Source organism: Quercus suber, unplaced genomic scaffold (assembly GCF_002906115.3).
Source record: "Quercus suber isolate HL8 unplaced genomic scaffold, Cork oak 2.0 scaffold_1099, whole genome shotgun sequence".
Classification (NCBI taxonomy): Eukaryota; Viridiplantae; Streptophyta; class Magnoliopsida; order Fagales; family Fagaceae; genus Quercus; species Quercus suber.
Genome location: NW_027070504.1, coordinates 21000 through 93088, shown reverse-complemented (window position 1 = coordinate 93088; position 72089 = coordinate 21000). Strand labels below are relative to the sequence as shown.

The 72089-nt window shown below is 31.5% G+C and overlaps 4 protein-coding genes and 2 pseudogenes across 5 annotated transcripts; 4 read left to right on the top strand and 2 right to left on the bottom strand.

Annotated features, from left to right (window-relative positions):
* Window positions 1-2409: 2409 nt before the first annotated feature.
* LOC111999561 (mogroside IE synthase) lies at window positions 2410-6328 on the top strand. The gene is made up of 3 exons (XM_024031695.2): window positions 2410-3078; window positions 5250-5426; window positions 5743-6328. Exons 1-3 carry the CDS (start codon window positions 2446-2448, stop codon window positions 6286-6288), a joined length of 1356 nt encoding a protein of 451 aa, XP_023887463.1. The 5' UTR covers window positions 2410-2445; the 3' UTR covers window positions 6289-6328.
* Window positions 6329-16617: 10289 nt separating this feature from the next.
* Window positions 16618-19187, top strand: LOC111999562 (mogroside IE synthase-like; annotated as a pseudogene).
* Window positions 19188-22098: 2911 nt separating this feature from the next.
* Window positions 22099-24273, top strand: LOC112039383 (mogroside IE synthase). The gene is made up of 2 exons (XM_065769266.1): window positions 22099-22122; window positions 23431-24273. Exon 2 carries the CDS (start codon window positions 23491-23493, stop codon window positions 24148-24150), a length of 660 nt encoding a protein of 219 aa, XP_065625338.1. The 5' UTR covers window positions 22099-22122; window positions 23431-23490; the 3' UTR covers window positions 24151-24273.
* Window positions 24274-27438: 3165 nt separating this feature from the next.
* Window positions 27439-28947, top strand: LOC136065727 (UDP-glycosyltransferase 74E1-like; annotated as a pseudogene).
* A 3854-nt stretch (window positions 28948-32801) lies between these two features.
* On the bottom strand, window positions 32802-44452 carry LOC136065729 (uncharacterized). Its single transcript, XM_065769267.1, is given in 19 exon segments — window positions 32802-33213; window positions 33819-33902; window positions 33905-33933; window positions 34956-35019; window positions 35022-35037; window positions 35152-35226; window positions 35229-35257; window positions 35260-35305; window positions 37393-37440; window positions 37563-37757; window positions 38031-38205; window positions 38292-38356; window positions 38782-38908; window positions 39574-39681; window positions 39820-39908; window positions 40009-40155; window positions 40996-41308; window positions 41422-42061; window positions 44251-44452. Coding segments are annotated over 18 exon segments (2295 nt in total). The 5' UTR covers window positions 42018-42061; window positions 44251-44452; the 3' UTR covers window positions 32802-33124.
* A 2825-nt stretch (window positions 44453-47277) lies between these two features.
* LOC136065728 (integrin-linked protein kinase 1-like) lies at window positions 47278-58065 on the bottom strand. 2 transcript variants are annotated; one of them, XM_065769265.1, is made up of 12 exons: window positions 57287-58064; window positions 56293-56367; window positions 56099-56203; window positions 55137-55222; window positions 53372-53492; window positions 52617-52696; window positions 52322-52384; window positions 52094-52209; window positions 50156-50241; window positions 49643-49767; window positions 48868-48999; window positions 47278-47587 (listed from the first exon to the last, which is right to left on the bottom strand). In XM_065769265.1, exons 1-12 carry the CDS (start codon window positions 57740-57742, stop codon window positions 47581-47583), a joined length of 1452 nt encoding a protein of 483 aa, XP_065625337.1. In that variant the 5' UTR covers window positions 57743-58064; the 3' UTR covers window positions 47278-47580. The 2 variants fall into 2 exon arrangements, with proteins under 2 accessions (XP_065625337.1, XP_065625336.1); XM_065769264.1 differs by lacking the exon at window positions 47278-47587 and adding an exon at window positions 48350-48757 and having other exon boundaries at window positions 57287-58065.
* Between the last annotated feature and the right edge of the window lie 14024 nt (window positions 58066-72089).

Genomic DNA, 72089 nt, shown 5'->3' with positions numbered 1-72089 from the left:
CTTCATCTACCCTGTAGTTTGTATTAGAGATGTGGGCTTAGTGGGGTAGCGGGCTTCAGTTATTAATAAAATAATACCTATGGCCCAACAATTATTTTTAAAAGAAAAACCTAATAATAATCCTCAAATAAAAATATGTGGGGTATTACACCCATAGCATCATTCATTGCATGCATCCTTCTCATTTTCACATAAAGGTTATGGATATCTCTTTTAAAAAATGGAAGATCTCCATGCTTCACACATTTCTCAAGCTCTATAACACATATTATTTTCCTAACTGAAATTAGTCCACCATTTTTCAATAAGAGAATGCGATCTTTATCTTCTTTAGTGATAACTCGATTGGCCGGAAGAAATCTCACTTCCGAATGGGACAACAATTCATGATTGTGATCTATAACAAACTTAGTGACATGCCATTCTCGTGGAAAAATGTCAAATGACTTTCGTAATGTGATTCTTAGATGAGCTTTGCATCCACATCTTGTAGATATCCTATTTCGTTGCTCCTTAGATGAATCCACTCTTTTTAATTGTTGTCTACCTTCTCGGTGACAAAAGAAATCACGTCTTACATTTTCTCCATTTTTTGTGACAAAACGACCTTTTCGAATTGTAAAACCATATCGATTTGCATAATTTTTATAGAAAATGAAAGCCTCTTCTTCACTAAGAAAACATTGACCAACAAAAGATTCAAACTCATTTTCTATTGAATTAATATCTTCATTTTCTTCAATAACTCCTATTTCTTCCATTGGATATTCATTCCAAACCACTAATTCCTCCCCACAAATGTCATTATTTTCTCCATCATTTGGAAGCTCATTTAAGTCAACACAATTCCTTGAAACACTTTGATAAATCTCACTTGCAATTACAATATCATTCATTTGTTCTATGTTGTAACAAGGATATAAAAAATAAATAAATAAAAAAAATCAACATCATATTCAATTATAAATGAAATATAGACTATAAATAAAATAAAATAGAATAAAATAGTATACCTTCTTGAGGTAATTCATTTAAGTCAAAACAACTCATTGGAACTAATTGGTGAATCTCACTTGCAACAAAATTCTCATCCATTGATTCTACAATAATTTAACAAAAATGATAAATAAATATTAACATCATATTTCAATATATTTGAAAAATAAATTAAGAACAAAAGAAATATAGGTACCTTATTTATAATTTCTTGAACACTATATTCTTGTAGACATTATTTGATCATTCATTGAACTTTTCTCAACAAAATTCTCATCCATTGAGTCTACAATAATTTAACAAAAATGATAAATAAATATTAATATTATTTCAATATATTTGAAAAATAAATTAAGAACAAAAGAAATATATGTACCTTATTTATAATTTCTTGAATACTATATTTTTGTAGACGTTTTTTGATCATTCATTGAACTCTTCTTTCTTTCTTGTCTTTTTGTTGAACATTAAAAATTTCTTTTAGTTTTTTCTATGATATTAGTAAAGTGAAAGAGAAGGAAAAGTAAATATTAGTAAAGTATATTGGTGGGAGATGAAATAGAAAATAAAGAGAAAGTAGTATTAGTCAAGTAAGTTGCAAAAAGAGAATTTTTGCCTTGTTAAAAAAATTGAGGTTAGAGGACAGGTCCGACTGGTTGGAGGACAGATCCGGATTATTAAAAAAATTAGAAGTCATATTTGTCATTCTGTTTTGTTAAATCAGTAAAGTACTATTTGTACAGATTTTTCAACTTTCTATGCATAAAGCCGCCCCGCTATCATTGGCTAACAACATGTCAATGATATCAAAAAGTATGATTGCTCCCAGCCAAAAAAAAAAGTATGATTGCTTTTGTTTAAAAAGACTCAAAACTAAATGCCATTCTCAAAAAGACTCAAAATCATGAAAATTCTAACGTTACTCTACGCAATCAGGACAATTCATCCTAATTTATAAGTAAAATATGTAAAATCAAAAGTGACATGTGGGCCACGAAATGGCCAAACATACAGGACACTTACCAATGTCAAATTGATTAGTCCTACGCCCAATCACTGACAGCATTGAACAATACATGTACAGCTTTAACCGTAATTTGTCACATAGTAAATTGTGTTTGGTTAGAGCGTACTAATATATTTTAATTAATCACAATTTATTATATAGCAAATTGTGACATAAAATTGTACAAAAATAAGTGCTCTAACATTTCTGAAGAAACCATTATATACTACCACATTTTAGGACTGGTAACAATATTTAAATATTAATTTTTTAGATATTATAAAAATATGTGATAAAATGTTATAAAAATATGTATTAAAAATGTTATTATTATTTAAATACTAAAAATTATTATTTAAAAACTGCTCCCAAACAGGACTCAGTTGTTCATGCTCACAGACAGCATTTCTCCTCCAATTCAACTTCATCAGAGTTAAAAGAAAATGGAGAGGAACATTCATATCCTGGTGATTCCTTATTCCCTACAAGGTCACATAAACCCAATGCTGCAATTCTCAAAGCGCCTAGCTTCAAAGGGTCCTAGAGTCACATTTATCTCTACTAGTCGTATTAGCAAGTCTATACAAGCCCATGAAAGCAGCTCTATCAACTTTGAGACTATCTCTGATGGCTCTGAGGAAGTCCAAGATTTGGAAATTATAGATGAAAAAGTCAAGCGTTTCAACTCTCAAGTCTCACAAAACTTACCAAAGCTCATTGAGAAACATAATAGCTCCAAATACCCTCCAAAGTTTCTTGCGTATGACTCAATTCTGCCATGGGCTTTAAACGTAGCCCGACAATCTGGACTAGATGGAGCTCCATTTTTCACTCAGTCATGTGTGGTTAATAACATCTATTACCATGCACATCAAGGAACACTTCAGATGCCCTTAGAAGAAGCGTCTTCAACATCGTTGCCCTCGATGCCATCTCTAGGGATCAATGATATGCCTTCGATTTTTTGTGATATGGAATCGTACCCAGGTGAGTTAAATATTGTGGTGAGTCAATTCTCAAATTTCCAGGAAGCGAATTGGCTCTTGTGCCACACTTTCGACGAGTTGGAAGATGAGGTAGGTTCACTAATCCATATATCAATGTCATATATTCAATCTTTTTTTTTCTTTTTTTGGAGAGTCATATATTCAAAGCTTATTAAGCGTCCGTTTGAATACAATTTATTTTTGTTGAAAACTGAAAACACTGTAATAAAATAATTTTTTAAATGTGTAAATAGTGACATAAAACTCATTTTTAATGAAAAATTGGTTGAAAAGTAAAGTTTGTGGGACTCGTAAACAGTACACAGGTGCACTGTTCACGAAAAAATAATCAAAAGTTGCGGCTTAAAAAAAAAAAAAAAAAAAAAAAAAAAAAAAAAAAACCATGCGAAGCAAAATGCAGACGTGAGCTATTTAACATTTTGCAAATCTTACGAAGATTCCTATAAAAAAATAAAAAAATCTTACGAATATTATTTGCATTTTGCAAAATTTTTTTGTCTATTTAACGTAAGAATTTATTCTATTTACTTACACGTTCAATTTTTTTTTTTAATACTTTAGATATGGTATCTATTTTACAATATATTTTATTAAAATTTTAATTTTTAAATTTTTTTACGTAATAACTATCCTTTATTTTTTTTTATATATAGTATAAAGGTAAAATAACTATTATCACTAAAAATTTATTCTATTTTACTTACACATTCATTTTTTAAAATACTTTTAGTTTATATTATCTATTTTATATTATATTTTATTAAAATATTAATTTTAAAAAAATATTTTTAATTTTTTTATATATAATAGTCATCATTTACTTTTTTTATAATATAAATGTAAAATAAAATATTATCGGTATAAATTTAGACAACTCGTGTGATAATAATATATTTTCTTACTACTTTGCATGGACCGATAATGATGTAAATGAATTTTGAACTTTATTAACTAAAATATGGTATCTTTTTCTTTTATTATACAGGCTTGGTAATTGCCACTTTCAAATAAATAAATAAATAGTAGGAATACATATTTAAAATATTAATATCTCTATCTTTTTTATTATAAAAAACATTCAATTTTCTTAACATAATGGGGCTGTTATTGGTATGGTAGTTTAAGCAACACTCTTTAGTTTTTAAATAACATTACACGTATTTTCCCATACTTTTTCACCAACACATACTTTTAAAAAATACAAATAACGTTACCAAACAGCCCTTATATTATTCATTATCTTTAAGAGCCTTTAAATTAGAATACCCTTCCCAAAATATATAAGTAACCCTCTTTTGTAAATGCTACTTTTCTCTTCTAATAATAATCTATTTTCTCATTGTATTTATAGATTTTTTTCAATCAATAGTTGTGAGTGGTGAGATCCAAATCTTAAATGTATCTATTTAAAACATTTGGAGATGCTAATTCAACTGTAAAACTCTTGGTGGTATTGAGTTAGAGATACATGAATACAGACTTTTTTTTCTTTTTGTTCTGTTTTGTTATCCATAAACAAAAGATAGTTTTGCATGTAGTATAGTTATTTCTATATTTCTTATATTATATTGTATTTATTAAGGCATATAAAAGTGACTTTTTTATTAAGTGTATTTTAAATAAATTGATTTGTATACATTTCTATTTTTATATTTTATAAAAATGTTATTATATTTTAATGTGTAATATTGTTTAATTTACGATTGATTTAAAATATTTAAGGAATTTTAACCGTGCTTAATATAATTTAAAATATAATTACACATGACTTAACCAAATAAAATATTGGCCTTGAATCCTATAACATATTGGTCTTGAATCCTATAAGACTGACTTGATGAAATTTTTTATATATAGGAAAATTTTATATACATATATATATATATATATGTAGGATTTGTTTGGGATTCGTTTATTTTACTGAAATTGAAATTTTTTTACTGAAAGTATTGTAGATAAATGTGAAAACTAGTTAAAATAGTATAATGAGACTCATAAATGATAATAAATAAATAAATAAATAAAAGCTAAATAGTAAAATTTAAGCATAAATTATATGGGTGTTTGTGCTTGTGTGTGGTCATTTTTGTCCAATAAAAATAATGGAAGGATAAAAGAATGCTATCCACTTCATCATCATCATCTTCATCATCCTAATTATTATTTTAAATCTTTTTTTACCTTATATTCTGTTACACATATATGCTTCTACTTTCTAAATACCTTTAGGTAATATTTAGGTAATAAATTGGATGACAAGCCGGTGGCATTTTAAAACAATTGGACCAGCTATTCCATCAATTTATTTAGACAAGCGATTGGAAGATGACAAAGAATATGGCCTTAACCTCTTCAAGCCCAATATGGACACATGCATGAAATGGCTAGACACAAAGAAAATTGGCTCGGTCGTTTATATATCTGTTAGAGATATATTAGACATATTAGCCCAATGTAATAGGCCCAAGCTCATTCCTGCTTGTATTAGTAGTCTAGGATTTAGTCATCTATATATACTCATGTTAGGGTTCATTGTAACACAGGTTATTGTACTACACTCTTATACAATAAAGATGTAGCCCTTAAGGGATTCCTCCGTGGATGTAGGCCGACAAGGTTGAACCACGTAACCCTCGTGTTCTTGATGTTCATATTTTATGTTTTCTCTTCCGCATCTACTCTATCATACACAACATGATATAACACATCGCATTGCTAATAACGTATTTAACAATATCATTTGGAAGCATGGCAGCCCTTGGAGAAGAGCAAATGGTGGAGATAACGTCCTGCCTAAAGAATAGCAATTGCTACTTTTTGTGGGTTGTTAGAGAATCTAAATGGAAAAAGCTTCCCGGTAATTTTTTACAAGAAATAGTAGAGAAGGGGCTAGTTGTGAGTTGGTGTCCTCAACTAGAAGTATTGGCTCACAAGGCCATCGGATGCTTCATGACTCATTGTGGATGGAACTCGACACTTGAAGCATTGAGCTTAGGAGTGCCAATGATTGCGATGCCACAATGGATGGATCAAACAACTAATGCAAAGTACATTATGGACATGTGGAAGGTAGGGGTTAGGATTAAAGTGGATGAAAAAGGCATTGTTACCAAAGAAGAAATAGAACTATGCATAAGGGAGGTAATTGGGGGAGATAGAGGAAAGGAGATGAAAAGGAATTTAATGAAATGGATGGAATTAGCTAAAGAGGCAGTAGATAAAGATGGAAGTTCAGATAAGAATATAGATGAATTTGTGGCAAAAATTTCACATTCGTAACGTTAATGTAAGTAGTAACTCTTCATTCAAATAATGTGAAGAAGAAATGCATGATTTGCCCTAAAACTTCTTTTAAAGTTATGTGATTGCACCATTTATTAAGGACGTACATTGGATCGTCTTCTTCTTTTCTTTTTTTTCTTTTTTATTTTTTTTTTTGTAACCTTCTTGTAACAAAACAATAACTTGATATAAAAAGAAATAAAGGATTTTGAGAATGAAATTGCCCTGCAATAGGTACCTACCCAAAAACAAATAAATCATAAGACCTAAGCTAATTCAGAAAATGTGTTAACTGACAATGAGACATTTCAGGTTATTACAACTACGGATTGAACCATTCGACTAACCGATGCCAATTAACAATACAATGTGTCAAATATTGTATCACATTCTTTGTTGACTTACCTACAGATTTTTGCAATTATCATTTCACATTTGTGGTATAGACACTCTATACACACAATGTGTAAAATATAAATACCATGCATATAGGGTTTGTTTTTTGGGAGTGTCAGACTATCACGGTCCCAAATTATTTTAATCATATAATTTAAGTTACAAAAAAATCTAAATTGAAACAAAATCAATCAAATTAAGACACAGAAGTAAAAATTAGAACAGAACCTTTCAAGGTAAAGGTAAGAAAATTATGTTCTCTTTAAGAATATTCAAGTTCCTAAGTTCTCTATGGTTACCAAGAATTCAAAGCATATGGTTTCTATTTGACATATCCCCCTCTATAATAGAATAACCCAACTAAATCGTTGTATGACTTAAATTTGAAAAATCTAGATTGACCCCTATGCTATGTGTTTAATTAACAAATTAATTATTACTTATTCCTAGAGGTTATTCACCAATCAAAGGTCTCATGGTAAAATATTAGAATTTTATTATGAAAGAAGCTACGTCTACAACAATTTTACAACATTTTTACAATAAATCACAGGTGGTTAGTTGTTATTGGTTCAAATTTGAAACTAACACTAAGATTACTTTTTTGTCCCAATAATAACAACCAGTAACAACCTGCCACAAAGGATTTGTTGTAAAAATGTTGTAAAAATATTATAGACATATTATTTCTCTTTTATTATTGGAATTTGGATGTTGATAACTTAATAAAATATTAATCTATCTCGACAATTCACCGCCTATTAATAAGACAATGAAAGTCAAAAGTTGATTTAACTCTATGTACATATTGTATAAAAAATTTATTAAAAAAATAAAGAAAATTAAATGAAAAATTAAATATCAGTAATATATCATTCTTATAAATATTTTTTAACAAAATTTTAAGAAACCCCAATCTTCCATTTATTGATATCTGTATTTTTTTTTTAATTTAAATAGTAAAAAAGGAATTGTGAAAATAATGTGAACAGGATGCATGTAACTATTGCATGTTTATTAAGTAGCTCTATGTTTATTGTTTACTAACTAATTCCACCGACGTGACTATCTCATATCTCATTTACTATTTTTCATTGAATTTTTGGTCTAGTCTTGTGTTTGTTGTTTTTCCTTTATTTTTTATGGATAAACTTAAGCCTATTGGGTTTAGCTGGATTGGTTTAGGTATAAACTCATTTATAACATATTATATAGACTTTTCTCAAACAATTAAATTTATATAATATAAACATGTAAATAATATATATACTATTAAATTCATTAAGTAGCAATAAGTTCAAAACGTTACATAATTGATATAGATCGACTAGTATGTACTTTCATTTTCTAGCCTAAGTCGAAACTGTATCCAGTATGGTATTAACTCTACTATAACTAACGCTACTTTATTTTTATCCTTAAATTTTTTATTGTTGTGAAATTTATTATGAATTATGTTTCAACTTTTTTTTTTTTTTTTGAGAATCTATTTCGACTCAGACTTATAGATCAATTATCACTTCTGAACGGTTTTAGACCCCTTAATTCAACCAGATTAACCTAGTTAATTAGTCAAGTGATTAACTTAGTCAAATTATGCAATTCTAGGTTATCCCAAACATACAATCATATCAAACATATAAAGCAGCGGAATAATAAATAATACAATGATATGATCACCTAGGAAACCACAAGGTAAAAACTTGGGGAGGATTTGACCTAGCTATCCTTAAGGTAAACTGAATCCACTATGCGAAAGAATCGAAGTTCATACAAAAGGACTTACAAGCTCCCCGCTCGACTTTCTAATGCTACCTACCAGTAGAACTTACTGACACGATCACGTACAAACTCCGAATCCACGGACTCCTTCTTTTTTGGATTCTCTAATCAGCTACAAGCACCCATGCTTGTTATTCTTTAAGCTCCAATGGCAGCAACCGAGTTGATAATCAAGATGTTGATACTATCTCTACCTTGAAAACCCTAAGTTTTGTGTAAATGAAAACTCCTCTAGATCTCACAAGAGATTTACACAAAACAGAAAAGTATGAGCAACAATACAACATGAACAACTCTCAAAACGTGGCTAAGGTTTTTCTTTATATACCTAAGGTAAAAACAGAAAACCCAAAACGTTTAATGAGTTAGAGCTGCGTTGGAAAATTCTGCAGAAAAGCATTCTGGCCGAAATTCGATCAATCGAGTCTTTCTTTCGATCGATCGAGCCAGGCTGAAATGCACCAATGCATCTGCAGCCTCTCGATTCCAACTTTACATGAAAGACACAACTTTGAGCAAGCCTAAACAAGACTAAATAACCTGTTTTGATCATGGTTTGCCAACAATACAAATTAGAGTTCTAAATACATAAATTCCTAAATCTTTAGAACCTAATAAACTCCCCCTTTAGCAATCCGTGACAAAACACAAGCACAAAGCTCAAAGCTTAAAGTTTACAAGTGAAAGCCCTTTACAAAAGCAATGCTCATAAAAACTAAAATTCAATCCTAACTACTATCCATCAGTTGCAAGTGTAGACAGCAGCTCAATTGAATCAACCTGTATATTCCTGAAACACTCAACAAAAGCATAAACGCATGTGTGACAGAAAATAGTAAATAAACAGGTATAACATTCTTGTATGATTCACACAACACATAATAAAGACATATATCAATGAACAACTCAGAAATATAAATCAATGAATAGTAAATCCAAAGAAAACAAGAATCAAGAATATATCATGAATATCAAAAACAATGTTACTCCCCCTAACATGAATAGCCCCAAAAAAATGATATACAAAGTGAAGTGCCTAGATACAATCTAACATCTCCACTAGCTCCTCAAAAACAAAAAGTCTCTCCCTAACTACAAAACTCCTCTACAAACACTACTCCCCCTTTTTGTGACAGAATGCCAAAGAGCAATCATAAGCCATCATCAAAAGGAGGTGGTGAGGGCGAACGCAAATGCGCCAGATCAGCACGCAAAGCATAGATCTCGTCAAATAAGTCCACCAAAAACTGACCATGAGCCGCCGAAACGGTCATGACAGTCTCCAAAGTGTGACGTATATCAAAATCATCCGATAGAGGTGGAGGAATAGCAACAGCATCAGGATCAGGAACAGCCTCACCAGCAGGACCTGTAGAAGAAGAGGGAGGAGGTGCGGAACTAGAAGGTGCAGACCTAGGGTGTTTAGAGCCAACTCGAAGGTGAGTAGCCCTCTGTCTAAGAAAAGATGCACCTATAGGAGCAATCACATGAACAAGCTTAGAGGAAGGAAAGCCACCAAGATCAAGATAAAGTAAAATCCTATAAATGAAAATAAGATGAACAAAGGCATGAGATGAAGATGAACTCCTATAAACTTCGTTCAAAGAACAAAGAAACAAATGGGGAAAACTGATAGGAGCATCAGTGACAAGAGCATACAGAAATACACACCGCTCGAGAGGAATGGTGTGAAGATGAGAAATGGGCCAGAAAGAGTGACACGCTATCCTAAAGAAGAGATAATGTAACTCATAAAGCTCAGCAGTGGTGATCCTAGGATCAGAACCCCACTGGATAGAAGACCCAGTGATGTAAGACATGACATCACTCAATAAAGGAGACTCATCATAAGGGTAAACAGGGTGTTGTACCAAAGGTACCCCTAGAGTATCAGCCACTACTTTAGGAGTAATGGTGTACTCTACGTCTCATATCCAACTCTTTACCAAAGTGTTGGAATCATAGACGCAGATTGAGATGTTCGAAAAGAACTCTCTAATCAAGGTAGCAGGTGGAGAAGGATCAGAAATATCCACCAAGGGTAACCAGCCCCTACACTCAAATTTTTCCCTAATGGCAGGATCAAGCTCATCTAAGATAACAGATCGCTCAGACCATATTTTCCTCTTAAGGTTCAGTGTATCATAAATCTCTTGGTTTTTCTCACTAGGAAACCTCTCTCGGTCAAAGGGAGGAGGAGAAGGAGTAGGTGAGGGAATAGACCTACGAGCCCTAGTCTTCCTAGGCATAGTGCTAAGGAAAGGACAAAGACACAAAGAGAAAACAAAAACAAAAAAAAAAACAAAAACCAAGGGCAGACTGCAAGTTAGCACAACAAAAATATAGAGCAAAAATCTATATGATGCATGAACAGTTACAATGTCATGATGCATGTACTAATGCAGTTAAAACAAGTTCAATTTTAAGTTCAATTGCACAAAATTGGCTTGAGCATAGAGTTTCTAACAAAAACCCCAAAAATTTGAAAAACCACTTGAAAATTTTGAAACAAATTGATGAATTGAGCATTACATAACACAACACACAGCTTATAATGCCTAATTACATCAAAATAATAAGCCAATTTCATCAATTTCAACCTAATTGAACAAAATCCCTAATTCGGATTCAATGCAAACCCTAGAAAATTCAATTTTTCACAAAACCCAAAATTGATCAAATTAAACCACCAATAACAAGTTTATATCCCGTCCCAACAAAAACCCATTGATCAATTTCACAAAATAGGGCTTGAATCAACAAAAATCCCAAATTCCTTAGGTTCGAAAATCCCAAAATAAAATGCATGAAAAATGCATGAAATGTGAAAATAAACTCAAAAGGAAGGGTAAGATAGTCATACCGTCTCAAGGAGAGAGAATCATTGCAAAAATTTTGGGAGAAAACGACAAAAAATTCGTTGTAGTGCCTTGCTGAGTCGGAGAGAGAAGAAAAAAGTTTGAAAAGTTTGAAAAAGTGTTTTGAACTATTCAAAGTCTGATATTTTAAAAACCTTTTCCACGATATTCAATTGATCGAAAATTACATTCGATCGATCGAATCAATCCGAGATTTCTAAAATGATTTTAAGCAAATTTCGATCAATCGAAAAACGGGTTGGATCGATCGAAACAAGCAGCAGCTCACAACATTTTAAAAAAAATCCAGTTTTGAAAAACTTAAACCAAATTTTGAAAACAACTCCTCAAAGCATTAAAATTGTTGAAACAAAATGCATGAGTATGAGATGGAATGCTTTTTCAAAAACCCAAGTTTTAATCCCAGTTTCTCCAATTAAAATTTCAGCCATTCTTCCTTTAAATACTTAAGCAAAAAAAATGTTTTGCATAAAACTTAAGGTATTTTCAAACTTGGTTGGTCAGACCAAAAACACACACAATAACATGTATAAAGTTTAGCAAAGAGTAACTTGTGTAATGTGTGCAACTAGCAAAAACTTGAGATACATGTGAGGTGATATGTGAATAACAATCAATCACAAAGTCTACAAAATTCATCACATAGAATTTTAAAAGAGACTATCACCTAAAAAATTACATCCTATAACTCCCACATCTCCTAGAACATAAGCTTGCAATCATGTAAGTTTCTTGAATTTTGCCCCATAATTAGATGAAATTTGGCATCAAGCCTAATAGTACACACCAGTTTTAATCATTAAGCAATTTACCGAGGCTACACCTTATGTTCTTTTTGTGCATGTGCTACATTTTCTCGAACACAAAATCTTATGATATGCACTAAGGTGTTCATGATTGGCTAGTGAACAGTATGAGATGGTTATTTATACCTTTCTTAAAAGGATCAAGTCCGACAGTCAAATAACATGTGACTTCAAGATTAAGACAAAGTGATAAACACCATAAACATCTTTCTCACACAACATGCACTACAAAACTTCAACTAGTAAAGTGCAATAAATAAGCTTATCAAAGCTAAACAAGGTACACAAGACATGTTATGTGTAAGTAAATTGACCAACCTTGTTTTCAAAGACCAAAAACAATCGTGCCAAACATAATTTGCTTTTCTCCTTCTTTTTTTTTTTTTTTAAAAGAGAAAACAAATAAATCCTAGAATAAAATGCATGAATGTAATGCAATGCAAGTCCTACAAAAAAACACTAGAGAACAAAGGTCACAGAGAAATGAGCAATAAAGCACAAGGACCATGACAGAAAGACTCAATTAGATCGAGTCTTTTGCATCCAAAACCTTTTAGATGCACCACGAGCATTGGAGTTCCTATTCACATTCGAGTGATTTCCAACTCTAGGATTGGAATAAAGGTTCAAAACCTTTACCAATTCACCAATAAGTGTCATAGGATCTTGTGCTTAAGACACAAACACTTTTGATTTGTTTGCTCTCTTAGCAGCTTGAAGCTTGTAACAGTTAGGACGAATGTGTCCAGACTTTCCACAAAAATGACAAACCCAAGCAGGTTTACCATGCATCTTGTCCTTAGAAAGGGTAGTTTCCTTAGGTTTAGACTCTCCTAGATCAACCCTAATCTTCCTAGGTGGTGAAATTTCTATAGGTTTGACAACCTCACTCACAGGTGGTTTGACAGTTTCACTCACAACCTCACTCACAGAAGGTTCAGAAAAAGATGAAGGAACAAAGTTTGTGGAATTAGGAGCAGACACAGAAATGCTTTCAACATATCCTAACCCAGATTTATCAGAAGGATACTTTTGAACATTCAGCATTTGAACAAGTTTAGAACTAGCAGATCTAGCAATAGATAAATCATGTTCAAAAGTTTTAACTTTATTAAGCAAGAGCATGTTCTCAGATTTCACATGGTTCAAAAAATCATTAGCATCAAATAATTTAACAAGCAAATTTTTCTTTTCAAGCTCAAGAGATCTAGCAATAGATAAATCATGTTCCAAAGTTTTAACTTTATTAAGCAAGAGCATGTTCTCATATTTCACATGGTTCAAAAGATCATTAGCATCAAATAATTTAACAAGCAAATTTTTCTTTTCAAGTTCAAGAGAATCAATTTTCTTCAGGCCAAGTTCAACATTCATAGCATCATTTGCAGCAACTTTACAAAGTTTATTATAGGCCTCTTGAAGATCTGCATCCTCAGAGAGTTCCCCATCAGAAGGGTTCTCCTCAACAGATACACTTTCATTGACTACAGCAGTAGTAGTAAAAGCAATGAAGTTTCCATCCTCGTCACATCCAGACTCATCATCAGAAACTTCATTATCACTAAGAGTTACAGTCATAGCTTTACCCTTAGACTTCAAGAACGTAGGACATTCAGATTTAACATGACCATTCCCTTGACAACCAAAACACTGAGCACCCAAAGAATTATTTGAAGATTGACTAACTTTTTCTCTAGGTTTTTCAAAGTTATTAACCTTCGTGGGATCATTCTTCCTAAAGTTTCTAGGTTCAGCAGTGTTTGTATTTCTTGCCCTTCTGTTAGTATTCCTCATAAAGTTTCTAAAATTCTTGGCAAGGTAAGCTATCTCTGTAGCAGAGAGCTCATCATCAAATCTACCAACATCAACATCATCAACAGACTTAAGAGCCATTGATTTGGATTTGTTTGCTTTGGGTAGGTCAGACTCATAGGATTGAAGAGATCCTACAAGCTCATCAACAGGGATGGAATCCACATCCTTGCTCTCAGTAATGGCAGTCACTTTGGGTCTAAAGTTTTCAGTTAAAGATCTAAGAATCTTCCTAACAATTTTAGGTTGGTCATAGATTTCACCCAAATTAAAAGCAGAATTAACAATGTCATTAAGTTTGGCATAAAATTCATCAAAGGATTCATCATCAGACATCCTAATGCTCTCAAACCTAGAAGTTAATTGCTGCAGTTTGTTTATCTTAACTGCCTTTGTGCCTTCATGCACAGTTTGGAGGATTTTTCAAGCAGTATGAGCAACCTCAACATTAGAAATTCTCTTAAATTCCTCCATAGAAACAGCATTAAAAATGGCATTCATAGCTTTGCTATTGAACCTAGCTGCTTCTTTTTGAGAAGTTTGCCACTCACTCACAGAAGTAATGGGCTTCTCCCATCCGTACTCAACGGAATTCCAAACTCTCTCATCAATGGATTTCAGGAATGCTTTCATCCTTACTTTCCAATAAACATAGTTATTCCCATCAAAGTGAGGAGGAACAACAAGAGAGTGACCGTGTTCCATGACAACAGGGGTCAAGGATCAGTTCAGAGATCAAAAGATCTACAAGAAAATAGCTATCCGCTCTGATACCACTTGAACGGTTTTAGACCCCTTAACTCAACCAGATTAACCTAGTTAATTAGCCAAGTGATTAACTTAGTCAAATTATGCAATTCTAGGTTATCACAAACATACAATCATATCAAACATATAAAGCAGCGGAATAATAAATAATACAATGATATGATCACCTAGGAAACCATACGGTAAAAACCTGGGGAGGATTTGACCTAGTTATCCTCAAGGTAAACTGAATCCACTATGTGAAAGAATCGAAGTTCATACAAAAGGACTTACAAGCTCCCCGCTCGACTTCCTAATGCTACCTACCAATAGAACTTACTGACACGACCACGTGCAATCTCCAAATTCACAAACTGCTTCTTTCTTTGATTCTCCAATCAACTACAAGCACCCATGCTTGTTATTCTTTAAGTTCCAATGGCAACAACCGAGTTGATCATCAAGATGTTGATACTATCTCTACCTTAAAAACCCTAAGCTTTGTGTAAAGGAAAGCTCCTCTAGATCTCACAAGAGATTTATACAAAACAGAAAAGTATGAGCAACAATACAACAGGAGCAACTCTCAAAACGTGGCTATGGTTTTTCTTTATATACCTAGGGTAAAAACAGAAAACCCAAAACGTTTAATGAGTTAGGGCTGAGTTGGAAAATTCTGCAGAAAAGCATTCTGGCCGAGATTCGATCGATCGAGCCAGGCCGAAATGCACCAATGCATCTGCAGCCTCTCGATTCCAACTTTACATGAAAGACACAACTTTGAGCAGGCCTAAACAAGACTAAACAACCTATTTTGATCATGATTTGCGAACAATACAAATTAGAGTTCTAAATACATAAATTTCTAAATCTTTAGAACCTAACAACTTCTACATTTTTAAAGTAAATAAAATGAATATGAAAACATGTAATCTAAGTCTAACTAATCAATTTAAAATCTATTATCACCTCAAAATTTAGAAGGAAAATTATTAATTTGCATGAATAGTAGCATGTAAAATGAACCGTTTTTTCTAAAGTGACAAATATTGACATCTTATTTTTTTACAATATATACTTTACATAATACTATTTATGAAAATAAATACTTCTCCGGTTTAGAAACAAGGCTTTGATATTGATATTTCTATAGTCGGCAAGTACCTATAGACATATCGATTATTTGAGTGTTTGAATTCACATTTTTTCCTCACGTTTACGTTTTTTTTTTTTTTTTTCAGCGCGTATAAACAGTAACTGTACTGTTCATGCACATGAATTCACTGTGCAGGAGATAAAGTGTACAGTTCATGCACTGTTCACGAGTTCCACCGCACTATTCACACATTTAAAAATTATTTTGCTACAGTGTTTTCAGTTTTCAGCAAAATAAGTTGTATCTAAATGGACCTATATGTGAGGGACACATTGCATCTTACACTCAAATTCATACCTTATTTATGTGTCAATTTTTTATTAGATTTCATTCCTTTCGTGATAAACTCGAATAAAAGAAGTTGACAAAGGATATAGATTTGGACGCAAGAATGGCCCTGAATGGGTATCCCAACGTTCCTCTATAAAATCATGAAAATTCTGAGCCTCTAGCACTAATTTATAAGTTTTATTTTTTCTGCATAATTTATAAGTAAGATATGTAAAATCAAAAGTGATGTGGGCAAGCACAAAAAAAGAAAAAAGCACAAAAAAAAGTGATATGTGGTCCAAGCACAAAAAAAAAAAAAAAAAAAAAAAAAAAAAAAAAAAAAAAAAAAAAAAAGAAAGTGATATGTGGTCCAAGCACAAAACGAAGTGATATGTGGGCCACGTTCACTCTCAATGGTACAAACATACAAGACACTTACCATTGTCAGTTTGATTAGTCCTTTACCTAATCACTGACAGCATTGAACAAAAGCATTTCTTCTCCGATTCAACTTCTTCAGTGTGTTGAGAGCTTTAGAAGAAAATGGAGAGGAAAATTCATATCCTGGTGATTCCTTATCCCCTACAAGGTCACATAAACCCAATGCTGCAATTCTCAAAACGCCTAGCTTCGAAGGGTCTAGAGTCACATTTATCGCTACTAGTCGTATTAGCAAGTCTATACAAGCCCATGAAAGCAGCTCTATCAACTTTGAGACCATCTCTGATGGCTCTGAGGAAGTCCAAGATTTAGAAACCTCAGATGAAAAACTCAAGCGTTTCAAGTCTAAAGTCTCACAAAACTTACCAAAGTTCATTGAGAAACATAATAGCTCCAAATACCCTCCAAAGTTTCTTGTGTATGACTCAGTTCTGCCGTGGGCTTTAAACGTAGCTCGCCAATCTGGACTAGATGGAGCTCCATTTTTCACTCAGTCATGTGTGGTTAATGCCATCTATTACCATGCGCATCAAGGAACACTTCAGATGCCCTTAGAAGAAGGGTCTTCAATATCATTGCCCTCGATGCCATCACTAGGGATCAATGATATGCCTACGTTTCTTTATGATACAGGCTCGACCCAGATGTGTAAACCTTGTGGTGAATCAATTCTCAAATTTCCAGGAAGCGAATTGGCTCTTGTGCAACACTTTTGACAAGTTGGAAGATGAGGTAGGTTCAATAATCCATCTATGGCATATATTCAATTTCATTTTTCTTCTTTTTAATTTTTTTTTTTTTTTTTAATTTTATAGAAGAGCACATATATTCAAGTTTCTTGAGATGCTATACTTAATTTCCACTTTCACATTAAAAAAAATTGTAGGAATACTTATTTAAAATATTAATATCTCTATATATTTTTTTTTTTTTTGGGTGAAACATTCCATTTTCTTGACATATAAATCATTAACTTTAACAGCCTTTAATGAATATGCTTCCAAAAATCTACAAGGAAATAGCTTGTGTAAAAGCCCCTTTTCTTTCTTAAAAACAATTCATTTTCTCATTTTGTATTTGTAGGTTTCTCTTTTCCTTTTCTTTTTTATCATAAGATCGATAGTGGTGGGTAATAATTAAGTTTTAAATCTTGCATGTTTTTATTAAAAACATTAGGAGATGCTTATCGAGCCAGGTGGTAATTAAGATTTGAATTTTGATGTCTTTATTAAAAACTTTAGGATAAATATACGATATTTTTTTTCTTTTTCAATTATATGAGACGATGTTATGATTTGTATAAATTTTATATTTTCTAAAAATATTATTATATTTTAATCTGTAATGTTTAGTTTATTAAAAAAAAAAAAAAAAAAACCTTTCTCATAAAAAAAAACTTTTGATTTAAAATATTTAAGTAATTATAATCATGATTATTATAATTTAAAATATAATTACATATGACTTAATCAAAATAAAATATTGATCTCGAATCATATAAAACTGATCACTTGAATAATTTTTTTTATATATAGGAAAATAATATGTATATGTAATAAATTCTGTGATAATATATATTTGAGAAACTTATGTGATAGTTTCTCAAAAAAAAAAAAAAAAGAGAAACTTATGTGATATATATATGCTGTAGTTATGTGTCTCTTTAGTATATCATTGAACCATGATGGTATGATAAAAGAGTACTTCATCGTCTTCGTAATTGTTATTAATAATTTTTTTTACCTGATTCTATTACGTACACACATATGCTTCCGCTTTCTAAATTCATATAGGTAATAAATTGGATGGCAAGCCAATGGCCTTTTAAAACAATTGGACCAGCAATTCCATCAATGTATTTAGACAAGCGGTTGGAGGATGACAAAGAATATGGCCTTAACCTTTTCAAGCCCGATATGGACATTTGCATGAAATGGTTAGACACAAAAGAAATTGGCTCAGTCGTTTATATATCATTTGGAAGCATGGCAACCCTTGGAGAAGAGCAAATGGAGGAGATAACATGGGGCCTAAAGAATAGCAATTGCTACTTTTTGTGGGTTGTTAGAGAATCTGAAGAGAAAAAGCTTCCCAATAATTTTTTACTAGAAACAGCAGAGAAAGGACTAATTGTGAGTTGGTGCCCTCAACTAGAAGTATTGGCTCACAAGGCCATTGGATGTTTCATGACTCATTGTGGATGGAACTCGACACTTGAGGCATTGAGCTTAGGAGTGCCAATGATTGCGATGCCACAATGGTCGGATCAAACAACTAATGCAAAGAACATTATGGATGTGTGGAAGGTAGGAATTAGGGTTAAAGTGGATGAAAAAGGCATTGGTACCAAAGAAGAAATAGAGCTATGCATTAGGGAAGTAATTGAGGGAGAGAGAGGAAAAGAGATGAAAAGGAATTCAATGAAATGGAAGGAATTGGCTAAAGAGGCAGTCGACGAAGATGGAAGTTCAGATAAGAATATAGAGGAGTTTGTGACAAAACTTTCACATTCCTAATGTTACCTAATGTTAATGTAAGTAGTAACTCTTCATTCAGATAATGGTTTATAAGAAATTTATGGTTTGCAGTAGAACTTCTTTTAAATAAGTCGTGTGATTGCACTCTTAATTGAGGACATACGTTGGATCATCTTTTTTCTGTGTAATCTTCTTGTAACAAAAACGATACGACATTTAAGCGTCCTGTGAATCCATGTATCAAATGTTAAACCCTGATTTAAAAATATAAAAAATAAAATTCTTTTTTTCAAAAGCCCCACATAATGCAAAATGGACCCAAAAAAAAAAAAAAAAGATTTTGTGAATGTAGTTGCCCTGTAATACGTACCTCGCCAAGAACAAAATAAAACAAAGGACCTATAAGCTAATTCAGACATATCAGGTTATTTGAACTATGGAAAAAATCATGTATTTGTGGACTTATCTATACCAACAATACAATGTCTCCTCAAATTGTTGGAAAATTATCGTTTCACATTTTTTGGTATAGACACCTTGTGTAAAATTTTAATACAATGTGTATGGAGTGTGTTTATCAGGAGCGTGAGACAGGAGCGTGAGACAATCACGGTCCCAAATTATTTTAATCATGTCGGTGAAAATACAAAAAAAAAAAATATTTAATTTAATTTAATTTACCATAGAAAAGAAAATTAATTGAAAAATCAATCGAATTAAGACACAGGAGTAAAAATTAGAACATAACCAATCAAGCTAAAGTACAAAAATTATTTTCTCTACTTTAAGAATATTCAGGTTCTCTATGGTTGGTAAAAACCATAAATCAAAGAATATGGTTTTCTATTTAATCTATCCCCTCTATAATAGAATAGCCCAACTAAGTCACTGTATGACATAAACTTGAAAAATCTAGATAAGACCCCTATGCTATGTGTTTAATTAACAAATTAATTATTACCTAATCCTAGAGGTAATAATAATTCACCAATCAAAGGGGTCATGATTATATAATGATATAAAAATATTAGAATTTTATAATTAGAATTTTGATTTTGATCATTTAATAAAATATTAATCTATCTTGACAATATTCGCAGCCTATTGATAAGACAATGAAAGTCAAAAGTTGATTTAACTCTATGTACATATTGTATATAAACTTATTTAAAAATATAAATAAATAAATAAATAAAAGAGGAAAGAAAGAAAGAAAAAATATCAATAATATACCATTGTTATTAATATTTTAATTTTTTTTTAATAAACCCCAATCTCCCAGGCATAGAAATCCGTGTTAAAAAAAAATAGTAAAAAGGGAACTGTGAAAATTACGTGAACATGATGCTTGTAACAATTGCATGTTAATTAAGTAATTCTATGTCTACTTACGGCATGTTTGAGATTTGTTTATTTTGTTAAAATTGAAAAAAAAATTCTAAAAATATTGTAGATAAAGGTAAACATTAGTTAAAATAGTACAGTAAAACTTATGAATAATACCAAAAAGTGCAGTAAAACCTATGAATAGTAGCAAAAATAAGCTGAATAGTAAAATAAGTTGATAAAAATAATTTTTACCAAACAAAAACTTAATATGAAGCTGTAATAAAATTTATAATCCTTAAGGAAAAATTATTAACTTAAAAAAAATCTAAAAAATATAATTTAAAATCGATGTAAGTATAAAATGATCTTTTATGTTCCGTTTGAATTGAGGGGGAGTAGAGTATGATAGATTTAGCATAAAATTAGCTTTTTTTAGCCAATACTACTCTACTCTCCTCCATTCTTCATTCTTTCCCTCTCCATCTAAACAGGTCATTAGTTGTACACAACTAATACAAAATATAAGATATTATAAAGGAAAATGCTATCTGATTTGGACATGTGAGTCATGTTTTTTTTTTTTTGGTTAAAAGGAGAATTCATTGAAACTAAAAAGCCAAAACAGGCAGAGTACCGGTTGAGAGCCTAAAGAGTACATACCGGATGCATCAGAGTCCAAAATACTACAAAGACTAACTAAAGGGGGATTATCTAAAACAACAAAAGCAATTGAATATAAACAGACTACTTTAACAAGTAGATCCGCACATCTATTGGCCTCCCAACATTTGAGTCATCTGACATAGAATTACTCTTGGCTCCTCATAAAATTATACTTTTCTAAATCCTTTGTATTATTCATTTTTTTAGCACATACGTTTACGTAAGCAATGATGTCATCAAAGAAAATCACAAAAATGCAAAAGCAATTTGATGACATCATTCATCAATGCTAAGTAATTCAAAAAAAAAAAAAAAAATTTGTCACATGAGGAATGGTAAATAATAAAATTATGAACTTATTATTTTATTTTTACTACTCAGAGGATCGATTATTTTACTTTTACTGCTCAAAGGTCACCAAGTGGCAAATTGGAGCAAAAATTGTGGATTTTTTTTCCCCTTTTGTCCCTGGCCTCTTATAATTTATATCCTAAATACCTATAAAACAAGTCACGTGTGCAAAAGTAAGCTGATAAAGTGGTATTTTTTTTAATAGGAGTTTTCCTTAGAGGTTATTTATAAAATTTCTATACTACTTTTATAGAAGATATAAAGAGTTAATAAAAAATAGTTTTTCTATAAAACTTTTTAAATATATATATATATATATATATATATAATAGTATACAGTTAATAGATGATATAAGCATTTGTTAATAGATTAGTTTTAGAAATGTTTTATGAAAAAATTAAGAAAATACAATTAATTTTGTTGATAGTTTATATATTTCTTGTGAAAGTAATATTAAATTTTTTCTTAAAATGGTTCATTAATAAATGCTTTAAGAGCATTCGTTAACCAGACTTATATATATAAAAGCACACAAAATGTTAAAATTTAGGGAAAACCATAAATTTATTTAGGTATAGTATTTTAAGTTTTTCAATTAAATTCAAATGTGTGATTTTGGGACTTGTAATTAACTACTTATAGTAAGAAAGTGCATTGGTCATATAGTCAATAAAACATAAAATTGTGCTCGTGTAGCTCATTTGATAAGTTGGAAGAGGAGGTAAGTTCGTTCTTTAATTCCAGCATATGTATCTATTAATTTGCAAGTGCAAACATTCAAAACACAAAATTTTATTTTTATTTTTTATACATTTTAAATGGTAGAGAGGGATTTGAACTTGGAGATTTCTCTCAATTAGAAATACCATAATATATGTCATTTGAACTAAAAGTCATTGGCCCATGCATTTAGTACACATAATTATAGGTACACGGAGAAATATACATCATAATAATTCCTACCAAGCCAAAAGGTTAGTCTAGTTAGATTGACATTCTTATTATGGGGGTGACATGCAATTTTTGACAAAAATTCAGTATTCATCTCTTGAAAATGAAGTTTTGATTATTGTTAGAGAGTAAATATGATTGAAGCACATCAAGGGAAATTGAAACCGTGAAGATGATTTTTTTCTTTTTCTTTTTTTTCTTTCTGAATTGCTACCATGACAATGATACACACACAATAGGATTTTAACCTATTCAACCAAGCTACCAATTAATTTTTTGATATATTTATCATCAATTCCAGACAATAAATGGTTTTTAAAGAAATAATAAATGATACTTTGTGATATATTGTATCAATTTATGATAAAGAAAGCAATGTCACCTGAATATGTGAAATTCATCTTTTCAATTTTTTTTTTTTTTTTTAATAATTAAAAGTAGGTGGTTAGAGATGTACTATATAAAAAAAAAAAGGAAATGTCAACGGATTTTAACCTATTCAACCAAGCTGCCAATTAATTTTTTGATATATTTATCATCAATTCCAAACAATAAATGGTTTTTAAAGAAGTAATAAATGTTACTTTGTGATATATTGTATCAATTTATGATAAAGAAAGCAATGTCACCTGAATATATAAAACTCATATTTTCATTGTTTTTTATTAAAAGTAAGTGGTAAGAGATGTACTATATAAAAAAAATGAAATGTCAACGGATGTCCTTAAGTAATTATTAATAAACTATTTTAAAAAAGCTTTTATGGAAAAAAAAAAAAAAACAATTAATATTTTCACAGTTTTTCTATTTTTCAAAATAATGATATCAAAATTTTCCTAAAATGAATTGTTAATCATTATCTTAAGAGCATGCATTAATATATCCCATATAAAAATTAAGTTTAATTTAATAATCAAATGGGGAGGAAAAATAATAAAAATATAAAAAATCACAACAAAAGAAAACAAATGATGATTTTACTTTCGATCAATTGTTTTCCAATGAACTTGTGTTCGAGATGTTTAGGTGTAATTTATTCAAATCTATATGTTGTGAATGTTTTGGTGAATTCCATCAGGTGGTGAGCTGGATTTCAAGCCAATGGCCAATCAAGAACATAGGACCAACAATTCCATCAATGTACTTAGACAAGAGGTTGAAGGACGACAAAAATTACGATCTGAGCCTCTTCAAACCAAGTGTTGATGCTTGCATGAAATGGCTGGACTCGAAGGATACTGGCACAGTTGTTTATGTATCTTTTGGAAGCATGGCTGCCTTAGGAGAAGAGCAAATGGAAGAACTAGCACTGGGCCTAAAGAGGAGTAATAGGTATTTCTTGTGGGTAGTTAGAGAGTCAGAAACAAAGAAACTTCCTACAAAATTTATAGAGGAGACAATTGAGAGAGGTTTGGTGGTGACATGGTGCCCTCAATTAGAAGTTTTGTCTCATAAGGCTGTCGGCTGCTTCATGACTCACTGTGGTTGGAACTCGACGCTCGAAGCACTAAGCTTGGGCATGCCGATGGTGGTCATGCCACAATGGAGTGACCAAGCCACCAACTCTAAGTGTGTCATGGATGTGTGGAAGGTCGGAATTAGGGTTAAGGTAGATGACAAAGGGATGGTCACAAGAGAAGAAATTGAACTATGCATTAATGAAGTTATGGGAGAAAAAAGGGAGGAGATGAAAAGGAATGCATTGAAATGGAAGAAATTAGCTAATGAGGCTTTGGATGAAGGTGGAAGCTCTGATAAGAACATCGAGGAGTTTGTGGAAAAAATTGTACAAATTTGATGTTATGTAAAACAAGGTCATTGTTGGAAACCATGAAAGATGGCTTCTCAATATTCATGTAGGTTTACATCACTCGTATTCATTGAATGTTGTGTTTTGATTAATGAAAAAGTTTTGAATAAATATTTTCTCAAAAAAGTGAAGGTGAAATAAGAAAATTAATTTATAATATAGAAGGTCATCAATTGTAGGATCAAAATTTTTCGAATGTCAACCAATTGTCCACAAAAATCACTAGAATTTGTCAACCAAGGTCAGTTTTCTTTTATCAAAATTATTAGCTTGTTGTAGGACAGATGATATTCCGGAAATTTTGTTGTCGATCTACCTACTCTAAAATAAATCTAAATCATATCTTAAAGAATATCAGCTACACACAGTCTTCAGGAATTTTTTTAGGAGGTGAGTAAGAAGATGAGTCTTGTGGTCTAGGTGATTTCTATTTTACAAATAAAAAGTACTATGTCCATAATATTTTTACAATATTTTCAAAAAAAATCTTAGATGATAAATAGTTATTCGTTCTAATTTAAACCAACTATTGGAATTACTTTTTTTGCCCATCATTAACAGAAAGTAACAATCTACTATTTAAAATTTGTTATGAAAGTATTGTAAAAATATTATGAACATAGCATTTCTTATAAAAGATAAATTTTAAGTTCATTTGACATATTGTTTCTTAATTAATACAATGAACATACTAATTATTGCTACTAAAATTAAATCTTGGAAATTATTTATTATTTCTAAATACAATAAATATATTAAGTATTATTGTTAAGTGAATTGCAAGTGAGATCTAAATATAATAAAACTGGGTAAATCACAAGTTTGGTTCCTAATCATACACTATGTCTCAATTTGATCCTAACTTTTTAAATGTGTCATTTTAGTCCATCACTCTTCAATATCATGTCAAAATAGTCCTTACCATTAAGTGGTGGATGAACAAAAAAAAAAACTGACATGTGATATTAAAATATTAATTTTAGTGCCATCTAGAATTCCAAGTAAGATGCCAAGTGACCTAAATTATTTTAAAAAATTAAAAATTAAAACTAAAATAAAATAAAAACATTTGAGATCTACAATTCAACTAGGCATGGAAGGCCTGGTTAACTTAATCAATCCATCCCAAATTAGACGGTGTCACAACCATTAAGAAAATAATCAAAATCCAAAGGCCCAATGTTGAATTTTGGTCTTTGATTTAACAACATTGAAGAAATAGATTTGCCACAGTATTGAGTTTGTGGAGAAAGAAATTAATCAGAGTGCTAGGGAATGAGAGACTGTTGAAGAAGTCCTTAGTCCTTACCATCAAGAACGTTTATTTTGTCATTAAACTTACTCACTTGTATTGATCTCCTTTTTTCTCTTACAAACTTCTTTTTGGCCAACCTAATCTATCTATACTATTTATAAGAGGATTCTCCTCTTTGAATTGGATTTTTTTTGTAGTTCAAAAATACACTCATTAATAAAAGACAACTTCTCTTAGAAATAAGGTCATAAATGTCAGATAACAAATTCTATTTTCAATTCAAAAACAGAAGTCTTAAAATTTAAAATTTTTTCCTTTCATGTTCATCTATTAGAAATAAGGTCATAAATGTCAGATAACAAATTCTATTTTCAATTCAAAAACAGAAGTCTTAAAATTTAGAATTTTTTCCTTTCATGCTCATCTTTTTATTTCCTAAAATTTAGCATTTTTTTAAATTCATTTTTCATCCTATTAAAAGTAAAACACCATTTAAAAAATAAAAAACTAAGAGAACTCCTAAAAAAAATAATAGAAATTACCGTTACTATTTATTTCTAAAGTTTGTCATTTTTATTTTTTTTGAAAAATAAAAATATATATTTCAAAATTATAATTGATACAAATTATTAACTTTTATCCAAAAAAATTTATAAAAAAAAACCCCTAAATATATATATATATATATATATGCGTGTTATCCTAGAGACACACATTTAATCCAAAGGTTCAAGTCTAATGGATTTAAGCTTAACTATATCATATTAACCACTCATTTTTTTTTATTAATATGTAATATGAGACTTTACTTACATGTGTATACTCAATAAGTGATTTAGTAAACCACAAGATAAAATAAATTAAAACAATAAAATTAATAAGAAAAAAAGTATGATTGGGTTGGTAAAATAAATTATATTGAGGAAAACAACAATATTTTAAAACACTAATTTTATGGTAGTCTTAGCAATATTTTTATGGCTTTTTTTAGAGAAATTTTTTATGGTTTTAGAGTTTTTGTTTTGTGTTTTCTATTGATTTTTCAATCTAGATAATTGCTTAATTCTGTATATATTTTGATTTAGCATAGACTTATGTATTCTCACTATTAATTATTTGAAATCTTCGGAAAAAAATTCCAAATACCACATTACTTTGAACTATTTAACCATTGAAATTTCTTAGGTTTTAGTTGCCAAATGTGAAAAAAGGATAGTTCAACGGAGGTTGCCAAACTAGTTCCAATTTCCAAGTGTCTACTCTAGTGACTAGACACATGCTTTGACGTAATTATCTTTAGAAAGTCCCAATGCTCATGTAGTTTAGAACTAATCAAACTGATCTTACATACTTAATTACGTCATCCATGCATTTTATGTATCACCAATAATGTCTATAAATATGTAACTCATATCTTAAACCTACCAATCAACATATGAAGCATCATAATCTCCTTGTTTCTTGCTTATAGCAAGTCCTTTTTTGTTCATCGAGTGAGACAAAAACAAGCTTAAGAAATGGAGAGAGAACAAAGAGCTACTCTTACCATGTGTTGTATTCTCATTCCCTATACAAGGCCACATAAACCAATGCTCCAATTCTCCAAACGCCTAGCTTCAAAGGTCTCAAGGTGACCCTACTTTCCACCAACTCCATCGTCAAATCCATGGATGGTCAAGCCAGCTCTGTCACAATTGAGCGATTGCTGATGACTCTGGCGAGTATCCAACAGTAGAAACCATGGAAGCGTATATCGATCGCTTCAAAGTCATTTTTCACATAGTTGGAAGACTTATTGAGAGAAATAAAAGCATGGATATGCTACTAAATTAGTTGTCTATGATAGCATTTTGCCTTGGGCACTAGAGGTAGCAAAACAACATGGTGTTGGTGGAGCTCCGTTAATAACCAATCATGCACAATTGCTGCCATCTATTACCTTGTTTCAGGGGAGAATTACACTTCCTCTACAAGTGCCTTAAGTATCATTGCCTTCACTGCCACTGCTAAGGATCGTTGACATGCCGTCTTCATTTCTCAGCCAGATTTATATCCACTTTACTAAGACTTTGCGGGATGAGTTCCATAATTTCCATGAAGTGAATTGGGTATTTTGCAGCTCTTTTGATAAGTTGGAAGAGGAGGTAAGTTTGTTCTATAATTCCACCAAATGTATCTTTTAATTTGCGATTCAGCTTTTTTTTTTTTCACAGGTTTCAGTCAAATTTTTACTGTTCATTTACTGTTGCGGCTACTGTTCATGAACAGTCTAAATTGCTACCATGACCAAGATGTTTCAAGATACTAGGTGCCCATTTGGCTTGGGCTGAATAGCTGAAACGCGCACTTGCGATTCAGCTTTTTTTTTTTTCACGAGTTTCAGTCAATTTTTACTGTTCATTTACTGTTGCAGCTACTGTGCATGAACAATAGCTGCAATATTTGACTTTTCTCACAAATTTACTGTTTATGGACCCACAAATTTCACTTTTTAGCAAACTTTTTCATTAAAAATGGGTTCTACAGTACTATTTACACATTAAAATTATTTGCTACAGTGTTTTGCAGTTTTTAGTTTTCAGCTATATCCAAACAGACCCTAAATAGTTTTTAGATAAACAATAAATGTTTCTTGAGAAATATTCTATCCATGTATGATAAAGAAAGTAATGTCACTTGCATATATAAAACTCATCTTTCCATTGTTTTTTATTAAATACCAGTGGTTAGGGATATATATACCATATAAAACATAGGTTTATGACTTCATATTCATATTCAGAGTGGGAAGAAAAATGAAAAGATATAAATACACATGATGAATTTATTTTCGATCAATTGTTTTCCAATGAACTTATGTTCAAGATGTTTAGGTGTAATTTATTCAAATCTATATGTTGTAAATGTTTTGGTGAATTCCGTCAGGTGGTGAGCTGGATTTCAAGCCAATGGCCAATCAAGAACATAGGACCAACAATTCCATCAATGTACTTAGACAAGAGGTTGAAGGACGACAAGAATTACGATCTGAGCCTCTTCAAACCAAATGTCGATGCTTGCATGAAATGGCTGGACTCGAAGGATACTGGCACAGTTGTTTATGTATCTTTCGGAAGCTTGGCTGCCTTAGGAGAAGAGCAAATGGAAAACTAGCATTAGGCCTAAAAAGAGTAATAAGTATTTTTGTGGGTAGTTAGAGAGACAGAAACAAAGAAACTTCCTACCAACTTTATAAAGAGACAACTGAGAGAGGTTGGTGGTGTCATGGTGCCCTCAATTAGAAGTTTTGTCTCATAAGGCTGCGGCTGCTTCGTGACTCACTGTGGTTGGAACTCGACACTCGAAGCACTGAGCTTGGGTGTGCCAATGGTGACCATGCCACAATGGAGTGACCAAACCACCAACTCTAAGTTTGTCATGGATGTGTGGAGGTCGGGATTAGGGTTAAGGCGGATGCCAAAGGCATGGTCACAAAAGAAGAATTGAGCTGTGTATTAATGAGGCTATGGGAGAAAAGAGGGAGGAGCTGAAAAGGAATGCAACAAATGGAAGAAATTAGCTAATGAGGCTTTGGATGAAGGTGGAAGCTCTGATAAAACATCAATGAATTTGTAGAAAAAATTATGCACACCTAAAGTTATGTAAAACAAGGTCATTTGTGGAAATCTCGAAGATAGCTTTTATATATGGGTCATGCTAACGAGTGCCCTTAGGTCATTGGTTAACAATCCATTTTAGAAAAATTTTAACATTACTTTTATAAAAAATGAATAAAGCTATCAAAACATTAATTACTTTTTTTTTCCCCCATAAAAACTTTCTTTAAATGGATTATTAACCAATATCTTAAGAACATTCGTTAACATTTCCCTTTATATATTCATGTAGGTTTACATCATTTGCATTTTTGTGTTTTTTTTTTTTTTTAGTTGTTGCATTAATGTAATTTTGTGTTTTCATTAATGAGAAAGTTTTTGGGATGATATTATGAAAATTTTATTGTCTACTCTAAATACAGATCATATCTTAATAAATATCAACTACACACGTATTGTATTGATCCCAAAAATTAGGAAAAATACACTTTACCATCCTAAACTATACCAAGTTACATTTTACACCCTAAACTATTCAAATGCACACTTTGTACCATAAACTATCACACTTATAACACTTTGCACCCCGGTGTTACTTTTGCTGTTATGTTTACGGAATCCTACTATACATGACAAGCACATGCATCTTACTTAGGTAGATCAAACTTAAAAAAAACTAAAACACCCTTCTTCCAAATCAATTAAAACAAAACCAATTTTTTTCCATATCTCTCTCCCTGTCTAATGTGCGTACTAGCCTTTCCAAATTCATATTCTTATAAACCCTAAATCCCCAATTCGAAAATTGCTTCTACTCCACCACCGTCCACCATCTCTCCATCATCCTCCACCACCACAACACCATCTGTACACCATTCCAAATCGAAACCTTGCACTCTCTCACTCTCTCACTTATCACACTTTCTCACTTATCATACTCTCTCACTCTGTCACTTTTCACTGAAAAAAAAAATAAAAAAATAAACACTTGAAACCCTAATTGTGTTCCCCCAAATTGAAACCCCACTCAGTCTCTCGTGTAAGTCGTGTCTTTTGAGCAAAGAAGAAGTGTTTCTCAAGTAATTTTTAGTCACACTCAATTCACTCTCTCGCTTCGTTGCATGTGTGTCTTGTGTCTTCAGTTTCACTATCTCGCTTCATTGGTTGATGAATAATGCTATTCATAATGGTTGGGTGTGTGATGGGTCCGAATGGGTATATTATTGACGAAAAGTGGATTGGGACCAGTAGATAGAGCTTGACCGTTGGGTCACCTTTTTGAATTATTAATCATGACTAGTTGTTTTTTTGAGGGGAAGCAATGATTATGGACGGAATAATGTTTACTGCGAGTGCTGAGACTACTAGTAGTTAGGGATTGTGTGTGTGTGTGTTTTTTAACACTTAATAGAATATTATTATGTGTTTGTATTGACTTAGGTGGTGTCTTCAATTGTCCCCACACTGTATAGAACATATTATGCAACACTTGTATATTGAAAGCATGGAAGAGAGTGATTATACGAGGTATGCAGGACTTCGGGTACAAGATAGTATGCACTTTCAACATATCATTGAGTCTTTCATCTGCACATAACAACCATGTATGGGACAAATAAATTAAAACAAAAATAATTAGCACTTTCAGCCTTCTTCAAAAAGTACCCTCTTTTTCCATAAGTAGACATCCACTGGAAATCAAATCAATTTATCAAGTTTATCAAACAATTATTCGGCCAAAAAAAATATATATTATTAAACAGTAAGGGATAAAAGAGTGTGAATCCCCTGTAGGAAGCACTTATAGGAAGCATGAAAAGTTATAAACTAAATTTATAACTTTGATAAATTTATAAATACATTTGATAAATATGATTAACCTAATCAAGACCTCCATCATGTAGGAAGCATGAAAAGTTAAATCATATCAGATGTAAAAGCTAAAATAGTCAAAAACTAAAAGACAGGAAAGAATATAATTCTATCTAATTAAAAATTGTGGGTTACGTGTATATAATAGAAAAACAGAGAATAAAGAATGAAGACACACTTTCAGAAATGCTGAAAATATTCTGCTTTAATAGTAGAGCAGAAACAAGAAAAATACATACTCCATGATTAGATACGTTATTGGCATCCTCACATGCATCGTGAAATTTGAATCAACATAATTCAGCTATGTCATTTACCAACAATTAACTCCATTCTCAGAATTGACCGACGTATGGGACCCAGAGTTTGCGCCTGCACGGCCGTGTGATTGGACTTAAGGATTTCGTCACAATGGTGGATTGTGGTTCAATCTGGGGAAAAAGTTGGGGTTTCGGGATTTTTTTTTTTTTTTTTTTTTCTTTGGTGAAAAGTGAGAAAGTGTGATGAGTGTGATAGTAGGGGACGTGTGAAGCAATGGTGGAGCCAAAGCAGTTTTTGATTTAGGGTTTACAAGAATCTAAATTTGGGAGAGGCACACACGCGAGAGATGTGGAAAAATTGGGTTTTGTTTTAATTATTTTGAAGAAGAGTATTTTGTCTTTTAAGTTTGTTCTACCTAAACAAGAAGTATGTGTTTGTCACATACCGTAGAATTTTGTTAAATATAACAGAAAAAATAACGTCATGGTGCAAAGTGTGATGAGTGTGATAGTTTATGGTGCAAAGTGTAACCTATTGCATAGTTTAAAGTAGCAAAATGTAATTTCTCACAAAAATTAAAAACTCAAAAGAACCACATACTATAGAACTATCTACCTATACAATAGTATACAAAATTATTTCAAAAGCATTAACATAGAGACTCAAATAGATCCTTTTGTATATAATTTTAGAGATCCAAAAATGAGTGTATCCCTCACAAACTAATTACAGATAGCTTTTAGATAGCTTTTGAAACCCTAAAATTTATGAAAAATAACAGAAGGGAAATCAAGGCTATACATTGCTTGAACTCAATATGAGGAAGGCATATGCAAGCAATGGCAGCTCCACGTTATGGTTTGGGTGTTCATTTGAAAACCCAGACCTTGAAAAAAAAAATTAAATTATATATAATATTTTTTAAATATATATTTACCAATAAGTATAAACACAATTACAAAAATCAATACATCAAGTAACAACAAAAATAATGTTATGGACACAACAAAAATGTAACAAAAAAAATTGAGTTTGATTTAAATTGTTAATAGAGTAATACTGTGCACACAATAAAAATTAAAGTATTAAGAAGAATACTAATTTTAACTTTTTAAATTCAACAGATCATATTTTTTACATGAAGACCTTGAGGATGACAAAAATGATAAAACTTATCCTAGTAAGATGTTGGGTTAGTCGATTCCACAATCCAATTGTTAAAAAATGACCTAAATGGCCTTCGACTGTTAAATTTTGACCTAATTAACCAAAGGTCAAGTAACTACAAAATCGCACCCAATCATCAAAATTCATCATTCTACATCAAAACTAATATTTTCCAATCGCTTTTCCCAAGTTTGGTCAAGTCTAACATGTACGCTCAACCATAATTTGAAATCTGGAGACTGATTTCAAATACCACACCACTTTGAACTACAACATCCGAAAATAACAGGCACTGCAACCTCCCAACCCAACGTTGCTAATTCCATTTTATGCATAAGTTGGATAAATAAGATTTTCATTTTTATAATATTATTAAAATAAATAATTAAAAAATTATCATAAGAATTTACTCAATCCATACCACTTTATTCCTTTACTCAACGAAGTTCAACATCATAGACGTATTATTTCAATTGAACACATAGATCTAATATAAGAGAGGGTTTTCTTTTTCTCATTTCAAGTGCAAAAAAATAGCTAGGATACCCTAGAAGGCCCCAGAGTATTATTCTGTGTGTACATATATTGTTTCTATCTATCAGGATGTACTTTTACTACACTAGCAAGCATGTCTTTTGCATCAGACTGCTACAACAGTCTTAAAAACCTTTTTTACATGTGAAAAACAGCAACTTCCACAAAAAACTTATCCATTGGAACTTGAAGCAAAAGGAATTCGGTTCAGAACCATTTTAGAAGTGAGATTTGAGAGCATCTATCAAGATCTACAATAGGAAATCAAACTAGAATATCACCCTCTACAACCCCCATCTTCAGCTGAATTTGCATCTTCTGCCTTACTACCCAGCTTGACAATGTCTTCTACAAGAATTTTCCCATCTGTTGCAACGAAGTTGACAATAATTCAGTTACTCTCTTTAATAATGCACCCTTAATTGATCAGAAGCTTTCTTCCTTTTTCTTTTTGAATTCATGTGTAAATAGAACAAGCCAGATAGCTAATACTGCATAATTACCCTGGAAAAAATGATCTCTTTCCTAAATCCGCTCCTCAAAAGGATAGAATTATATGCACAGGGGGAAATCAAAAAGCAGAGGGAAGAGTTCTTTTCTTTTTCTTTTTTTTTCGGTCATTGGTACACACATTTTGTAACCATGCGTTTGCTGGGAGTTGAACCCAGTCTATTGCTTGGAAGGCAATTATCCTAACCACTAGATGGGGGAAGAGTTCATTTTTTAATGTGTAAAAGTGTTATCTTCAAAACTGTCAACCAGTAAAAGAGAAACTTAAAAACATCCATATGCTGAAACTTGTAAAAAATATTATGCAATAAAGGACTCATCTTCTTCCTTGCAACTCTATTACTACCTGTAAAAATAAGGTTATTTGGAGAATTCACGTTGCACAAGAACAGTTGATAATCTTATAAATGAATTATACACATCATAGAACATCACAAATTAAGAGAGGAAAAGAAACTGACCTCCATCTTTGGAAAGATTGCTAATGAGTTCTTGGACACCCTCTTTGCCCAATGTATCCTTCAAGTACATAGCGGCAGATGCAACTCCTCCGGAGTTACTTTGCCATCATAATCCCTGCACACATGAAACATTAATACCATTTGACTACTTGAAGTACCCATATTAAGACAAGATTTGTTCCTTTGAACCCATATTAAGATACAGTGGATTCAAACCCGGACTCTCCTCTTTAGGAGAGACCAGGCATTAGCAATGCAAATGAGCTATAAGGACTATGAAGATGTAACAAACGTCTCCCAGCTGTCCATATGGAAGTAGTCTGTCACATAAGCAGCTTATCGGATGCAAACAGGTAAATGAAGATAGAGAAAAGGTGAAAGCTACCACAGTAGAAATGCCTTGGAGGTTGAAGTGATGTTTATAAGTCTGGGGTCAAAAGTTGCAATCAAGTTTTAGCTTTAGGGATATTAGAATGAGTCATTGTAAAAGCTCTTCGGAAAATTTATAATGATACTTCTTTATACTTTAAAAATAATACTGATTCCAAGCAATATCACTTTATTCTCATGTATTTCTTAAAATCTTGTTTCTCTCTCTCTCTCTGTGTCTCTAGCCCAAACTAATTGACAGTCTCTCTTGAATACATCCTGTGTACTAGAGTTGTGCCCCTTTTGTGCTCTTTCAATAATCAATAAATAAATATTAAATAACCACAATGATTTACTTACAACAACACTGGTTATAAACCTTACCATCTACAAAATCAAAATGTTGTTTGAACCTCTGCCTATGACCTAATAGGAGTTATCCATCTTGACTGATAAAATCAAATTACCTTCGCAACCAAACCTCCATTCTTAATCTGAACTCAATGACCTTCATTGCCATATAAAAATCAAAACTCATTAAGAATCATAAGCTTAGCCATGATACCACAAACTTTCTGTTTCTGAATTAGCCTTGGTATGCTGCCAATATCCACATACAAGGTTCTACGTCTGGAACTTTACCACTTGACTGATATGAGACGATATCAATTACTACTAGAAAATTCTCAAGTACCATAGGAAATCTTCATTAATTGTACGCATGGAAAAGAACAACAATGGAAGCATGATCAATAAACAATTACAAACCTGTCCAGTAGTCGCCAACGATCACCGATTTTGGCATCCACATCATCAATTTCCTGTTCAAGATTTGGAGCATAGCATCAACCTGAAGAATACAAACAATACAGATAGTTAGTATCATGTTGTGTGCACTGGTAATGCTTATACCAGGAACTGATAAACACAAAGAAAAAATTACTTGGAACTGAAATATTCTTACTCTCTCTATGAGTGCTGATGAAACCTCTTCACCTTCAGCCACTTCATCGGCATTATCACTTTCTTCTCGGCAGCCGCAGCAGCCCTATATGCCTTCATAACATCTTTTCTCCATCAGTACCCTCTTTTTCTACCATGCTATTATAAAGTTCTATCTGAAACATCAAGGCAATCACATATGACTATGTTAGCAAAAGATAAATAACAATCCTAGGATATATGATCATCTGCGAGCACTAATATAAGGACAAATATACATGACAGAGCTGGCTATAATAAAGAGCATTAGTTGGTGAATCGTTCAGTTTATCAGAATCAAACAATAAAAGATCATATGACCCTATCCCATAACAAAATTCATATCCACCCTATGAACAAAGAAAATAAAGAAAAACATAATATTACTCAATTACAGAGAAATATTTTTTTCCTTTTAGCAAGTCAAGAGATAAATTATTTTACAAACATTGTAGACATGCTATACAGAATACAGGTTAACTTGTAAAAAAAACATATACAGGATTGAAACAAATAACAAAAAGCAATCAAGGTATTGCAAACATTAAATGAGCAAGACATTGAGCAAGTGAAGCATGTCAATAGAACTCTATGGTTGCTCCTTATGGATAAACAAGCCTAGAGTTTTTTTTTTTTTTTTTCCTTGTAGACAATGCTATACAGAATACAGGATTACCTTTTTTTTTTTTAAAATACATACATATATACACACACATGATTGAACGAATAAAGAAAAGCAATCAAAGGTATTGCAAACATTGAACAAGCAAGACATTGAGGAAGAGAAGCATGCCAATAGTCAGAACTAGAAGTAGAATTGCTCCTTATGGATAGATAAAACAAAGCCTAGAGTTTTCTTCCCTTTTCTGTTTTTTTCTTTTGTTTTAACCATGTTAGGTTCTAAAGATTTAGGAATTTGATTATTTAGAACTCTAATTTGTATTGTTGGCAAACCATGATCAAAACAGATTGTTTAGTCTTGTTTAGGCTTGCTCAAAGTATGTTTGTTTGTAAAACTGGAATCGAGTGATTGCAGATTTATTGGACTAAATCTGTAAGGCTCGATCGATCGAAAATTAGACTCGATCGATCGAACCACTACAGATTTATTTTTCTGCAGAGTTCCAGTTCAGCCCAAACTCTATTTAAACGTCTGGGGATCAAGTAAAACACTCCTATATATAAGGAAACCCTAGAACGTTTTGGGACTTCTGAGAGAGAGATTAGAGTGCCTCTTGTGCCTCCTTTTATTTTTAGGGTTTTGTACCCAAACCTCTCTAAGTCTTTGATGCTCATATTTGCTGTTTATGTGAATCTCTTGTGAGATCTTAGAGGAGCTTACCTTCACATAAACTTAGGGTTTTCAAGGTAGAGATATTTTCTACATCTTGATGATCAACAAGGTTGCTGCCATTGGAGATTAAAAGAAAAGCAAGCGGGGAGCTTGTAGCTGATTGAGGAATTCAAGAAAGAAGTAGTCCGTGGATTCGGAGCCTGCGCGTGGTCGTGTCAGGAAGTTCTACTGGTGGGTAGCATTAGGAAGTCGAGCGGGGAGCTTGTAGTCCTTTTGTACGAACTTCAATTCTTTCATAGTGAATTCAGGTTAGCCTTGAGGATCGGTGGGTCAAATCCTCCCCAGGTTTTTACCGAGTGGTTTCCTGGGTGATCATATCTTGTGTTATTTATTATTCCGCTGCTTTATATCTTGATATGATTATTTGATTGCTTTAACCTAGAATTGCATAATTTGACTAAGTAACAACTTGGCTAATTAATCTAGGCTACGCAATCTGTGTGTTTAAGGGGTCTAAATTTCCAACAAACCATATTCTCCTCTATGTGCAACATCCTTAATAAGTACCATGAATGAAACTTTGAAGCCAACATAATACACAAAAGTGCAGAAAAGATGCTAATCTTGATCAAGTTCCACATCATAGATATTCAAAGTTTAAAATAAATAAATACCTCCTTATTGAGGAAGAGAAGCATGTCAATAGTCAGAACTAGAAGTATAATTGCTCCTTATGGATAGATAAAACAAAGCCTAGAGTTTTTCTCTCCTCCTCTGTTTTTTTCTTTCGTTTTATCCACATTCTCCTCTATGTGCAACATCCTTAATAACTACCATGAATGAAACTTTGAAGCCAACATAATACACAAAAGTGCAGAAAAGATGTTAATCTTGATCAAGTTCCACATAATGTTTAAAATAAATAAATACCTCCTTATTGACTAGGCTCAGAAACTCTTCACGTTCTCTACTTACTGACTGGAAAAACAGAAAAGGGATGAAATAAATTACATTTTACACAAGAATACTAGACAATGTTAAGAAAATAAATTGAAAAACAGTATTTTAACAACTCAAAGCTTTTAATTCACGATCCTTACAGATGCAGAAGCCAAAACAGCCAATGCACGACTGAGTTCACAGAGGTGCTCTTGTTTTTCTAATGTTCTGTCTCTTGCTTGTTCGTGTGCTTCTCTTGCTGTTGGACCAGTCATCTCTTTCAGTGCCAGGTCCTCTTGACTAGCTTTAGATTCCTTCATTCTGGCTTGCTCTTCTTCCTCTTTCTCTTCCTCCTCCTATAATTCAAGTTAATACAAATCAAGTAATTCAAGATAAGTACTTGAGGCTCAAGAAATTGCTAAGGAATAATCCTCGAGACAGAAGTCTTGTAGTGCACTAGACACCATTTTATTCAGATACTATGCATATTACTGTAACTTAAATAACCATTTTCTTATTCCTAAATGATTTAGTTAATCTATAACTTATTTTATGGTTCACAAAACACTAGACAAACACCAAAACTAGCTCATATAAGCATGTGGAGAAAAATATTAACAAAAATCAACCTTGATTAGCTCTTCCTGCATCTCAAGATATTCCAGTTTCCTCCTCCTTCCTGACACAGAATCTTCAGATGGCAAAGCTGTAACACCAACTGTATCTGTAACCTCATCTGGCAGAGAAGAGATTGTAGCTTGGAGAGCTTCCTCTAGCTTCAACTTCCCAGACACAACAAAAGCCCTACATATGTATCAACAAAATATAGATGTCCTACAGTACAGAATGCAAAGAGGGTGAGCAGATTAACTGGTGAGGTTTCAAATTACCTGGAAAGGATCAAAAGAGAAGATGGCAAAGAATGATTGAGAGACAAATCCAACCAATCACGAAGCTGCATGGAGAAGTTAAATATTCATACAATAATTAATAAACTGAACAAAAATATGTTTGATATAATTCAAATCAGTTTATAAGAAGAAAAGAGCTACTATCTACTTCAACACAACTACGCAAACTCCCCTACTTTTCTTTTCTTTCAATACACAACAGCGGAGGAAGTGAGGAAACTTAGTAAACCTTTTTGATAATTCAATAGCTACAAAAAGTGGGGGTAGGGAAATTCAAAACCCTGGCTCTCCTTATAGAGTAGATCAGGGAATGCCACTGAGCTACGAGGCTCTTGGCACATTTAGTATAACTAATATCACCTAACAGTGTAAACACAATTCAGACTCAAGTTTGCAAACCTTACACAACACTTCAGTGACTAAGTAGGAGAATGGAATGAAATAAATAGGCACAGCTTAAGAAAAAAACCTGTTGGCGCATTTCTTCCACTGAACGATTTCCAAGCATGCCTCGCTCCCTACAATCCTCACGAAGTTCAGCTTCTGAAAGGGATTCCACACCCTCCGCTTGAATCAATCTATCATCAGCTTTAATCCTGAAATAATAAACAGGGGAGGGGGGCATTCAATGAATTCACGCTTACATTAAGTAATACAAGCCTAATTTTTTTATCACATAAAGTTGAATATTCTTGTAATGAATTTTTAAAAACCTACCAAGATATTTACATTTAGAGAAAAAATATAAGTTTTGGGAGTTCACTGAGGATGTCAAATGTCAATCATGAAAAGACATCAAAAAGAGTAATAATTATGTAAATATTTTCAAGAAATGATTTTGTAAAGTTTTTACAAGATCCCCAAACAACAAAATGATGACCCAACTCTAATAATAATTAACAAATTATGTATGAGATTCCTTTAACACATAACTGAGGACCTCACATTGCAAAAACTTTAAAAAAATTTAAAAAGTTAAAGAAACAAAGTCGTCATTGCCAAAAGAAAATCACCTGCATTAAGGATTTCAATAATTTCCCATAGCTAAGGGGTAAGCTAACAAGCTCCCAACAAATTAAGTTATCCATACTCATATTATTACAATGTCAAAATTCAACAAAAAGTTGCATCTTAGTCCTATGCTCTGAACCCTTTATTCCATTGACCCTCACTTTGTTCAATTTCAAAACCACATGACCCTTTTATATTTTTTTTAAAAAAATTAAATAATATGCTGATTATGTAAAAGTGTGTATCTCACCTCTGAAGTCTTTTTCGGAGCATGTAACGCAAGTATGCATCTGAAAAACTAAATTTGAATAATTTAGTGTCAATTCCCATGTATTTGCACATACTGAGTAAACGAGGCCTGAAAGGAGCAAAAGAAGCATAAGCAGAAAAGTCATGATTGCATCTCACACAATAGCCAAATAATATTGATATCAGTTACAGAAAAGGATGTGCATGAGGATATAACTTCAGATCTCAAAGTGATCATGATAACAACCTGCTGATGTTATCTAGAGTAAGTTCATCATTAAACAACTTAGCAAAGACCAAAATTTCTTCATTAGAGACACTGGTACCCCTTCTAACCTGCATTTAAATAAAAGGCAAAAATGTTAAAACATTTATATAAAATAATAAGAGAGAGAGAGAGGAAAACCACGGAGGATCATGAAACTGAGCACCTAACCTTGTTCAAAAACTCATCAAGATCTTCTGCTGTTTTTCTAATTTCCCCACTCCGTGAGTTCTGAACTTCTTTTGCCATTTCTTTCGCTGTGTCCTGGAGAAACTTGGCATATTCTATTCTTGCATTTAGCCTCCTTTTCAGTGCTTCCTACATATTGAGCAATTAAATTAAACCAAATAGTCAATTTAAAGAATTTAATGAACCTAAGTGTGCATCAATATATTCTACAGAAACATTATCTAAAGATGCAAGTTCGTGTGTCTGCCTACAACTGCCCAAGGACTTGTCTCCTTAAGAGCTAAGGTAATAATTTTAAGAGACAAGGGGTTCACAAATAATTATGTGTTTACAGACACAGGCAATTCCTTGAAGAAAAAAAATATGTATAAATAAATAAATAATAAAGTACAAGCTATGAAAGATGCAGACACAGACAAACAATAACAGAAAAACATGCCACAAGAGAGAGCAAGAGAATGTATGTTGCCCACTTAAGTTATGGTCAGGAAAAACAAAATATTCAATTTTTTTTTTCCTTCCCCACAGGAAATGGCTTAAATTCATGGTTAGCAATGTCATACACTCCATTCATCAGGGGAAAAAGAATCTCATGCACTATAATCAGCTTTTGTTGCATTTACTTAGAGATTAAAGCATAAGCATAGACTTTCTATGTTTTTCCATGGTCAGTTGCTCAATTCTGCTACAGCACAACAGCTCCCAGAGTTCACAGTTTAACACACACAGAAACATCCTATTGTTGCATCCAGGAACTATGATCTTCATAATTTGGGAATGAATAAATACTACTTCATAACAAAACTTGACAACTATATTAGATTTAAAAAGAAAATTTCCACACAGGAACCATCATATCAAGTTCCAAAAAAAAAGTGCAAAAAAAAAAGCAGATGAGAAAGTCAAAACATCATGTGAGTTAAGTGAAAAATAAGATAAAACACTAGCAACACCCATCTCAATCAGTACCTGCTCCTTCATCTTGTCTTGAAAGGTTGATGGCAACATGTTGGGAAATAATTTAAGAAATACTGGCAACAGAAACTCCATGAATGGCACTATGATAAAAACTGCAAAAGGAACTAGCCTAAAAATATCAGCTGTGGTTCGCGTTAGTTGTTGTCTCTCCCTTCTGGAGAGACTCTTCCCACCAGCAAGTTTTAATAGCAATCTTGAACTGATCCTTGTATCAGCCCAGAGTAGCTTAGTACCCAACCAGTAATGTTGCAGAGTTGATATAAATTCATCTTTCCAATGAACAAGCTTCTTGGCCCAATCTGCCCTGCAGGAAGAAATAGTCAAACCAACAAAAGCAGCAGCATTAGTAAAATCATGTTAGTTAAAGTTTTTCATTTGAATAATACATATAAGCATCATTCAGAAAAAGAATTTAACCTGCTCATAGAAGCTACAGCTTTCAGAGCAGGACCAATCCCTAAAAATGTGGCCCATACTCTTTGCAAAACAGATTTAGCCTTCTGAGATTCTTGCAACCGTTTGGCCTTCGCTTTAGCCTTTGCACTACTCAAACCTTCAACAGCTTGATCACATTCCTCCGCAGATGCTTCCTTTCTCTTTTTATCTATCAGTTCTTCATTTTCTTCATCATCATTGCCCGTGTCAGGCTGTTTAGCTGCAGCTGTAGAAGCATTTCGAATCAACAGTGCTGACATTCTGATCCCCATTGGAGAAATGTACACTGATTTTACATTTCCCAAACCTGAAACCATGGTCCCATAATATCTATGCCTAATTTGTCCTAAACCTGAAAAGCTTAATAATCCCTCTTTTGCCATGGAATCTTTATCCCCACCACTCCTGCCATTAAAATATGTAAAAGGGTAATCCTCACTGGACCTAGAACCCCGTGAATCCGAATTTTGCATAGCATGCCCATGACTGATACATGGGAAACTTTGAATTGAGCGAGTGGAGCCATTCACATAACCAGAAATAAGTCTCTTCCTCCTCAAAATTGCTCGAGAAGCCATTACCAAATACCTTTCTCTTTACAAAGAGAAACAGATTCACATTTCTGAAAATTAAAAAACCACCCAGTTAAGCTGCTAGATCATTAACAACAACAACAACAAAAACAAAAATATGAAATTGCCATAAACTCTTAATCAAATAAAAATTGAAGGCATTGCACTATAATCTCATATAATACATTTCTTTATCAAAGAGAATTATGTAAAATAATCACCAAGGCCCAAGCATAATTACATCACTAAGAAGAATTACCATGTTTCAATAAACTCAACAATTTATTCACCATATATATGTATAAGATGAGTTCAAGTTACACCTGATGTAACTTGACAAGAGTTACACCATTTGTAGACCGTAAATTTGTAATTGATCTAATGGTTAAAAAAATAGCATTAAATGCTAATTGACTTACACCTCATTCATTTAATTAATAGCAATTTTGTTTCTCTCTTCTTATTTATTAAAACCTTTTACATATATTCCTTTTTTTGCCAATGACTTTACAAATATATTTGCAATACTTAGCCATTCTGTGTGTATATATATATATATAGTTTTGAGTTATCCATAAAGTAAGCATCATGTTACTTTTTTTTTTTTGTGTGTGTGTTTTAGGGTCTGAGAGGAGAGAAGTGTGAGGTTTTAGAAGGGGTTATGAGGAATGAGATCAAAATGAGTTTTTGTGTGTGTTGTGTGTGTTATAGAACGACGTCNAAGCACACCCAAAAAAGAAGAAGAGAGAATTGCAAATATAATTGTAAAGTCATTCAACCCAAAAAAAAAAAAAAAAGTATTTGTGTTAATTATTATTTGAGAAACTTATTATTTAAAACCTCATTAAACAACACTTAGCCATTTATTTATTTTTAAGGAGACAAGATATATATTCACAATTGATAAGACTATAAGAGTATGATCGGACCACTACACATTTTTGGTGCGATGGTCACTCCACAAGTATAAGTGCGCTTGTGAGGTGTGAGGAACAAGGGCTGAGGTTTAAGTCTCCAGAAGAGAGTTTTCACACATATATACACTTAGATTATGTTAGAGTAGAATTTCTATCTTGTATAAAAAAATAAAAAGAGTATGACCGGCTTAAATAATAAGTAACAAAAAGGAATATATGTAAAAGGTTTTAAATAAAAAGAAAAGAGTAGTACGAACTCGAAAAAAAAAAGTATTGCAAATATATTTGTAAAGTCATTGGCAAAAAAAGGAATATACGTAAATGGTGTAACTATTAGATCAATTACAAATCCACGGTCTACAAATTGTATAACTCTTGTCAAGTTAAACCAGGTATAACTTGATCCCATATATATATATATATATATAAGCTAAATTTGCATTTAGTTGCATTTGAGCTAGAATTCATTGGCAAAAAATCAAGAGGAAGAAAATGACATTTTGTTGTACAAATTTGTACAGAATCATTTGTACAAACATCAAAACTACATGCCTCTTTAAAAAGAACAAGTAAAACAAAATGAAATCGGTACAAACTTGTATATTTTTTTATAAATATTCTAATAAAAAAATGCGTGATTGATTTACAAAATTATTACAAATAAATAAATAAGCGCTAGATAAAATAATAAATAGGCGATTATTATAATATTTTTTTAATAAAATAATCGTAGACTTTATATATATATATATATATATAGTGTGTTCGATTTATTTGCAATAGAATATGAAACGGTAATTTATCTAAATAATAATATTATTATTATTATTATAATAATAAAAATAACTTAAAAATGACTTGAAATCAAACACAAATTTTTCATATTTCTTTTTCCTTTCCTTCTAATTTCTAAGCAACCAAACAAAATTTAAAAAACCAAATATATATATATATATATATATCAAAAATATGTGCGATTAATTTGCAATAGAATATGAAACGTCAATTTATCTAAACGATATTATAATAATAAAAATTAAAAATAACATGAAATCAAAAACACATTTTTCATTTTCTCTTTTTCCTTTCCTTCTAATTTCTACGCAGCCAAACAGAATTTTTAAAAAAAAAAAAAAATCAAAACTTTACCACGCAACTCAACTACGAGAATTTCGATTATTACATGCACACAACAACTTGTTATGCAAGAAACATCGACAATTTTCGGTTCTTTTACGACACTAAAACGGTGCGTTTTTTTGTTGAAAATTGTCAGGAAGATGAAGATGAAGAAGAAGAAGAAGATGGAATCATAGACTTACATTGTTGTTTTTCTGGTGAGCAATCAGGGCCGTTGGTGGTTAAATCAGACGGTGGATGATCGATCTCGCGCAGACAGAGAGAGAGAGAGAGAGAGAGAGAGAGAGAGAGAGATTTTAGGGTCTGAGAGGAGAGAAGTGTGAGGTTTTAGAAGGGGTTATGAGGAATGAGATCAAAATGAGTTTTTGTGTGTTTGTGTGTGTTATAGAACGACGTCGTGTAGGGGAGTAATCGCGCCTTTTTTTTTTTTTTGGAGAAATGTACTCGCGTTTATGTGTTGACAATTGTTGGGTTTTTTTTTTTAATGGATCCAGGTGGAATCGCTATATACTTGCTCGGCAAGAAAAAATTAGGAGAGGTTGTTTCAGTTTGTCTTTGTCACGCGGTCAATGGTGTTTATTTGGTAATCTAGAAAATCTAGAGACACAATTTTTATCACAATTTTAATATGATTAATTGTGAGGGATGAAAAAGAAAGAGTAAATCTATATAAAAATGATGAGAAATATTATGTTTACAATATTTTTTATAACAATTTTTAAGTGGCTGATTGTTACGAGTTGTTATTGGTAGACAAAAATGTAATTTTTGTAACGGCTTTAGGAATTTCTTTTAGTATAGTTATTAAAAAACTTAAATTATACAAAATATTTATATATAAAAAAAATTGAATGTATCATCATCACGCACAAAAAAGAAACATGCAAATATATGAAATTTTATAATTTCTTTTTGCTAACATTGCAAAATGGAAATGCAAAAAGAAAATTTTGAGATGAGAGTATTAAAGTGAGAAAGAAAATGAAATTAAATATTATTTTTATGAAATGGGTTGAATGAGTTATGAAACTCAATTATTAAATGTTTTATTTTTTTTTATGATTTTTTTGTTGAATATTTTGTTCATTTGTTGTTATTTGACCTAATCTTTTTGTTGCTAGGTCTTTTTTGTTGTTATTTAAGATAATTTTTATTTTTTTATTTAGACATTTATTTTTCTTATTCAAAGGGCCAAGGATTAAGTTTGGCACTAATATTATTTTGTGAGAAATCTTACATTTACAACATTTTCACAACAAATCATAGGTGACAAATTGTTATTGATGGATAAAAAAGTAATGTCAATGATGAGTTTAATTTAAAACTAGTAATAATTTGCCACTTAAGATTAATTGTGAAATTTTTGTAAAAATGTTGTGAACGTAATATTATTCTATTTTTATTAAACTCCAATTCTTAATATTCTCATGTGGGTTAGGAAAATCAAATTAGTTTAAACTTTTATTTTATTGACAATTAGGATAGTCTTATGACCACCTGCACTTACAAGTGGAGCTGCCACTACTGAACAATTTGCATGTTAGAGTTTGTGGCACAAAAGTTATGGTTATGGAAGAACTCTTAAGTTAGTAACTTCAATAATCTTCAACCATCAATTCAATAGTCCAAACATATTAGAGCAAAGTATTTTGGGAACGGGAATGGTCAAGAAACTTAAATCCAGAGCCTCATGTATCGTATCAAGCTTAAAAATTAACGGAAAATAATAATTTTATTTTTAAAAAATAATAATGTTAGGAAAAAATTTTCACAACTTGGCATAAGTTGTGATTGAATCAACATTACTTTCATATGGATCCATTACTGACATTATTTTTATTATGTAACAATCACAACATATCACACCAAGAATCGTGAACATTTTATTTTGTATACCAATATTTATTATTTTTATAAAGGGGCTTTAATATAGTTTCTTATTTTTAATTTCCCAAATTTGAGGAATTTGGAGGAGGGATATTCTAGTTTGTTGGCTGGTATATTTACTTCCTATTTTGCCTTTAATATTGTATTCCTATATTTATTATTTTTATAAAAGGAAGAATAAAGGTTTTAATATAGTTTCTTATTTTTAATTTCCAAATTGGAGGAATTTGGAGGAGGGATATTCTAGTTTGTTGGTTGGTAAAATAAAGAATTGGTATATTTACTTCCTATTTTGCCCTTAATATTTCATAAACATAGAGTTCAACAAATTAATGGTATATTTGTCGATTTCTTCCTATATTAATATTTATCATTTCTTATCTTTTCCACCCTTCAACCTTTTTTTTTTTTTTTCAAATTTTAAAAGATTCAAACACGAGAAGAGTATCTCATATGTATTCAACTCCCCACTTCTCTCATGTCTTCTCATCTCTCTCTCTCTCTCTCTCTCAAGCCTCAACTCCTCCCCCTTCAAACTTTCAAGAATAGTGTAAATCACAACTAAATCATAAGTTATACTTTGTTTTTTTTTTGTTGAAGCAAAAAGAGTAGATTATACTTTTTGTAAGAATATAAAAGAGTAATATCAAATAAAGAAGTTGAGTTTCTCAACAAAAATAAATAAATAAATAAATAAAGAAGTTGAAATGAAAGATTCTATTTACCATCAACTTTTTCATTTACCTTTTTAATTTATTTTTTGCCATACAACTTTTTGAAACTCAATTTTTTCTACGTGAATTCGTACTTTAATCAATAATCAATAATCAATTTCCAGCAAAAATTAAATGACAAAAAGGTCAAAAAAGCTAGATATGAACACTTTTTGCTCTACCGAAGTGCTAAAATTGAAAGCCTTGACATGTGAAACAGTACTAATCCTTGATCACATCCGAGAGGATTAGAAGCATGTATTCCAGAAACTCTTACAGCTCCCCTCTTTACCTCGTTCCTTGCTCCTCTTCTATCATACATTCTAATGATTCAACTAAAACCTCATTCTTTTGTTTTAAGTTGAATTTTAAGTTTTAACATCATATGGAGTGAAAATGCAAGTATTATCAAATTGAGTCTAGGCTGTCTAGGTGATCAAATATGACCTTTTGGGTGTGTGATTAACTTATCAATTGAAAAAAAAAATGATTAGATTACAAATTCTGCTCTTACGACTTCCCGGTCTAGGTTTTCAATTCATAGCAATTGATTAGTATTCTAGATTTTCTTCCTTTAACTGCAAATTATGGTAGTAAAAAGTCTCTGTATGCAACAACATAATTTATTACTATCTGTGTATGTAAACATATGTTCTAAAACAAAGCTCTTTCACACATTATACATAGAAAGGGACTGTCCCGGCTCCTGAAGAGGACAAAGAATGAGGGACTTTTTTTAATCCCCTTTATGGATCTTTATCCAATCTTTATCCAATTGATTTCTTCAAGCTCTCTCACTCTGAATAAATTTGAAAATGGGAATAGTGCAATAGTAAGCTCCAAAACTCTTCCGAGTCCAAATCCCTTAATGTTTTTCTCGTTTCCTTTTCCTATGGTATTGAGTGCCGCCTCTTATATCCTGCACATAATTGCATCATTATATGTTAGGGGAAGAAATCAAAAGCAAAAACCTCTAGAATTACAGATAAGCTAAAGTGCATTGAGTAATCCACAAGAATTCACATCTTACATCAGTGTTCTATACATGCAATCATTCCCTACACTCCAAATAAGATGAGTTTAAGAACACAACCTTCACTTATCAATAATCATATATATAAGAGGTTGCCGAAACAGGGGATTCATTGCCTAGAGACAACTACATCTTCCTGTCATATTTTCCACATATTAGCTTCTTTTTTAGGAAAGCTAAACATGCACATGGTCAGTTTTGAACCCAAAACCAAACCTCCCAGTGGGAGAAGATGCCATTTAAGCTAGAGCTCATTGGCCAAATGTTTCCAACATCCATATCATGGTTTAAGAGCTCCCTTCCTATGAGAGGATATGTCCTGAGCATGACTCTTAGTTTGGTTGAATGAGATAGATAATTTATTGCTAAAAGTCATGGTATGTGGAGATTTTGGGGTGGTAAGTTTAGGAATAGATATGAGACTGAATAAGTTAACAGATACCATCTCATTTGTCATACTTCATTGTACTGTGTATCATGTGAATGAATATTCAATGGGCTCCTTTGCTTTGCTTGTGTTTTCACACATTTTATAATATTTACTTGATTACCATGGTCACCTGAAAATCTGTTAAGCTTATCTTGAAGAGCCTGTTTCAACTTTCAGTAGTGAAATTTGTCCATGAGTAATTTGTACAAGTGGCCCAATTTATCAGGCGAATGACTAAATACCCTCACTTGGGTTTGTTTAAATATATACTGCATCTGCGTATAAACAAAATCCAAAAATACAACTTCCTCACTTCATTCTTCAACTCTAATGCCCCTATAAGTATTGCAAACAAGCTTGATTCTAAAGTACCAATCCTAGAATTTGATATGCAAAACCCTATTTTTGACCCCTAGCTCCTCCTTCTGGGAGAACGTATTTATTGGAAAATTATACATTCCACACCAGTTCTATTATACTGCATCTCAAATTCAATGTGTCACGAAAGGGAGAGAAAAAACAAAAAAGTTTTACAACAAATTGACCCACATCCAGGAGCCTTGGATATTCATTAAGCACGAGCAAGATTTATTTGCTTTTCAATAACTGTGGAAGGCTAATTCTGCCTGTAAGCTCAACAATGGTTATCAAATATTTCAAGATTCTTGGTATGGATTATTTATGTCAAAAAAATAAACAAATTACTTATTAGAGATAATTGGAAGGAGAAACATACCAAGGAAGCTTAAAAGTATCTTTCCACCATCCTTGTTTTGACCCATTTGCTACTATTTTGTCCAACCGTACAATGATCTCAGAAAAAGTTGGCCTAACAACTGCTTTTTGATCCCAGCATTCCTCAATCAACCTGCATATGTAAAATTACGTATCAAAAGGCAGAACTCCTCAAATTTAACAAGAAAAAATAAATACCATATGAGGTTGTCAAAGATTATTCATCACATTCATAAAAATTTTATACTGAAAGAAAATGAAAGCTCTGCAAGATTTCATAATTTGATGCATATATAAGTTGAAAGCATGACTTGCACTGAAATTCCAACACATATTTTGAACTCGTTAAATTGAAGAAGTCAAATTAGAAGAAATCTTCTTAGTAACAAGAAGGATATCAAATAGAACTCCATGAATGGGAGTTACACAGAATATCCATGAAGTGCCAAGCACCCAATGATCTTACTAACTCCATAAACCCTTCTTCTCTCATCCATGAAAAGACCCATACCAAACCTGGATTTTCAAGCAACTGTCTATGCAGTTTAAATCCCAATAACAAAGCATAGCCAACAAAAACCTTACAAGCTTACTGAATGTTCAAGAATTGCCCCAATTTTAAAAGACCCTATTACTGGGTTAACAAATTTCATCAAACTTGCAAAAGAAAATCGATTCTCAAATGCAGAATTATAAGGAAGGGGCATCTCAGCGAAGAAAGTTAAACATCTTGACATATTGCAAATTTTGTGAGTTATCTAGACAATCAAACTTACTCTTTTAGATCTGGAGGATAACTTTTTGCTTTGATCTTGAACGGTGGTCTCTTTCCTTCTAAACACAAAACTTTTGCAGCTTCTTCTGGAGACCTGGGACAGAGAGGTTGTGTACCCTCAATCATCTAGCCCATCAAAAAAAAGTAGAAAAAACAGGTGGTTAATAATGAGTAGCCACCAACATAAAACTATGAGACAAATATCCTACTGACACATTCAACAATAGGGAGGGAAAAAAAAAAAAAAAACCTTCACGTTGTAGAGGCAGATGCATACCAAACCAATTAAATTTCCCAAAACAGAATCAAATATGTAAACTTACAAAGATATTACAAGTGAAGTCATTCACAGCTAGAAAATGGGTTAAAGAAAAAGCAAAACATACCTGGTATGAAGATATAAGAAACTGAGAAAGTGAAAATTATCTCAAATACTTCTATGGATTTAAGTATTTAAACATGACAACCTATTAAGCATTTTAGAACGTAAACAAGTTTGTGAAAAGAAAAGTACCTCATACAAAATGAGACCAAAAGAATAGGCATCCACACTTCTGTCAAATATCTCATCTTTGTAAACCTCAGGTGCCATATATAAGTCTGAACCAATAAAACAAATAATTAATTGGGCCCATAGCAGCTAATCCCAGACTTTCTTAAGTAATTAATGTTTAGTATTGTACATCAAGTATATATTAATGACTAATATCTACAACCAATTACTCATCAATTAGTGCATACATTAAAACCAAATAGCATTTTCATCAATGGAATTGAAAGAATAACAAAAATTTAAAGAAGGGATATATTTAATATTCCAGGTTGGGTAGATTCTATTAATAACAAATTGCCTGTCTTGCACTGTTGGTAAAAGTGTGTTTATGCACAAGCACATTTGCAAAAGCTCACCTAAAGTGCACCTTATTGGAGCTTTATTATTATTATTATTATTATTATTTTTAATAAGTAATAAGAAATAATAGAAAAAAGAAACAAGAACTCCTATGTTCACGATGGTGAACACAAAGTATCTAAAACAATTACAACCAAACAAAGAGAGAAACTAATAGAATGCTGGAAATCCAAAATGGAAGTACAGTGTGAAAGAATAATATTATTTATTTTTAAAAAATTAACCAGATGCAATGTAGCTATAAGATCTTGGTGTTGTTGATATACACCATGGATTTGTCATATACAAGTCAATTTTATGGTATCATATCATTCACCTAAGGTCCTAAGCCCACCCCTCCACATCTTTACAAATTCTAGACAGTAAAATGCATTCGGGGAACACACTTCACATATGGCTCATCCCAATCAAAGGCGACTCAAGTAGGAATGAAGTCACTAGGGAGGGCAACAATTTCAAGTTCTAGTTCACAACACTCCTCATGAGAGAGAGGCTGTTAATTTAGATGAAGTATACGAGGAAGATAATGAGCGTTACAAATCTAATGATGCTAATGATAATGGTCCTATGCTTAATGAGGATGATGATTATATTCTTTTAGGATTGCAACGCATTTCTTTTTTCTTCTTTTTTTTTTTTTTTGGCATAGAAAAAATTATTTACCATTCTAGTACTTTTTTGCTTTTTTCTTTTGGGTATATTGGATTCAACCATTAAATCCACGTCTTGATTTTGATTATGGCTATCAAATAACATATTTGTATATATTGTGTAAAGCACAAGAGAATCATTTAAATATTATATTTCAATTTTATAAGATTATTTCATAACTTGATTGTTATATTGCCCACTAATAATTAATTTCAAATTTATTACATTATTTTTCAAAAATGCGCTTTTCAATTTAATCAGGTACTACGCTTTGTGCCTAGGCTCCAAGAGGCCTTTGCGCTTAAGTGCACCCAGCACATTTACCAACATTGTAGTCTTGGGTCACCAGATTGGAAAAGCATAATTGTTCACAGTTGGCATTTTGGCTACAAGTGTTAAACTGTGATTCTATTCAATTTAGCAAGAACACGCAATATCCATAAGAAAATCCATAGAATATTGTTACTTATCCAATAAAAAACAAACAAACAAAAACATAGAAGAAATAGTTTTTCATGACAAAGAACTCCTGAGCAGAAAACGGTAACAATTCCAACTCTTTTTAACAAATCAAAAGGGACCTTACAAACCATCTTGGTTTGTTCAAATACTTGACTAAATCAAGACACCTCTATTAGTTCAAATTCTGTTTTCATCTTTCTAAATTAGCTTAAGGAGTGTATATCCTACACTAGGCCAGCGAGATGTTCAAAATACAGAGTCTAAGAAACCAAATGGATTTTGAATCCGTAAAAAGATTACACTCTAATATTCATACTGTCAAAAGAAAAGATAATTTTATCTAGAGTGCACATTATGCTCTGTCCAATAAAGTATACTAAAAATCAAATGCAGGAGTTTCATGATATGGTGTATGCAAGAACTTACTTGAACGGTCAGCCCCTGGCTGCACTAGTTTTGCTTTGTCTGGTGACATTTTTGATAATCTGAGCAATCCAAATCCAGCAACCTTCAACTGACCCCCATTATCCAGCAAAATATTTCTGGCACCTTACCAAAATTTTTAATATTAAAGTATATCCCAACAAGAAAAACTCAATTTCAGTTTACAATTGCAATACCCATTAAATCAACTTTTGCATTTGGTTGCCTTACCTTGGCTTTAAGTCACAGTGGATGATTGGGTCCGGTTTACATTCATGCAGATAATTCATGCCCCTGATAAGACAAATTTGACCAAGAACGTGAATAAGCTGGAAACTTATGTCAAAAATATTAAGTAAGTATAAACAGTTTGAGAAATTTCATAGATATGTGCCAATTAAAAACAAAAGGCACACTTTGAAAATTCGTATGTGTATGATATATGCAAGAAGCAGGGGTCACTTTTCTATTCAAAAGATAACATCCACAAAGCCTATAGAATATGATTACAGCAAGATGGACATGCCTAGCAATATCAAGAGCAAATCTTAAAACTTTGGATGGAGACAGACGCCCTTTCTTTAGAAGGTAACATGCCAAGTCACCCTGAAAATCACCACCATTAAAAGCAATGTCAAATTTTGATTAAAATATTTCAATTCAAAGAGACAACCAAAAAAAAAAAAAAAAGTGAAAATTTCTAACAAATCAATGCAGAATTCCTCAGAGTTTTTTAAAAGTAGGTTAAATCTATTCTGGGTAGAGAAAAATTAATTAACCCAAGAAAAAACTCCTCCCAAAATATTTTCATTTTCACAGTAATCCACAGGTGTCCTGGACCAGGAATTATCTGCAACTGGTATGGAATGAATGTTATGGGTTCAAAATCTGTGATTTGATCAGGAGAGAGTGAGAGAGAGGAAAAAAGGGAGTTAAACCTAGAGTAGGCCACAACTGAAAAATAGAAAACTAGCGCAACGTGACAATTAAAATGCAACAATAAAATATCACAACCTCCAAATAAGAAGGCTTACAATTCAAAACAGAAAGTAGTTGTGGAACATGGCAACTATAAGAGTTGAATGTATTAGATAAGCATCCACTTAGCAAGGGAGAGACTATTCAAGTTTCCCCCTTCTCTACTCTACTTTTCTCCACTCTAGTTAGTGTGCTCATATGCTACCAAAAAATAATCTTTACACAGAAACACATGCATATTCCCCATCCTCACCCTAGGAGGGTGGGGAAGAGGGAGAGAGAGAGAGAGAGATACTTGCTTACTTTTGAATGATACTCTGAAACAATCATCATGGGTATGTTTTGGGTAACAGCTCCAACAAACTGAACCACATTAGGATGCCGGACCTTTTCTAACAATGTAAGCTCATGTTTGAAAGCACTTCTGTTAAAAGCAAGAAAAAGAAGGATGTCAAAATAAAGTCCTACAACTACCTAATAAAAAAACCAAGAAATCTAATAATCCTGCCAAACCAAACTCTATTAATTCACCATAAATAAACTTTAACAAAAAAAAGTATAAACAATATAAGTAATGTTATTTGGAATGGTTTGACTGAACAAAGTTGCATACTTTGACAAATAAGATGAAAACAGTCTGTACGCCATGACACTGGATAGCTAATGTACTCATGACAAAAAATAAAGAGTGTGCTGCATATAGAGACTTAAGTACATGTTCAGTCACTTCAAGGTGAAGAATGTGACAATCAGTTAGATCAGGAGAGTAACTAATCTAAAGCTTTCTATCAGTTGGTACTGAGTTATCAATAAAAGGCATAGCGACCAAAAAGATGACAATACTGCCAACTTCCAGAGAATGACTCAAACAACGCCAGAAAAGAACATAAGAGAAAATAAACAGTAAGTCATGTCCTTAACTGACTCCTAAAGGAAAAATATGTGTCATGATAGCACTTTTTTAGATGCCTAGATGATACAAAAACACAAGTGGTTGTATGTCCAGAAAGTAACTGAAGGCTTTATACTCTGTCAGATTTTTTGGCCCCAAAGGAAGTTCATATTCATTTGGGGAGGGGGGGGGAAGAAGAAAAGAAGAAAATAATTTCTTTTACTGTCCCTTGGAAATTCCTTGGGGTAGACAAGATCACCAACACTTAGTCATTAAAAAATCCACATAAATATGTAGTTCATCAGCTTCCATAGCACCAAAGATCCTATGAATTTGCCTTACCACTTCCATTGATAGAAGGATATATGCATTCATGGTTTGGCTCTTTTGGCTTTCAAAATCTTCCCCAGATTTTCATTCTTTAGAAATCCATACAAACAAGGGAATAATTGTAAATCAAAACCAGTATTTGATTGGTTTAAATGCAAAAATAAAATGTCAAAAATATTAGTTCCCCTATTCCAGGAGTATCCCACATCCATGCATAGCATGAGCAAGTAATCTACTTATGTACATCATCAAGGCACCCTAGTAATCTGAAGAGGCAAGAGAACAAAAATTTCACATCACTATCAGAAATCAGATTTACACACAAAAGCAGCATTAGCCCATCCTTTGTGACATGTGAAGTCAACTAAGCTTTTCTTTTAAATGATTGACATCAGTTACATGAGTCCTCTGACTAATTGTGTTCCACTACCTGAATTCTATTTTGCCACTCAACTCTATCTATCTAAAGTCATCCAATTGGTTACATCTTTGGTGACCATATCATTTGTAATCACTTCTACCCATAAAAACTTTGATCTGCCTTTGATCCTTTGCAACTTAAACCTCTATTAGACCTTCCTACTTCCCAAAATGCAAAAATAATTTTGCAATGTACATGAAAATCTGGACAAGAATCAGGTGCAACACAGAGGTGCTTGTCAGAACAAAAATGAATAATGTAATTATGCTAGCTATAAAGTGTGATCCTATATAGTTTAGAATGGAACAGAAGTGAAGTTGAGTCTTAATAGTTTATATTAGGATTTAAAGAATACTTGAATAAGCTACTTTAAGGACTAATCCTACACATAGGAGGAAAACACTCAAAATTGGATGAAAGCATACATGCTCTCAGGGTCAGAATAGCTGTTCTTGTCAAGTATCTTTACGGATACCTTTGTACCATTCCATTTAGCCACTTGATATGTTCCCTGCAAAGAGATAAATGAACAAATTTATCCATAAAAGTATTTCAGATGGCATCATTAGCTCAATTTTAACATAATATTGAAGGGAGAGAATTATTATCACAAACAGAACATTCAAGAAAAGAAGGGATTGAAGAAACATCCAGAGATTTATCAAGATACAAAGCATTCTCCTTGCAAATGTTTTTAAATAATTTTCAATCCATGGACAGTAGAACTAAGGATAATATTGAAGAAGCAAGCAAACATTATACCATAACACAATATGACTCTGAAAAGGAAAGAATTAAATCACCTATACAAGCAAGATTTGTCTGACAATTTAGCAATGCAGCATACATCAAGCTATTAGGTTCACACACCATCATTGGCATAGTGGACTTACAGGTAATAACCAGATACACTCTTCAGGAAGAATAGGTATATATCTCCTAAAGTTTACATTCCAGGTTATCATGGACAAGTTGTCTACTACATGATTAAATCAAACAATGACTATCACTTTCGAGGACTAACAAGAGAAATCATTTCTGACATATGGAACATGCTGCACAAGTTAAAATAAATATGATTTCTCAATAGATATCTCAACATATGACAAATTAGCAGCTTGTTAACCACTTACAAAATTTACAAAAACTGATGCAAAGAGTTGTGCATGATATAGAGCAATGCACCAAGAACAAATTATTCCTTGAAAATTTTTTCAAAAGAGACCCCTGCCCTCCCTCAAAAAACAGAAAAAAAATAAATAAATAAATAAAGTGGCCTATATGCATCATTATGCCTCCCATACAAATCAGTGCTAATTAAAGAGAACTACATGTGAGTTTCCAAAACATCACCAATCTACTGATAGTTAAGGGAACAGGACCATGCCTTTGAAATTTTATCACCCTTCCGAATTTGAAGCTCTAGTGGATTAAGCTCATACTCTGGAACTTCTCGAGGATTCGCAACAGCCATTGGTGTCTTCCTGGTTTTCTAAAAATATGCAGAATACTAATTTATAAATCTCTAACAGGCATAAAGTCTAACATAAAAAGTAAATAAATAAAACATTCATATTGTACCGGTGCTTTGGCTCCACGGGCCTTTAAAATATTGTAAACGTCCATATTTCCATAATACTTAGCATCAGCAGCTGCCTGTCCAGATAAAGAGTGCTTAATATAAAGGCCATATTTAAGGAAAGACAGCAGAGAAGACATTAATTGTACATCTTTCATAACGCAGCAACACTTAGTGCTCCCTCAATCTATAGAATGGCCAAAAGGCGGAAAGTAAAAGATGAAAGCAACTCAGAATAACATACAAATGTATGTTGAGCGTGTGTGTGTGCGCGTGCTAGGTACATACGAGCTGACAGACAAAATGAAACCCAACAACAGTAAAGACTGCAAGGCCAGATAAACAAATTAATATCCCCCCCCCCCTCCCCCCCACATGCACAGAACATAGATCGAGTTGGGAACTATGTGTCACTAAGGTGTTCAATATGCAGTAGCATGAAGACCATAGACACAAAAACCGATTAAATTTAAATGTAGTCTTTAGAACCTGAATACATACGTGCTCCTTGACCCAATTGTGAAGAATCCAAACTTAGAATTCTGTCAAACATATACATACACAAAAATACTCATTGAATCCCCCACCCCCACCTTAAAAAAAGGATAATTATGTTTTACCCATCTATAGTTTAGAACAAACTTCGTGTGCCAACCTATAGTTTAAAAAGATGCACTTTGCTCTCACTCCATCTACAATTCCTTAATAAAAATTAGCTCAAAATCATTAAAACCCACATTTTAAAGGAAAAATTACCAAAAGTACAACTCTTTAAACCAAGTTTCCACAAATCAAATTCAAACCAAACCATGTATAAACAAAATGTAATTAACCAATTGCCACCTACCCACCCTCAAAAACCAAAAATAATAAATAATAAAAAATATAATTAAAAAAAAAAAACCGCAAATGAGCTCTAATTCAAATGACATAATCAATTTAAAAAAATAAAAAATAAAAAAACAAATAATAAAAGATAATGGGAATAGTTAGTACCGTACTCCCCCAACGATCACGAGCATCAATATTGGCCTTCCTGCTGAGCAAGAGCTTAACAACCTCAACATGTCCTTCACACGCCGCAATATGCAACGCAGTCCGCCCATCCAAGTCAATGCTATTCACGTCAATCCCTTCCTCATTCAACAAATCCTCCACTCCTTTCACGTCGCCTCTACACGCCATGAACAGCAGCTGCATCGTCGCGTCCAAGTTCTCCGGCACGGCGAGCTCCGCGCTCTCCCCGTCCCCGCTGTCGCTCTCTCCTCCCTGGCCTCCCCCACGCCGTATCGGATCCAGCGACGACTGCCGCCCGAAGCTGAACCGCTGGTTGTTCCGCCGCGGATCCAGCGAAGCCTGCCGCGTGAACTGCCGGCTCAGCGTCTTCCGCAGCGAACCCGTCGAGAATTGCCGCGATATCCCTCGCTTCAATTGCGACGCTAAATTCTCCATTATCTTTTTTTAAAAAAAATTCTAATTCCAATACTTAAATACAAACAACAAATTTTAGACTTACATAATATAATATGATATGATATTTTATTTATTTAAACTCAGATCGAGAGCTATGGAGTATTAATTTCTCTCGAGCTCTCGATACCGAGAGAGAATGAATGGGAGAGTTTGAGTTTGTGATAAAAAAAAAAATTTAGACAAGATTTGAGAAAGTGGAGTGGTTTTGAGATCCAAGTAAAGCGGTTGAAGGAGAGAGAGAGAGAGAGAGAGAGAAATGGTTTTTAATTTTTTGGACTCGTTAGTTCCACACAAATGGAGCGGAAAAAAAGGCCGTTAATAAATAAGTGTTGTTTTTTTTGTTTGTTTGTTTTTAGGAGCTGGCACCGGACGTGCAAAACGCGGCAAACGTTGACGTTCGGTTCTTCGTGTAACTTGCAATGCCGTACCTTATGTATGGGTGCTAATGGGTCGTAATAGACTTGGTATAATTATTAAAATTTTCAACTGTAGATAATGGTGTCTCTTTTTTGGGTGAGTGGATAACAGTCGTGACTTTTTTTTGTTTTTTGTTTTTTGGATCCATATTTTACGTCGACTTTTGTATTGTTTCTTGTGTCACGACTCACGACAGTTACATCTATATCGTTTTTACAGGTTCGTTTCTATTTCAATATTAGATTTTAGGAATTTAAATGGTGTGTATATATATACTTCATTACAATTTTCAGTTTTTTAATATGGGTGTTAGTTGATATTTTAAAAAATATTAATAATTCTGTGTCCAGAAGTCTATTAAATAGATTGTATTAGGAATGGACACGAGGATGAAATATATTTTTGGTCTTTAAAAATTGGGATTTCGTTTAATTCTAGTATTTTTTTAAAAATAATCTCATTTTATTTTAATGAGAGACTGTTCTATCACTCGAGATCAAAATTCATTACTACTTATTATTGTGTATTTAAAATAAAGAGATATGTTTAGTTAAAAAAGTACTAGAAGTAAGTTAAACCTTAAAATTTTGATAGTTTTTTTTATCTTTTATCTCAAAAAAAAAAAAAAGGATTGTTTTCATATTTGCTTTTGTTTTTTCTTCTAAAAAACTCGATTCTTTTGTTTTCATATTGGGTTGTCATCCGTTTCCATTAATGATTTGATTGTTGAGTGTTCATGTTTATTTACTTTAGGAAATATTAGTTCAAAAATGTTGTGAAATGCAAAGAGATGTATAAAATGAACGGTCACTATACGCATAGAAATTGACGATGGGGCTAACATGAAGACGGAATCAAACATTTCGCCACTTCATATTTGCTTTCGCTTTCATTAGGTTGTCATTTATTTCTATTAATAATTCAATCGTTGATTTCCTTTATGTTTAATTGTTTTAGGAAATACTAGTTATAAAATGTCATGGAATGCAGAGATTTCCTTCTTCTAGGCATATAATTCAATGCTAATTAGTGTTGTGTCCTATACTTATCCTTTTTATAAATCCCTTAATTGATCCGCATGGTACAAATCACGGTATTATATTATGTCGCCTGCTGAGTCAGGGCACATGGGTCTTACATAATTGAAGTTCATGTTTAAAATCTAATTAAGATTTTAATGGCGGCGGTCACATGGTTTAAAAGGTAGGAGATAAAAAAGTGAGAAAGAAAAAAATTTGAAAGTACACTAGGGGAAAGAAAAAGAAAAAGTAATTAGGTAAAAAAATTTTTTTTAATAACCTGCAAACCTAAAATAATGGGTGCAAGTATTCAAGATAGCTTTAGGGTCTTCGTGCTTATTAGAACAAAAATGACTTTTAAGACTAACAATACGCTTAGCAGTAGTATGGATTGCAAAATTTAGTTTTCTCCAAACACAACCAAACTTAATTACAACTAAAGAAATATTTTTTAAGTTCAAGTGAATTATAAATAATAATAATAATAATAATAATAATAGGTTGGGTAAGCAATTACTAGTAATAATTATATGTCACTTGCATGTCGGCTTAGGAGTTAAATTTGAGATATTATTGAGAAGTCCCATTGTTTGTATCAAATTAAGATTTATTGTCTTCTACCAAAAAATGAAGATTTATTGTGGAGAGGAGAGAGAGTGAATTCCACGCACAAATTTAAGAATTTCACAATGACCAAACATGAAATAAAGTCAAGTGCGTTATTAGTTGAAATTTGAAATTATATCTAATAAAAGTGATGTAGTTGATTTGGTCAATTTTCAAGGTATATAATATTGATAAAAGCGACTGATACAATATTGTCAACTGTAAATTTACCCAATTAACGTTTTTGGAATTTGGATAGAATACTTTTTAAACTCTTATGTCAAATCTTAAAGAAGACATTCCAAATATCTTATTAAGAATTTCACAATGACCAAACATGAAATAAAGTCAAGTGCGTTATTAGTTGAAATTTGAAATTATATCTAATAAAAGTGATGTAGTTGATTTGGTCAATTTTCAAGGTATATAATATTGATAAAAGCGACTGATACAATATTGTCAACTGTAAATTTACCCAATTAACGTTTTTGGAATTTGGATAGAATACTTTTTAAACTCTTATGTCAAATCTTAAAGAAGACATTCCAAATATCTTATTAAGATTTAGGGCACAACGGCACATGGTTTAGAAGGTCCGAGATAGACTGATTTCTCAGCATAAATGTAGTTTAAATTTTTCTTTTTCTTTTTTAATGGATGACTGAATAGTGAGAAGAAAAAAAAAAAGGAAAAACAATAAGTGTTTGATAAAAGAGATGGAAATATAGAGAGAAAACAGCGCATATGTATTATATTACATTTTAAATATTAAGCTATTTAATATATTTTACAATGATGAAAGATTATTAAATGTTTTTTTTTTTTTTAATATCCCACATGAAATTACATTTTTTTTCTTATACCATCCATGCTTAGTATCCATTTGGTAATTAAAGTTTATTTTTGCCAACTTATTTCACTATTTAGCTTATTTTTATTAATATTCATGGGTTCTACTATACTTTTTGATACTATTTATGAATTTTACTGTACTACTTCAGCTAACTTTTACTTTTATCTATATACTTTTAACAAAAAGTTTTTAGTTTCAACAAAATAAACTTATCCCAAATGGACCCTTAGTGTATATGCTAAAAAAATGGAATGTATAGTCCAATTAGAATATTAACTCAATAAACAGGTTTATGGTGTAACATAGGTATAACCTTTATATATATATATACATATATAAAAGAAAAGACAATAGAGTTTAAGCATCTATCTCTGGGGTCTACTCTACATAATAAAGTAATTAGTGTGATTTTTTTTTTTAAAGAATCAAGTAAGTAGTGTTTTTTAAAATTAATGTAACTTGAGCCTAAGATGAATATGTTTATGTATTTTTTTTTTTTACAAAATAAAATTTCTACTTTACCTTAATCTAAGTGTATAGGTGTATGAAGCTCTCTCCTAAAGGCTTGAACTCCGACCGTTGCCCCTCATACCTCACAAGAACTTAAAAAATAGATCTTTGAAAGGTTAACATCTTTGAAAGGTTTTTTATTTATTTTTATTTATTTTTTATGAATATCTTAATTAATTATTTAAAAAAAAGGAAAAAAATGCTTTAATTAATTGAGTAGTTAAGTCTCATATTATACTAGCCACGTACTTTTTTTTTTTTTTTTTTTGAAAATCAAAAAATGGGGATCTTTATGGTCATATTACATCCCCGGGCAGGGAGCCAGTAGCCTCGGTCAGGGAATTCGTAGTAGGTACCCGTTCTGTACCCTCTGTATAGGAGTCACCTCACATTTTGTGAGTACACTTCACTATTAAGTTTATCCACCAACGAAAGCCTGCGGGCAGCGGGACTCAAACCTAGGTGTGTTGCACGAATCGTCCGAACCTTACTCACTCAGCCAAATTAAATTATCATTTTGTTTTAACTCATCATCAAATTAAATTATAATGTATTGTATTAAATCCTCACAAAAAGACTCAAAGCCAATAGCATGCAAACAAACTATCTTGATAAATAAGTGTTTTTTTTTTTTTTGGGTTAAATGAGTGTTGTTGGTTTTTTTTTTAGGAGCTGGAACCAGACGTGTAAAGTGTAAACGCGGCAAACGTTGATATATGGTGTCTTTTTGTGTGAGTAGAAACAGTACGTCGTGTGATTTTTGTTTTTGGATCCATGTTTTACGTCAATTTTTTTTATTCTTGTGTCACAACAGTTACGTCAATATCGTTTTTACGTTCATCGAAAATTTAAAAAAAAATATATATATATATATATCGTTTTACGAATTCGTTTCTATTTTCAAATCTTGTCTAGTTTATAATTTATGGTCAAGAATCAAGATTAGATTTTAAAGGTATAATATGTTGCTTCATGTATAATTTTCAATTTAATAATATTATTGAATAGTATTATTAAACAAAAATATTGCCAAAGTGTTGTGTACTATACTTATCCTTTTTATAAATCCTTTAATTGATCCGCATGGCATAAAAATTACTATTTTTCTGACTTACGAATCGTGACATTTTTGTTCTCTGCAACACTTTGGGTCCGTTTGGATTGAACTTATTGTTGCTAAAACTGAAAACTGAAAATACTGTAGCAAAATAATTTTTAAATGTGTAAATAGTACCGTGGGACCTATTTTTAATATTTTTTAGTGCGTGAACAGTGCCAAACAGTGCATGAACAGCATTTTTTGTCTCTGTACAGTAAAATCATGTGATTTTACTGTTCACTTTCCAAAAAAAAAAAAAAAGAGATGGAAAACGCAGCCTCCAGACGCAGACGTTGAGGCCAAACTACACCTTTATGTTTATAAAACTAAAAACAATTATTTTAATTTATCCAAATAGTATTATAACAGGACAAAACTTAGGTATAATACTTTAGGTGCCGTTCTTTAATTAAATTCTCTTCTTAAGATTTAGCTACGTAGCTACTTAATTAAAAAATAGTCTTCCATTCTATTAAAAAAAATCTACATGACAGAATTTTACAAAAAATAATATAAAGAATAACACTTAAGTACTGTACTTAAGTTTTGCCTATTATAATAATACCAATTGCAGTATTATTATGTTGCCTTCTGAGTAAGGGCACGTGGGTCTTACGAAACTAGAGTTCATGTTTAATATCTGATGATTTTAATGGTGAGCACATGGTTTAAAAGGTAGGAGATACAAAAGTGAGAAAGAAAAAAATTGAAAGGACACTAGGGGAAAGAAAAAGAAAGAGTAATTAGATAAACAATTTTTTTAATAACCTGCAAACTTCATTAATTAAGTCAAACAAAGACACTTAAAATATGTACTTAAGTCTTGCACTCTTGCCCCTTTATGATAGTACCAAACTACCACCAATTGCAGTATTATTATGTTGCCTCCTCACTCCTCAGTAAAGGCACATGAGTCTTACAAAACTTTTTTTTTTTTTTTGAGAAAGAGTCTTACAAAACTAGAGTTCATGTTTAATATCTGATTAAGATTTTAATGGCGGGCACATGGTTTAAAAGGTAGGAGATAGAAAAGTGAGAAAGAAAAAAATTGAAAGCACACTAGGGGAAAAAAAAAGGAAAAAGTAATTAGATAAACAATTGTTTTTTGTAACCTGCAAACTTCATTAATTAAGTCCAACTAAGACACCTAAAATAATGCATGCAAGTATCCAAGATGACTTTAGGGGCTTCATGCTTATTACAGCAAAATTGGCTTTTAATCCTAACAACAAGCTTAGCAGTAGCATGGATTGCAGAATTTAGTTTTCTCCTAACCCAAACAATCTTACAACTAGAGAAAGATTTTTTAAGTTCAAGTGAATTACAAATAATCTATATATATAAATATATATATATAATATTAAATAAAGGTAAAGTTGAGAGAAAATTCAATTAGATTTTAAATTGTATTTCAATTGTTATCTAATTTTGTACCATGTGTCCTATTTAAGTTTTTAAAATTTTTTGTTATAGGTGAGTTAATGTTGTGCAAAAGATGAAGAATTTTATATAAATAAATCATCAAAAACCCAATAAAAAATGAAAATAATAATAAAAAACTCGTGTATATCAAAAAAAAAAAAAATTAGAAAGTGATAAAGACTAGAGAGTAAAACTCATATATAACTTAAAAAAAAAAGTGTAATTAGATATAATTTGAATTCATATATATATATATATATATAAGTGTGATTGTTTTTATTGTACTATGCATATAAACGAGTTATACAATACTAGTCTTGCATGTCGGCCATACTTCGTATAAAATTAAGATTTATTGTGGGGAGGAGAGAGAGTGATTTCCACGCACAAATTTAAGAGTTTCACAATGACCAAGCATTAAATAAAGTCAAGTACATAATTAGTTGAAATTTGAAAGTATATGTAATAAAAGTGATGTAGTTGATTTGGTCAAGTTTCACGTTATACAATAAAGATAAAATTAAAGCGATTGATACAATATTGTCGACACCAAATTCACCCAATTGACGTTTTGGGAATTTGGATAGAATACTTTCCAATCTCTTATGCCAAATCTTAAAGAAAACATTCCAAATATCTAATTAAGATTTAGGGCACAAATGCCACAATGCCACATGGTTTAGAAGGTCCGAGATTCTGATTTCTCAGCATAAATGTAGGTTAAAAAAAAATAAAAAAATAAAATAAAAAAGATGACAGAATAGTAGGAAGAAAAAAAAAAAGGAAAGACAATAAGGTGGGGTTGGGAGGCTAGGGATTAATATTTTCAATAGTAAGTGTTTGATAGAAGGAGTAATTAATGTAACTTGAGCCTAACACATATATAGATGGATATGTTTATGTATTATTTAGCAACAAAAAATCTTTATAAGCATCTTTGAAAGTTTTTTTTTTCTATGAGTGTTGTAATTAATTATTTAAAAAAAATTTATTTAATTAATTGAGCAGTTAAGTCTCATATTATATTAGCCACATACTATGAGTGAGTAATTAATACAATATCATTTTGTTTTAACTCATCAACTTAAATTTTAATGTATTGAATTAAATCCTCACAAAGAGAGTCAAGAGACTCCCTCCTCTAATTATCAAGAAATTAACGTTCAAATATATATATATATATATATATACTTTTTTTTTTTGCTTAATAGTACTACACGTCAAAACCAAAAGTGCATATAACACTTAGTTCTGCAGAGCAATATATAAACTCTCTCACACACACACACACGCCTGATGTGGGACAACACCCAGACTTTTTTTTGGCTTTATATATATATATATATATATATAGATATATATATGTATATGTATGTATGTATATATAAAAGCATAACGATAGTTGACCTTTGTTACCTCTATCCTTTTTAACTTAAGAAACTTACTCATGGTAGTTTGTTTGCACGCTATTTGGCTTTGGGTATCATATATATATGCTAGACAAGTTAAATCAAAAGTGTGTGTGTATATATAAATATGTATGCAGGAATTGTATACGTTCATTAATAAAAATAAAAATAAAAATAAAAAAAGAAAGAAAGGAATTGTATACAATGTGCAACACAGATCTAGGGACCCGCTTAAATCTCGTGCACAGGAATATCGGATTTGTTAAAGAGCTAACATGTATCAAATATTTGTGACGTGTCAATATTCTAACAAATTCGATATTCTGTGTATTGATATTTTTTCTATAAAATAAAAAAAATAAAAAAAAAATTCCAAAGAGAACCTTTAGTAATAATTTTTTAATACCGATTAGTGGTGTACAACGCGGCAACGTGTACGTCCAGTTCTTGGTGCTGTAGTTTGTCTTCTGCGCTAAGAATTCCATACATTTGTCCGCGTTGTGGTATCCAGCTACAGCTACACTAATTTCTGTCATTTTAATTTGCATGTCGGCTGACGAGTTAATTAAAAGTTGAGAAATATTTTTCAAAAGTCCCATGCAATACTTCATATATCAAGTCAACATTTAGTTTAGGGCACATGGATTAACAATAACGTAGTTGATTAAGTGGTCAAGTCTTTGTTGTAGATATAAGTAATAATAATTAGAAGCAATTGATACAAAATTGTCAAACTCTAAATTCAATTACTTAAAACGAACGTTGTCTTCAATCATTTGTTGTTTGGGAATTGGGGTAAAACATGTCTTTTCGTAAAGAGAATTTTATTTTCTCACATCTAAGAGTACTCTTTCATTGTTTCTCTCATCCCCTCTTATTTTTATTTTTATTTTTTCAGTGCATATCTGAAAATTAATGAGTGATAAATATTCCCATATTTGCTTAAGTCTATATAAACTCAACTTATACCACTCATTTCTTGCATATTGAAAAGCAAAGAAGAAGAGAGAAAAAGAAAAAGAAAAAGAAAAAGAGATGGTGTACAACGTTTCATTCCTAGATCATGTGATCAAGATGGTGGGTGGTCGACTATATTGGCAGATATATATTTGCGCGTATAGATTTCTGCACCAAAGACTAGCAAGCGAAATGTACGTTGTTGTTTGTGGCATATCATCAACTTAATGGTGGTTACCATAAAAGTTCATGTTTTTCATATTTTGTTTACATTACTTTTCTTATCTGTGAATCTGTGACTGTGATGAATGATGTTTACTTCGTTGATGGAATGTTGTTTGCACTTTTTTTTTTTGGGGTTAAATAAGTGTTGGTTTTTTTTTTTTTTTTATATATATATATATATATATATATGTTTGTGTATATATATATAAGCATAACGATAGTTGACCTTTGTTACCTCTATCCTTTTAACTTAAGAAACTTACTCATGGTAGTTTGTTTGCACGCTATTTGGCTTTGGGTATCATATATATATGCTAGACAAGTTAAATCAAAAGTGTGTGTATATATATATATGCAGGAATTAATTGTATACGTTCATTAATAAAAATAAAAATAAAAATAAAAAATAGAAAGAAAGGAATTGTATACAATGTGCAACACAGATCTAGGGACCCGCTTAAATCTCGTGCACAGGAATATTGGATTTGTTAAAGAGCTAACATGTATCAAATATTTGTGACGTGTCAATATTTTAACAAATTCGATATTCTGTGTATTGATATTTTTTCTATAAAATAAAAAAATAAAATAAAATAAAATTCCAAAGAGAACCTTTAGTAATAATTTTTTAATACCGATTAGTGGTGTACAACGCGGCAACGTGTACGTCCAGTTCTTGGTGCTGTAGTTTGTCTTCTGCGCTAAGAATTCCATACATTTGTCCGCGTTGTGGTATCCAGCTACAGCTACACTAATTTCTGTCATTTTAATTTGCATGTCGGCTGACGAGTTAATTAAAAGTTGAGAAATATTTTTCAAAAGTCCCATGCAATACTTCATATATCAAGTCAACATTTAGTTTAGGGCACATGGAGTAACAATAACGTAGTTGATTAAGTGGTCAAGTCTTTGTGGTAGATATAAGTAATAATAATTAGAAGCAATTGATACAATATTGTCAAACTCTAAATTCAATTACTTAAAACGAACATTGTCTTCAATCATTTGTTGTTTGGAAATTGGGATAAAACATGTTTTTTCGTAATGAGAATTTCATTTTCTCACATTTAAGAGTACTCTTTCATTGTTTCTCTCATCCCCTCTTATTTTTATTTTTATTTTTTCAGTGCATAACTGAAAATTAATGAGTGATAAATATTCCCATATTTGCTTAAGCCTATATAAACTCAACTTATACCACTCATTTCTTGCATATTGAAAACTGAAAAGCAAAGAAGAAGAGAGAAAAAGAAAAAGAAAAAGAAAAAGAGATGGTGTACAACGTTTCATTCCTAGATCATGTGATCAAGATGGTGGGTGGTCGACTATATTGGCAGATATTTGCGCGTATAGATTTCTGCACCAAAGACTAGCAAGCGAAATGTACGTTGTTGTTTGTGGCATATCATCAACTTAATGGTGGTTACTATAAAAGTTCATGTTTTTCATATTTTGTTTACATTACTTTTCTTATCTGTGAATCTGTGACTGTGATGAATGATGTTTACTTCGTTGATGGAATGTTGTTTGCACCTTTTTTTTTTTTTTTTGGGTTAAATATGTGGTGTTGTTGTTGTTGTTTTTTTTTTTTTAAGGAGCTGGAACCGGACGTGTAAACGGGGCAAACGTTGATATGGTGTCTTTTTGTGTGAGTGGAAAACAGTCGTGTGATTTTTGTTTATGGAATTTGGATCCATGTTTTACGTCAACTTTTGTATTCTTCTGTCACAACAGTTACGTCAATATCGTTTTTACGTTCATCAAAAAAAAAAATCGTTTTACGGATTCGTTTCTATTTTCAAATCTAGTCTAGTTTATTAATTTATGGTCAAGAATCAAGATTAGATTTTAAAGGTATAATCTGTTGCTTCATATATAATTTTCAATTCAATAATATTATTGAATATATAGTATTATTAAACAAAAATATTGCCAAAAGTGTTGTGTTCTATACTTATCCTTTTTATAAATTCTTTAATTGATCCGCATGGCATTAAAATTACTATTTCTCTCACTTACGAATTGTGACATTTTTGTTCTCTGCGACATTTTATGTTTATAAAATTAAAAAAAAAATTATTTTAATTTATCCAAATAGTATTATAATATGACAAAACTCAGATACAGTACTTTAGGGGGTTGTTATTTAATTTCTCTTTTTAAGATTTAGTCATGTGGCTATTTAACTAAAAAATAGTATTCCATTCCATGAAAAAAAATTTACATGACAAAAATTTAAAAAAAAAAAAATTTAAAAATAGCGTCTAAATACTGTACTTAAATCTTGCCCATTATAACAGTACCAATTGCGGTATTATTATGTCGCCTGCAGAGTCAGGGTACGTGGGTCTTAGAAAACTAGAGTTCATGTTTAATATCTATTTAACATTTTAATGGCGGGCACATGGTTTAAAAGGTAGAGATAGAAAAGTGAGAAAGAAAAAAAATTGAAAGGACACTAGGGGAATGAAAAAGAAGAAGTAATTAGGTAAACATTTTTTTTTTTTTTTATAACCTGCAAACTTCATTAATTAAGTCAAACAAAGACACCTAAATGCATGCAAGTATCCAAGATGACTTTAGGGGCTTCATGCTTATTACAGCAAAATTGGCTTTTAAACCTAACAACAAGCTTAGCAATAGCATGGATTGCAGAATTTAGTTTTCTCCTAACCCAGCTAAACTTACAACTACAGAAAGATTTTTCAAGTTCAAGTGAATTACAAATAATCTCTCTCTCTCTCTCTCTCTCTCTCTCTCTATATATATATATATATATATAATTATAGGCAAAATTGAGAGAAAATTCATTTTACTTTTTTATTTTTTTATTTTTATTTTTTTTGTTATAGGTGAGTTAATGTTGTGCAAAAGACAAATAGTTTTATATAAATAAATCATCAAAAATCCAATAAAAAAATGAAGAAATAATAAATTCGGGTATATCAAAAAAACTAAAAAAAAAATAAAAAATAAAAGAAAGTGATAAAGACTAGAGTAAAACTCATATATAACTTAAAAAAATGTGTAATTAGATATAATTTGAACTTATATAAATATATAACTGTGATTGTTTTTATTATCCCATTGCATATAAACGAGTTATACAATAGTAGCCTTGCATGTCAGCCATACTTCATATCAAATTAAGATTTATTGTGGGTAGGAGAGAGAGTGATTTCCACGCACAAATTTAAGAATTGCACAATGACCAAGCATTAAATAAAGTCAAGTACATAATTAGTTGAAATTTGAAAGTAAATCTAATAAAAGTGATGTAGTTGATTTGGTCAAGTTTCACGGTAATATAATAATGATAAAAGTGATTGATACAATATTGTCAACTCTAAATTCACCCAATTAACGTTTTTGGAATTTGGATAGAATACTTTCCAACCTCTTATGCGAAATCTGAAAGAAAACATTCCAAATATCTAATTAAGATTTAGGGCACAATGCCACATGGTTTAGAAGGTCCGAGATATATAGACTGATTTATCAGCATAAATGTAGGTTTAAAAAAAAAAGAAAAAAGAAAAAAGGATGACAGATTAGTAGGAAGAAAAAAAAAATGGAAAGACAATAAGGTGGACTTGGGGGGATTAATATTTTCAATAGTAAGCATTTGATAGAAGGAGTAATTAATGTAACTTGAGCCTAACACGTAAATGAATATGTTTCTGTATTATTTAGCAACAAAAAATGTTAATAAGCATCTTTAAAAGGTTTTTTTTTTTCTACGAATGTCTTAATTAATTATTTAAAAAAAGAAGAAAATTTTATTTAATTAATTGAGTAGTTAAGTCTCATTGTATCAGCCATATACAATGAGTGAATAATTAATACAATGGGTCCGTTTGGATTAAACTTATTGTTGCTGAAACTGAAAACTGAAAACTGAAAGTACTGTAGCAAAATAATTTTTAAATGTGTAAATAGTATCGTGGGACTCATTTTTAATATTTTTTAGTGCGTAAACAGTGCTGTGAACAGTACTAAACAGTGTATAAACAGTGTTTTTTGTCCCTGTACAGTAAAATCATGTGATTTTACTGTTCACTGACAGGGAAAAAAAAAAAAAAATCAAACGTTACACTGAAAACGCAGAGGCCAAACGCCCTCAATATCATTTTGTTTTAACTCATCAACTTAAATTTTAATGTATTGAATTAAATCCTCACAAAGAGAGTCAATAGACTCACTCCTCTAATTATCAATAAATTAATGTTCAAATATATATATATATATATATTTTTTTTTTTTTGCTTAATAGTACTACAAGTCTACTCTTTTTTTTTTTGGCTTAATATATATATATATATATATAAAAGCATAAAGATAGTTGACCTTTGTTACCTCTATCCTTTTAACTTAAGAATCTTACTCATGGTAGTTTATTTGCACACTATTTGGCTTTGAGTATCATATACACACACATACATATATATATATATATATATACACACAGGAATTGTATACAATGTGCAACACGGATTTAGTAACCCGCTTGGGTCCCGTGCACAGGAGTATTGGATTTGTTAAGAAGTTAACGTGTATCAAATATTTGTCACCTGTCAACATTTCAACAAATTTGATACTCTGTTTGTAGATTTTTTTTTTCTATAAAAAAAATAAAAATCCAAAGAGAACTGTTAGTAATAATTTTTGAAGCACAAAGTTTAGCTACAAAATTGGTTGTAACCTTAGGTTACAAATTCACTCAATAAAATAAAATATTACTGCATATTTTGAAAATCTAGCCGTTAAATTACATATTTTTTATGCTTTTAATGCACATGTTAATTTTTGTGTCAATCGAATATCATATACTATATAATCTATAATCTTATATTTTATGCATAATTTTAAATTATAAAAACTTACAATTTAAAAATTTATTGATGATATAGTTATTGATCTTTAATTTTCTTAAAATTTTACAAACATGGAAGATATAAAAAGAAGTTGACATCCAATGGTGAATTTGTTACAATTTACTTCCAATAAAAAAATATTGAGTAATCGAGTTTATAACTTAAAGTTACAATCGATTTTGTAGTTAAACTTTGTTCATTTTTAAATACCGATTAGCGGTATAAAATGCGGCAACGTGTACGTCCGGTTCTTGGTGCTGAAGTTTGTCTTCTGCACTGAGAATTCCAAACATTTGTCCGCGCTGTGGTATCCAGCTACAGCTACACTAATTTCTGTCATTTAATTTGCATGTCGGCTGACGAGTTAATTAAAAGTTGAGAAATATTTTTCAAAAGTCCCATGCAATACTTCATATATCAAGTCAACATTTAGTTTAGGGCACATGGATTAACAGTAACGTAGTTGATTAAGTGGCCAAGTCTTTCCGTTCTAATTTTTTTTTTCCTCTATTATATTTTGAGATGTTTCCAAATATTGTTCATATTTTTAAAAATAAAAGTCATTAGTTTATTAATGTTCCTATTATACCCCTATTAATTTATACTACTATTCAATTTTTGATGAATTTTTTTAAGGATAGTTTTGAAAAACTTATACATTTTTAAAAGGATAGACAAGAAATAAATGATTTCCTCTTAAAAAGTTTAAGCTTTTCAAATAGACAAAAAAAAAAAAAAAAAAGAGAGACGGAGGGAGTAATAATTAGAAGCAATTGATATAATATTGTCAAACTCTAATTCAATTATTAAACAAACGCTGTCTTCAATCATTTTTGTGTTTGGGAATTGGTATAAAATTTTTTTTTTTTTTAATGAGATNTATTATAAATTGTAAATAGAATAATAATAAAAAAATTAAGTTATACCTATTAAAT

Bases quoted from the DNA above. Each gene is read 5' to 3' on its own strand.
- LOC111999561 (XM_024031695.2), top strand. From the start codon at position 2,446: ATGGAGAGGAACATTCATATCCTGGTGATTCCTTATTCCCTACAAGGT. The intron at 3,079-5,249 runs GTAGGTTCACTA...GGTAATATTTAG, and splicing joins TCGACGAGTTGGAAGATGAG to GTAATAAATTGGATGACAAG. The intron at 5,427-5,742 runs ATATCTGTTAGA...ACGTATTTAACA, and splicing joins AAATTGGCTCGGTCGTTTAT to ATATCATTTGGAAGCATGGC.
- LOC112039383 (XM_065769266.1), top strand. From the start codon at position 23,491: ATGTACTTAGACAAGAGGTTGAAGGACGACAAAAATTACGATCTGAGC.
- LOC136065728 (XM_065769264.1), bottom strand. From the start codon at position 57,742: ATGGAGAATTTAGCGTCGCAATTGAAGCGAGGGATATCGCGGCAATTC. The intron at 52,697-53,371 runs GTAAGCAAGTAT...GGTGATTTTCAG, and splicing joins TTTCAGAGTATCATTCAAAA to GGTGACTTGGCATGTTACCT. The intron at 49,000-49,642 runs GTAAGTTTGATT...TTACATATGCAG, and splicing joins TATCCTCCAGATCTAAAAGA to GTTGATTGAGGAATGCTGGG.